This window comes from Hyperolius riggenbachi, chromosome 2 (genome assembly GCF_040937935.1).
Source record: "Hyperolius riggenbachi isolate aHypRig1 chromosome 2, aHypRig1.pri, whole genome shotgun sequence".
NCBI classification, from domain to species: Eukaryota; Metazoa; Chordata; class Amphibia; order Anura; family Hyperoliidae; genus Hyperolius; species Hyperolius riggenbachi.
The window spans coordinates 38,147,032-38,219,120 of NC_090647.1; the positions used below are offsets into that span (position 1 = coordinate 38,147,032).

Genomic DNA, 72,089 nt, shown 5'->3' on the forward strand with positions numbered 1-72,089 from the left:
CAATCCAATGAAAGGGCATTCAATTCAACTTTAAAACAAATTGGCCACCACTTTACACTGGGTTTCCACCTTCCTCTGGACAAGCCGAGGTTTCTGAGGGTGCCGTTTTTGCCATGTAGGAGATGCTGGCTGGACTCTGTGAAAGTGGTCTTCTTTGTAAGCCGTTCACGCAACTATGAACTTTTTTTTTGTAGAGCTTCCTATTTTTGAATTGTAATAACGGCATAAGAGCAACTTAAAAACCCTTTCAAAAGAAATTGCCCTATAACTATTTCAGACGCCACTATAAATCTCTCCCATTGGAACGCCAGAATGAAACATTTGGAGTGAATTACTGCAAAGACCCAGATGTTCATCTAAGACAATCGAAAAGGAATTCACCAAAACCAGAACTTTACAGACCACCTGCAATTGCTTCAGAAGTCGCCCTTCCCCTCCCCCCTCTTCGATGAAACGAGATATGACGCAGGCGGTTATGACCCATGCCCGTCTCTGCAATGACGACTTATAGGAATTATTTCACCATCGTCCACTTTCTGGAAATGTTATTAAGCCGAGTGACGGCTGCCAGTTCCTCTGCGTTGTCATCACCGCAAACCTCCCAATGGGAAGGGGGGGGGGGGAGGTCTTAAAGGGGCTTTCACTTTTAACCTATAGACATAAATAGTCAGTGGGATGCCAGGAGTTCTGCATGCAAATTCTATCCTGCTTGGAATATTGGGCCAATCAAGATTGACAGAAGACGCATTTGAGGCAATTCCAAACTCCATTACAGGATACCGGAAGGAGAAATACAGAGGCGGCCATTTTCATTTCCTTATAAACATTGCCAGTTGCCTGTCTGTCAGGCTGAGTTTTACTTTTGTTTGTTTTTTAACACAAAACACTTGCAACCTGTGGAGTCACAAAAAAGTTCAATTGAACCTTCAGGGAAAAAGTGCCCAACTTAGCCAATCCTCCAAAGGCTTCTCCCCTCCAGTGGTTGGATATTGTACTAATAAAGGGATCTGCCTCTGACACAGTTCAAAGTTGAGGAACAGTTCAAATCTAGACCCTGTTCAGTAAGCCAGTACCTATTCAGCAAGGAGTCCTTGGGAAAGGCTCCATAACACTGCTACTGCCTATAGAGCATGCCCTAGTGGCTGCAGCTCTGGCGCTTTAAGTCCCCCAGGAGAAAAGCACAATATCAGTGTTAGAAGGGTGAGTTGGAGACGCCCAAAATATATGGGTGTTACAACTTTAAAACATTACTTGTAAATGAGAGGTAATCACTTACCACTCCAGAAGATACAGACACCAGTTCCACTGGAGAAATGCTTCCTCAGATCAATACAAAAAATGGCTTAGAAGCATAAGGAGTAAAGTGTAGGGGTCTCTTTACTCTATGCTGCTAAGGCTTTTTTTGTATTGACCTGAGGAAGCAGGCAGTTACCTGCGAAACGCATTGTCAAATTTTTGAATAAATATTTTTCTAGTTAAAATGGTGTCTGTATCTTCTGGAGAGGTAAGCAATTAATCAGACCTCTCCCCACCCTTCTATCAGTCAGACCTCATTTGGAGGTAATAGCTTTACAGTTTTCTGGAAAGTGTATTGAAATAACCCCCCCCCCCCCCCTCCCCAGCACTACCTAACTCTAAGGACACCCCCCGTGCTGCCTAACCCTAGCATTCCCCTGGTGTCTAACTTTAACCCCCCCCCCCCTGCCTTATGCCAGGTACACACAATGAGATTTTCTGTCATATTTACTGTCCAATTGTTTATTTCCGACAGGTTTGACTTGATTTCTGATTAAAGGGATACTGTAGGGGGGTCGGGGGAAAATGAGTTGAACTTACCCGGGGCTTCTAATGGTCCTCCGCAGACATCCCCGTGCCCGCGCAGCCACTCCCCAATGCTCCGGCCCCGCCTCCGGTTCACTTCTGGAATTTCAGACTTTAAAGTCTGAAAACCACTGCGCCTGCGTTGCCGTGTCCTCACTCCCGCTGATGTCACCAGGAGCGTACTGCGCAGACACAGACCATACTGGGCCTGCGTAGTACACTCCTGGTGACATTAGCGGGAGGGAGGTGGCAACGCAGGCGCAGTGGTTTTCCGACTTTAAAGTCTGAAATTCCAGAAGTGAACCGGAGGCGGGGCCGGAGCATCAGTGAGTGGCTGCGCGGGCACAGGATGTCTGCGGGGGACCATTAGAAGCTCCGGGTAAGTTCAACTCATTCTCCCCTGACCCCCCCTACAGTATCCCTTTAATTTTCCAATCGATTTTCTATAGGATGGGAACAGAAAATCGATCGGAAAAACAATCGGAAATCAGATCGGACCTGTCGGTAATAATTGATGAGAGTAAATCTGACAGAAAATCTTACCGTGTGTACCTAGCAGTACACTAAAGACACCCTACCGCCCCCTAAACCTAAAGAACCCCCCCGGATATTTGCATTGTGCCCGTTTGTGGCACCCAAATTACCACTAATAGCCAATAATGGTGGCTATTAACATTGCCGTCTACAGCTGCGCCATTTTTACCTTCTTCGAGGGAAAGAGTTGTTTCATTCTAGTAGACATAAAAAATATGTAATTTCTCCATTTCTTAAAGAGAATCTGTACTCTCAAATTCTTACAATAAATAGCATACCATTCTATTCATTATGTTCTCCTGGGACCCTCTCTTTGCCGTTTCCGCAGCTCCCCGCCGCGATCCCGGCTTTTAATCACCAGTTTTAGGCAGTGTTTACAAACAAAAAACATGGCTGCTAACCAGGAAGTGATGTATGTGTATGTGTGTGTATATATATATATATATATATATATATATATAGCTCTGTCTGTGAGGAGTAAACAAAGCACACAGAGCCTGGAGGGGACATGCAGGGGGCGTGCATAACTTCTCCCTATCACAGCAGAGGCAGCACATTCCTCCCTAGGTCGACAAAGCGTGACAAAGAAAAGAAGGTTAGATATATTACAGAGACAGTGCAACTAGGAAAGGCTGCAGTAATCCAGACCACATTACAACAGGTATAGGAACTTAAAGGATAGAAGAAATAAGGCTGAACATTTAGTTACAGAGTCTCCTTAAATAAAAAGGTTTTATTTTTCACTGTTTTACCAAAACAGTAATTTGCAGTATAAAAATACAAACATGACACTAAATTTGTGCATCCTATTCTACCTTACTTTTAAGTCACGTAGCAAAATACAAAGAATATCAATATTAACAAGGTCACACAATCCATAAAACAACGAGGAAACAAACAAAATCCTGAAATCTGACAATGTGCAGGCAGACGCCCATCTCCTGTCAGGACTAATTCGTAGCCATTGTCGTACATTTCCAGCTACTGATCATCAAGGTGGCTCTCAGAATAGCCAGAACTAACAAGCACAGCCTGTCTATTTACCATAAACATTAAAGGACAACTAACGTGAGAGGGATATGGAGGCTGCCATATTTATTCTTTTTTTTTTTTGCGTTTTGCGTCGCATTGAACTGCCCTCAGCCAATCAGCAAGGAGCAGGAATGTGGGAGGTGAAGGGAAGGTTTTTTTTTTTTTTTAGCTCCCTGGTGATGTAGGAGAAAAGAGCCAGGCTGACTGAGATAAGATTCTTTACAGCAGACACATTTATGATTATGTTAGAATGCTTGCAATGCAGGTTCAGGTTGTAGACTGCATAATAAATACAAAGTGATGTAGGGACTTTGGGAGGAAGCCATCGCGTGACAAGGCTTCTCAGGTAAATATAACTGTTTGTCTTGCAGGCTGCCGAATTTTTGTATTTAGTATGGAGGTCCTCTTTAACGTCACACTGTGAACGTCGCATAGGCTTAACATTACAGTGCGTTAACCGGCGTTATGACTTTATAACGCAGGACAATAACGTCCCATTATGCCCCCCCCTTCTGGGATCCAAACCCACTTGTGTGGCAGGTAAATCACACACACCCCTTTCCCCCCCATATTGCAGAGTAGCGCAGCGGAGCAATGTAACATTTATCTGCTCCAGCGATGCGTCAGTCTCTTCTGTTATTTCCGACAGCCCCACCCTTTGTGCTTCCATACCTGCAGCTTCCAATCATGCGACATGCATTCAAGAGCCAGAGGTAAGCAGCACAGAGCGTGTGGTTGTCAGGAAGATCAGAGAAGTCCCAAAGGAGCGCCGGAGTAGGAAAATATTACTGCTCCACTACACTACTCTGCAGAAGGGGGAGGAGCTAGCCCTCAATGGTGCCATTTATTACTCCACTTAGTTTCAGACAATAAATGTTAAATCTTAAAAATGTGGGCCTCAACTTAGAATATGTTCTAGATTCTGGCCTCTTACACAATTAAGTTTGACACCCCAGTCCTAAGGGATACTTACCTCGGGAAGGGGGAAGCCTCTGGATCCTAAAAAGGCTTCCCCCCATCCTCCTCCACAACCCTGTTCCAGCTCTGGGAACCCCCAAAATAAAGCTTGTCGACAGCTCATGCAGGCGCACTATCGCCATCCTGCTCGGGCTCCGGTGGATATAGCCTACTACCGCGCAGAAGCAAGGACCCAATCAACGCTGCTAGTTCTGCTGGGGCTAAAGTGGGATGGTGCTAGTGAGCATGCACAGGGAGGACACTCTTCAGGGGTTCCAGCACAGGAACGACCTGATGGAGGCAGACAGGGGAAGCCTCTTTAGGATCCAGAGACTTCCCCCTCCTGAGGTGAGTATCCATTTTTTTTCCTTTAAAAAGAGTTTACTTTAAAGGAAACCTGAGAGGGAAAAAAAAATAAACAACTTACCTGGGGCTTCTACCGGCCCCCAGACGTCCTGTGCCCACGCCGGAACAAAATGATCCTCCGGTCCCCACCGCCGCTCACTTTCTTTACCGCCGTCCCCACTCACATCGCCGAGAGCGTACTGCGCAGGCACAGTATTGCGCAGGCACAGTACAAGAAAACCTCATACTGTGCCTGCACAGGATGCTCCCGGCAACACAAGCGGGAGCGAGTTCGCATGCGGCCGGGGCCGGGCAGGTGCAGTGGCCCACCGACTGAGAAAGTGAAAGTAAGCTGCGGCAGAGGACAGGAGGATCGTCCAAGGACAGCGCTGGCGCAGGATGTCTGTAGGGGGTCAGTAGAAGCCCCAGGTAAGTGAAACGCTTTTTCCTCCTTACAGGTTTCCTTTCATGTTATACTAGTAGACCTAAAGGAATACTATCAATGCCCAAGTGTTCTAAAATGACAATGTACAAATAATGTCTAAGTAGCTGTGTAAACATTTTCCTAATTTTCATGTTAAATATCAGAGGCAAAAGCAGTAATTTATTGAGGGTAGGATTTAGCTATATTGGGACAAATCAATTGCGGAAGGGGTGTCTGCTTCAATGCACAGCCAGTGTTGCATATCAGACTACAAAGTATCTTTCTCAGGATGCAAACACAGTATGAAAAGCTGTGACAAAAGCTGTGAGCTTTCTCTCTCTCTCACACACAGAGTTACACACAGGGTTAACTGATGAAGTGTGAGGGGAATTTCCCCTCTCCTCATGGCTCAGTCTGCCTTCAGTTTTGGTGTCAGTAAAGTTTAAAAGTATTTTGATAACAGTAAACAAAGAGGTTGCCAGTGAAATGTATACACCAGTATTTAGCAGCACTTCCCAAAACAATTCCTATCTCAATCGGAAAAAATATGTAGATCCATAGTGTTGCGTTAATGAGACCCAGAGACGAAGCACCATCATGTATTTTACCATATATATCAATGGGAACACATGACCGTAAACACCTACTCTGCTCTCTGTTTCATTTTTCACTGCTCAGTCTTCGTGTTATCAGCTATGATAAAATCTCCAACTGAGCATCCAGTCTGGCTTTGCCCCATAATGATTATAGCTGAGGGCTGGTGCACACTAGAGTGGTTCTGAAGCGTTTTTTAAAATACTTGCAGGGGGAAAACCGCTTGGCTAATGAAAGTGAATGGGAGGATGCACACCAGAGCAGGTCGTTTTTTCCATGAACGCAAACTCGGTTGCTGCAGCATTTTTTAGATTTCTGAGGCGTTTCTGCCTCAATGTTAAAGTATAGGAAAGTGGAAAACGGCTCTGAAAAACACTAGATCAGAGCGGTTTTCCAGGCGTTTTTGTTATAGAAGCTGTTCAGTAACAGATTTACTGTAACAATATTTGTAATCTGCTCAACAAAACGCTCCACAAAACGCTAGGCATGTTTAGAAAACGACTCTAACCATGCCTAGAATCGCTCTGAAGTCTGCTTCAAAAACTTCTAGCGTTCTGCAGATCTGCTAGAGGTTTTTGGTGTGCACTGGCCCCTCGTGGCTCTGCTTTCCTGCTACGAGGATACATAGCAGGAAAGCAAAGCCCACAAGGGGGCAGGCTGGGGCTTGAAAAGACATCACAGAAGACTGACTCAGCTATAATCATTACCAGGCAAAGCCAGACTGAATGTTCAGTTGGAGATTTTTTTTTTTTATCATAGCTGATAACAAGAAGACTGAGCAGTGAAAAATAAAACAAAGAGCAGAGTAGGTGTTTATAGTCATGTTCCAATTGATATATATCTATTATGCTATTGTGTTCCTGCCTTCTGCTTCTCTTCCCATAAGTATGTGGAGGTGCTTCAGTCGAGGAACCTTACTAATAATATATCTGACATCAGTCTATCAAAAAATAAGCTCTATAAACTTGTAACATTTATATGTTTTGGCATTTGTGACTTAAAATAGAACGTGTATTCATGTTTTGGATATAATAAACAGACCTTGCGGAATGGGTGTATAAGTATATAAAGGTAGTCCCCGGGTTAACGAACGAGATAGGGGACTGTAGGTTCGTTCTTAACCTGAATCTGTTCTTAAGTTGGAACATTGTGCCATCTCTGTCCCCTGTACCTCCTCTGTGCCCCCCTGTGCCTTCAGTGTCCCCCTCTGTCCTCTGTACCTGCTTATACAAGTTTAAAAGCCATTTTTTCTTTGAATGTGACCGACAGAGCGCAAACTAATTCACTAGCCTTTCAACAGAACCACTACCAATGCAAATGACAGCGATGTAGAAATGTTTTTTAATTTATAGTACATTTTATATGTATGTATTTTAACCTCTCTGGCAGTAGGATTGATTACTCCTGGATTATAGCGTCTAAAAGCCGTGCAATTTTTTTCTCAAGCTTTCAGACCCTAAAAGCAAGAAAAAAAAAAATCACACCGCAGAGAGATTTGCAGCAGCTCCCCTGGATCCAACACTGCAATTCTCCCATTGTCCACTGGGTGGAGCTCTACCCCTATAGTGAGGCATCACGTGGGGCTCTACCCCTATAGTCCGGCATCATGTGACGAACAGCAATCTCACCCGAGGGATCGAGAGCCTCCGAGGACTGGAAGGACGATAGCTGCCAGTGTCTGGATCCTGGAGGAGGAGAGTTACAGATGCCCGCAGGCTCTGTATATAGCTCCCAGCAGCTACCACGAGTCAGGCTTGGGGTTACTGCTCTGAGCTGCAGATTTACGGCCCGTGCCAATGTTTTTTTACCGATAGTTGTCCCCATCGTGTGCTTCCTGCTAACTAGCACCACAGAGTGATTGTTTCTTACTGCTCCTCCTAAGCGCAGCTCTGTAGGCACTCTAAACTCAGCTGCACTATTGTCTTGGAATGAAAATTTGGCCTGAAGAGGTGGGTTTAGCCCATGAAACGAGTTGCTTCTAATAAAAACCTGTGTTTCTATACCATAATTAGTGTCATCTTTTGAAGTTCAGGGGCTGTTCAGCCTGATAAAAGGCGGACTGCCTGAAACAGTGGGCTTGATAAAGGGCTGACTGCCTGAAACAGCAAGCTTGATAAAGGGATGACTGCCTTAAACCACAGGCTATCACAGAGATACAGTCCCCTTCTTTCTATACTAAGTACTAAGGGAAGGCAGGGGAGGTGAGCAGCAGCAGCTGATAGTCTGTAGTGATGAGATCAAAAGCTGATTTACAGTTTTAATTGGAAAAACAAGTAAAAAAAAAAAATATACAAATTGCATTACTAATACATGCATTAAAAAGAGTATCTGACGTTGGCCTTAAACTGTTTGCTAAAATCTTTGCAATGCATATATTGTATATTCTGAGAAAATGGTTATTTTTTTCCAGAAAAATAAAAGTACAGCTGGAGTAAACTAAATGGAAAAAAAATTACAGACCACTGTTCCAGCGCAGGCTCCCTTTATACCTATCCAGCTCGCACCAGTCAAATCTGTTTCTTCTGGTTATGAGTGCGGCTGTGGACAAGTGCCTCTGGACTGGGCATGTGCGAATAAGGTCTGAGCATGCCTGGGAGAGGCAAGCTGTTATGCACGGAAGAAAAAAAAGCTGTGGAGTGGCTTTCCTTCTATTGAGCATGCCCAGACCTTATTCACATGCCAAGTCTGATTGTGCGAGTCCACAGCTAGGAGCACAGCCAGGAGATGAAGCTGGGTGCAGCAATGGAATGGTGGTCTCTACGAGGATATGTGAACCGTTCCAGTTTGGAAGGAGGAAGTATCGGAGTCATGTGAAACGCAACGTGCTCAAAAGCCAGTGAACTTCTCCTGACCTGCTTGTTCGGTGCTGAACAGCGGCAGTTGGAAGCATTCAGGTGTTGCTATGTCATATTCGACCAACAGTATAATTTTTTTTAACCTTACTTCAGAGGTGTTCTTACAGCAGAGGTGTCAAACTCAATCATGGAAGGGGCCAAAATCTAAAACAGTCTAAGTCGTGGGCCCAATTTTGTATCAGGATTTAACATTTATAGAAGTCTCAAACTAAGTAGTGTAACCATAGCGACCATGGGGGGCCCAGCTCCACCCCCCTTCTGAGTAGCCCAGTAGAGCAGTTTAGCATTTAGCTGCTCCAGTGCTGCTTCAGGACTCCACTGATCTTCCTGACAGCCACATGCTTTATGCTGCATACCTCTGGCTCCTGATGCATGTCATGTGATCAAAAGAAGAAAGTATGCAGCTTAAAGTGGATCCGAGATAAACTTTTACTCATTGCATAATTGTGTTCCTTACATATAGTTTATAGGGCATTCCTCAAGCCAAACTTTTTGGTTTTGTTTTAATACTCTAATTCCTTATAAACGAAGCAAGCCACGCCCACAGCTTCTCCTGAGTGCATTGGCACTGTGGCAAGGGCTTATGGGAGCTCAGTCTGGGCAGGAGGAGGTTACTAGCCATAGATTTCAGAGGCAGAGGGGAAGTAGGGGGAGGAGAGGGGACTGAATTTGTCACAGACGGAGGGCTGGAGATGATATCAGCTTGCCTGTGTGTAATGTGACAAACAAAACATGGCTGCTGTCATTGTATCACAGGAATAAATAATCAAACTGTTGAAGCTGTTTGTAGCTAGATTTGCTGTGTAAACTATCTAAACTTTGGATAAGATATACAGTATAGACAAGTTACTTGTTATAGTTAGTTTTTCATCTTGGATCCGCTTTAAAACATGTGATTTCCAGGAAGAACAGAAGACCCAATGCATTGCTGGAGCAGGAAAATATTACACTGCGCTACTCTGCTATGTGGGGAGATGATGTGGAGGGGAAGGTGTGTGCGCGTTTTACCAGCCACACGGGCAGTGGAGAGGTTTCAACCAGAAGCACTGTCACCCGAGTGCTCCTCCGGACAGGAAGGCAGTGTGCGGTCTTTCTTTTGCTGCTTACAATGATGCACATTTAAAGCTCCACGCCTCTGATAAGCATTGCAGTGTGCTACATTTAAGTGAACCTCCAGGCTAAAAATCTACTCAGCAGCACTGAAGAGACTTGGTGTTTCTTTAACAATTTCACAGCATCAGAATTTTGTTTTTCTTACCCAAGCCTCATTTTTAGTTGTACAGAAGAAAACTGCGCGGGCATTTTTCCCGTGGTGCTGTGCAAAGCATGATGGGATTTCTGATGTTGTTGTTCTCCTTCTGCGGTTTTGGTGCAAATTTTTTTTTAAATGTTGAATTTGAAGCCTAGCGCGTGCAGCTGGGAGGGGTGATCAGGACACAGGACAGTTGGAACTGTGTCTCATGCTCCATGTCACCTCCTTTCAACCAAAAAGATGGCTGCCCCCATGAAAAAACAAACATTTGCCTGTTCTTTTAAAACAGGGTGGGTAAGAGATTATATTACCTATCTATTTTAATTAATATAGCTAATGTAACTTAATGACAGCATGTTTGTTTAGGTTGAAGTTCCTCTTTAACACATGGAATGAGAATTGTAAGTTTATTGAATGAGCAGATAGTCAACAAGATGCAAATGACTTCAGCTGGCATGCAAATGTTACACTGAGTGAATGCAGCAGGAACCAGCTGTACTCCCTGCTGAAAACAATCCATGCAAGGTTAAGCAGCATTATTGGTATTTCACTGACTACCTCAGCCGATGATGCGCACGTTACCAGCGCTCTTGTATTGCAACCATGAACACTTGAAACGCACACAAAGATGTATAGTTTGCATCAGAAAGTGTGAACAAGACAAAGCAAACCTGCAGTGAAAATAAACTTAAGAGAATGAATTTTATGTGTAGTACAGCTAAGAAATAGATCATTAGTAGCATAATAAAAGTCTCATACTGTTTTACAATACAGGAACAGTTAAGATAAATTTCAGTTATCTATGCAAAAGAGCTTTCCTGAGCTCTTCAACCCACTGGGTGGGATGCAGTCCTGTTTTCTGGGGCACTTAAATAGCCAAGAAACAGTGAGAGATAGATTTAGATAAGGTTTTACTGCAGGGAAGTTCAACGGGTCATTATTTCTGCTTTGTGTTATAGCTTAAAAGACAGAGAGTGGTTTTTAAATTACAACAGAATTATGTAATGTTATAAAAAAAAAAAAAAGCTGTGACTGAAAAAAATGAGACTTTTCTTTGCTACTAATGTTCTATTCTTTATCTGTACTACACATACAAGTCATTATACCATGAGGTTGTTTTCAGGCTTGCTTTAAGGTGAATGGGAACCGCATTTAAACAAATGAGACAGATACTTACCCAAGGAGAGGGAAGGCTCTGGGTCCTATAGAGCCTTCCCACTCCTCTCCTGGTCCCCTCGTTCCGGTGCTGGCTCGCCCCGGTAGCAGTATTTGACTAAATTAGTCAAATACTGCTTTACCCGGCCGAAGGAGGCTTCAGAAGTCTTCAGGGAGCCCGAGTGCTCCTAAAGAAGGGCGGCCCTGTACTGCACCTGCGCAAGCACGCTCTCTTGCACGCTCACGTGTGTGCAGTATGGAGCCGCACGTCTTCAGGAGGACATGGCTCCCGAAGACTTCCAAATACCCTTTCGGTGGGGAAGTGAAATGGGGGGAGCCAGCACAGGATAGAGAGCACCGAGAGAGGAGACAGAAGGCTCTATACGACCCAGAGCCTTCCCTCTCCTTAGGTAAGTATTTGCTTCATTTTATTAAAAATGCGGTTCCCATTCACTTTAAAGGTGCACATTAACGATACAATAGTCTCCTCAGATGCGATCGTTCAATTAGATTTACGGCATCGTAAGTGAACAGAAGGTAATTATCAATTGTTCCCATTAACGGGTCGATTAGGGTACAACCTCTCTCTTCAGCCACCATCGTAAAATCCAACATTATCACAGACGAAATTCTGTATTCCAGTCGACAAATACAATCGTTTCACATTGATTTTCTCCACATACCACGTGGTTTTCTGTACAATGTGATGGTAAACATATGATAGAATGATCACATCTGAGGAAGATATTATACCATTAAATGGCAGACCATTCCAAGTCGCATGTTCTGTTTTCCTATCGCACTGTATACTAGCTACATTCTTTTCCCAACAGACATGACATGCATGTGTGAAAGCACTGCTGAAGCTTGTATTAGGCAGCTCAAAGGTTTGCCTCACAGAAGCATTGTGGGAGAATGAGGTCATCCGAAGCGGTGCAGGCTGAGGTAGGCACACCCATGGGAAACTAGCAGTAAAGACCGTCAGGCCACGCCCCCATTATTATAATCATCCTCCGGTAGTTATGTAGCTGCCATACCCTACTCGATACTGCAGCCTGATTGACCTTCCAATTTGATAATTTTAGCAATTTGGAACAGAATTTATGCCTCACGATCAATCTTTTGATCGATTTCCAGCTGAAAGGGTAGATTGGACATGCTGGAAAATATTGGTCACAAGGGCTTGATCAAGTGTGCCCCCCCCTCTACCTTGTTCTAGTGCGCAGTGTAAAAGTTTCACCTTCCTGCCAGCCTGACCCCAAGGGCCTCCTCCGGTGTTTACCGTCTGTACCACATAACACGGGTGCTTGTGTGACATCACTACATGTGCCTGGTATCACTAGGTAACACCAGAGAAGGCTGGGAGTCACGGTTGGGGACAGGTGAAATTTTACTGAGCATGAGCCCTGGGGGGGGGGGGGGGGGGGGGGGGAGAAACACTTTTACACCTGGGGGAGGGGCAGGCAGGTGCAGGGCTGTGGAGTCGGTACAAATATCATCTGACTCCTCAGTTTATTGAAACCACCGACTCAGAATACCCAAAATTGCTTCAACTCCTCTGCCCTGGGCAGGCGGCGGTGCTAGGCAGATTTCTGATAGACTTCATGCTGAAATCTATTGGAAATCGTTGTGCCGTATATATGGACAGGAAACAGATCTCTACCTAATCATTTTTAATTCAGAGAGGGATCTATCTCATGATCAATCTGCCCATACATCGACCCGTGTATGCCTATCTTAAGAAGTCTCCTCCGAAATTTACCAACTTAGTCGGACGTTATTTTGTGAGTGGATAGGATTACATATTTCATCAAGTGTCACTTTTAATAGTAAAGATCTACTTTAAACATTTAGAAACATCTACGAAAAGATATTTCTGGGTCAGCTAGCCATCAAAGTAAAAACAGGTTTTTGTTTTTTATGTCAGGTTTGCTTTAAAGCCAGAACATCCGCAACAAATCAAAACAAGGTACAAAAAGAACGTATAAAAAAAAAAGTAACCCCCCAAAAATATATATTTGTGCTGACATCAAACTTCCTGGACCATGTCTGAACCCGGTGAGTTGGAATCAACTTTGTTTTTATTCTCTTCCATCTTCACATAGGTGTCCACCATTAAGTCCAAGTCATGTTTTGCGTCAAAATTTACATTCAGAAATGCCAGGTGGCACGAGCGCTGGTCCGCCGGCGTGTTTTCTAGGTAGTATCGCAAACGTCTCCTGCTTGTCTCAAACTTCTCGCTTTCACTTTTGATAACAGGCAAAACACATAAAACTTTGAGAAGGGCCTGAACATTTGGAAAAAACTTTATATCGGGCATCTGGAGGGAGTCAAATATGTTGGTTGGCAGGTCAACATCCTTACCACGGTGTTTCCATTTAACCCGCCAGCAGTGAAGTTCCGCAGTAAGAGTGTCTGGGTTCGGAAGGTCACATTTGTACAAATCGGTGTTATGTTCTTCGTTGGCGCTGAATTTTAGTTGCCCCATCACAGAGGGAACCAAGGACAAACACTTGAGGGACTTCAAATGCTCTTCTGAAAAGATGTCCTTTAAGCCTTGAATGACATGTTGGACTGTGGGTACACTAAGAGCCTCTCTATAGAAGGTTTCGGGTGTTAGGTCATGTGGAAAGTTGGCAAAGTGCATTCTTCGGAACCTACCTGGGATCTTTACTGGAATTTCTAATTTGGCAGCTAACGTGGTGGCCTCCTCAAACCAGAACTCGTGGTAAACTTCATTGTTTTCCATGACCTCATTCAAAGCATGCAGCACCGCTGTCAGACTATTGGCAGCAGAGAAAACATCAGATGTAAACCCTTGCAAATTCTTGCCGAAAGCTCTAGTGAAAGAGAGGGCATTTTTCAGTATTACAACGGTAACCAAAAAGTCGAAATCGGTCAAGGCACTTGAAAGAATGAATGCACGACTGCTTATCTTGCCATCCAAGACAGGATCGCTGGCCGCTTTGTCTAAGCAAAGAATGAATGAATGAATAAGAGTTACTACAACGTCAAAAGTATCGTGTCTGCTTGTCCATTCAGAATTTAAGATTTCTTTAAGTTCAGAACCCTTCTCAGCATTGTCCTCAAAGAGTGTGGTGATTGTACTTCTCAGGTCTTCCAGCAAGGCTGGGGAGTTTTTAAAAAATAAATAAACATCCTCCAAGATTCCCAATGCCACCGAGACGCTGGACACCGGCGTTGACTTTGCCAACCAAATGTTCAAGGCACAAGAAGAACTGAGCGTACAAGTCGCTTGTGGGAACTTTTGTTGCAAATGAGAACCTACAACCTTCATTTTAGAAGAAAGTTTGCTGGAGACAACGTAAGACTGTCCACGACAGTATTCCATATTCAAAGCCCATTTATCGGTAAGAGTCGATAATAAGTCAGCGGCTAAGACTTCGGCGTCGGCCTCGCAAGGGAAAAATCCAACAAATTCTTCCCGCAAGCTGTAAGCATCGTCAAGATACCGTAGGAAGATGGGAGCATGTTCCACTCCTGCCATATCGATGGCGTCTTCAGCAACGATGGAGAAGAACTGGGAGTTCCACACGTCCTTCAGCACGTCTTCTCTTATGCAACTCTCGCATATGATCAGGATCTGCTGCTGTTGGAGTTCAGAGCAGTACTGCTGGTTCACGGCAAGCATCTCAAACCTCCTCCTGAGGACGTCGTCCCCAGAATTTATGCGATACTCGAGAAGAGCCTGGAAGTTGTCGGGAGTATAAACATCTTCAGGGACTTTACAAGTACGACCCTCCAACGATACGTTCTGCTTGCCCATTAGCAATACAATCTCAAAGAGGGATCTGATGTAGTCCTTGTGTTCCTTCTCCTCGGTCGTCATCCCCAAGCTTTCCTCGTTCTGGTCTATTTCTACTATTTGTATATCCCCATCGTTGTTTGATTGATGGTTTTCCTGTTCAGGAACCACAGCGTCAACTAAAAATGTAAAAACAAAAAAGTAATCAGGGTTGAAAAATGAAAGTTAAAAGTGTAACAAAATGAATACAAAGGTCACAAGCACATACAAAATTACAGCGTAAATTACTTGTACATGACATTTTAACAGATCATATAATATCTTAGTAATCTATGCACAGATTTTTGAAGGCATCCTATGCTGTAGATTATAAGAACAGATGACAGATGGCTGTGGAGCGTTCTTTCCTGTACACACCCCTCACATAGCAGCAGACATACGCTAGGACACAGGGATGACCCCATAATGCACTGGGCCGCTTCTGTTCCCTGCCTCTTGGCGCAGTAAAAAGCACACCTTTAGGCCCCGTTTACACTTATTAATCAGTTGCTCTCAGTTATAACTGAAAGGATAACTGATGCTTATGTTTTCCTATGGCACAGTTCACACTTAAAGAGAACCTGTACTGAGTAAAATTATTTAAAATAAACACTCGAGATAACTTCAAATGAACATTACATAGTTACCTTGCCATCAGTTCCTCTCAGAAGCTCACCATTTTCTTCTTACAGTGATCCCTCCAGTTCTGACAACATTTTGTCAGAACTGAAATATATCAGTTGCTCTCAGTTATATATCAGTTGCTGTCAGTTACAGCTGGGAGGAGAACTGATGTGTCCATGTTTCCCTATGGCTCAAGTGTGCGATGTTACAGTTTAACTGTGTGTTGACCAGAAAGCTGTTATGGGGTAATGGCCATTTTCAAAATGGAGGACGGAGAATTCCATTGATCACAGTGGTCAAACAGGACGCAGGAGAGGAAAAAGAGATTGAGGAGTAGACTACACAGGAGGTAAGTATGACTTGTGTATGCTTATTTTGACTTTTAATTTTCAGTTCAGGTTTTCTTTAACGCGTTTTAACTGAAATCTTTTTCACAATGCACTGCTATGGAGAAGAAAAAAAACGCGAACCAGCTGATTAAGTGTAAATGGGGCTTTAATCCTATATTAAAAAAAATAACACTTAAAGAAGACATCCAGAGTAAAACCTAAAATCCAGCAGCCTTCAAGTAAAAGAAAGCTATAGTTACCCAAGAAGTCTTGTCCCGTGATGCCTTCGCAGAGAAAAACTCCAAGCTATTTACTACAGTAAATAGCTTGGCGTTTTTCTCCGGGGAGAGAGAGAGAGAGAGAGAGAGAGAGGAGGCGGGGCCAGGTGCGGGAAGTCGGGTGATGCGGGGACTTCGGGACGGCATCGCGGGACAAGGCTTCTCTGGTAAATATAACTTCCTTTTACTTGCAGGGTGCTGGATTTTAGGATTTACTCTGAAGGTCCTCTTTAAGATACTTACCTCTAGATCATCCAGAGACTTACCCAATGCTCCACAACCCCTGTTACTAGCCAAGGGAGACTGCAAAAATGGTGCAGGAAATTTGGGTGCACTAAGCGCCACTATAGGCACTCAAAAGACAGAGCACAAATTACTATAAAAACTGTGTAACTCGGCCGCCAGCAATAGTTGGCGGCCAAATGACATCTTACCCCACTATCCATGGCAGCCTGGAGGGGGAATAATAATGAACGCCGCCGCAACTTTTGCGAAAGTTGGGTCAGCAGTTTTCTGATTTACTTTGCGCCCAAATTTCCCGGCGCCTTAATGTGGTGTGAAAGCCAGCATTTCTACTTAGCTCTAAAAGATTCCCAAAAATTTTTTTTAGCAGATCATCACTGAAATGGTTAAACAAAGCACTTTGTCCTGCTATTCAGCTTCAAACCACATCCAAACTGGAGATAACAGTATCTTTGTTTACATTTCAATGTTGATACATGTGTGTCTAACAAGTAAGAGAAGCTGTCTCTGCTTCAGGCCCACACACAGTTCAGAACAACTCACTAGAAGATTTTAATATATAATAAAAAGCAGTTTGAATAAAATGCAATAGCGACTTTCAGGGCAAAACTACACTTTGGAAACTTGTAATTTGTAGACAGACAATATTACATATGCACAAAAGCAAATATGATAACTGAGTAATAAAAAGTAGAAATACACATTTTTATTTAATGTTATGTCAGAGTTTCAGACCACTTTAATCACATGTACACCTAGCCAGAGCCCTCTTTATCATCGCGGCCGCACTCCCCTCCACGTACAAGTGCAGGCGCTAGTGCGTTGATGCCTGTGCAGTAGGACGGAGAAACTCCTACATGGAGAAACAAAAACCATGAGCGTCTCCGTGCTACTGCACAGGCTGTGCTTTGCACCTGCGCAATGTGGCCATGAGCAATACGTAACATTAATGCTGAATATTGTTCAGAGGGTCCCTGCTCAAAAGTGGCGGGAAAACTAGAGTAACCTCTAGAATATTCAGAGGCTTCCCCTACTAATGTAAATGATGGAAAGCAGTCCCTGGCAAATAAGTTTATACTCCACTATTCATTCCGTAGGCCCCAATCCCAAGATTACAAATGCAAATCGTGGGTCAGGAGTCCTGGTTCTTCTCACACATGGTTATGCAACCTTACATGCCGCTTCAGTAGTAACAGGTCTGGAGGATACATATAAAATCGGCGCCAGGAGACTTGGGCGCAGGATACAGCCAGTACATGGCTGATCCTGCTGCTGCACAAGTTCCCGGCCGTGCTAAATATTATCCCCCCCTCCAGGCCGCCATGGATGGTGGGGAATGAAATAATTCGGCTTCCAGCAGTTGCTGGAAGCCGAATTATTGTGTTTTAAAAGTAACTTCAGCTGTCTTCTGACGTCGCCGAAGTTACTATGTGTGCGCTGCTATGGCTGTAATTCCTATTACAGCCTATGGTGGCGGCGGCTGCGCCCAAATCTACCTGTGCTGTAATTAAAGCGCTCGGGTCTGGACCCAATGATCTAGAATACAGCAACTTCTAGCACACTCACCCATCTTCCCTGCACCCTGATTGCCTCTATCTTTTTCTGTTTCTACTCCACACTAGAGATGGCCCAGCCTTGGAGAACTCGTTGAGAAGCACATGATCAGTTTGATCAGCTGATAGATTTGTAAGCCTCTGTGAGCATTGAGCCAGTTCTATCAGCACCTCCCCCCTTAAAGGCAACCTAAACTAAGAGGGATATGGATTTTTTCCCTCTTAAAATAATACCGGTTGCCTGACTCTCCTGCTGATCCTGTGTCGCTAATACTTTTAGCCACAGCCCCTCAACAAGCATGCAGATCAGGTGCTCTGACTGAAGTCAGACTGGATTAGCTGTCGGACAAAAATCTTCTGACTCCAACTCCTCAGTTTATGAAACCACAACTCCGACTCCGACTCCGGGTACCCAAAATGGCTCCGACTCCTTAGCCTAATACTTAACAGGGCTGCGGATTTTGTACATCATCCGACTCAGACTCCCCAGTTTATGAAATCAACGACTCCGACTCCAACTCCGGGTACCCAAAATTGCCCCGACTCGACTCCGACTCCACAGCCCTGCTTGTTTCAGGTGTGTGATTTAGACTCTACTGCAGCCAAAGAGATCAGCAGGACTGAGAGGCAACTGGTATTGTTTAAAAGGAAACATCCATATCCCTCTCAGTAAAAGTGCACCAGGGATCATTAAACACAAAAAAAGATACTTACCCAGGGCTTCCTCAACCCCCATAAACACGTGCGAGTCCTTCGCCGTCCTCCCGCGGTCTGCCGTTCAGCCGCAATCGGTTCCGGTAACTGGCTCAGTCGGGTCCAGTCTGGGTCTTCTGCGCACGTGCAGACCTCCTGGGCATGTGCAGAAGATCCAAACTGAACGCGTCTGAGCCAGTTACCAGGGCTGATTGCGGCTGAGCGGCAGACCATGGGAGGACGGCAGGTCACGCTCACCTCGAGTTCACTTTAATAGATTCCCTTCGCCATCCAGATGCCTAAACCTCATCTTCCAATCCTAGCTGTTAAAACTACCCTCTTCGTACCCTGTCCCAAATTACTAGCCCTCTTACATACCTATTTGGAGGGATACTATAGAGCCTAGTCCTATGTCCATCCATCGTTCGTCTTGTGCACTCCTCAGGCAGCCTTCAGATCTACTCGTATTCCTGTCTGCTTCTGAAGAGGGGCGTATCCTTCCTGCACATGAATAAGCCTGGACTCACGCATGCGCAGTACGGTTGTGCTCGTCTTCTAAACTTCTTGGGGATGCAAGTAAGTCCGAAAACTGCCCGAGAGGCGCTGAGGAGGTAGGAGGACCAAGGACCTGTATTGCACCCAGAGCCTTCCCTCTAAATAGGTTTGCATCTAACCTGGAGTGAGTCTCACCACCTCAGCTTCACTTTAACCGATTACAGACCACAAGGCTCTGGCCCCTTAACCACTTAAAGTGAACCGAGCATCATTTTTAACACCCAGGGCAGCTCTATAGCAAATTAAAAATGCATTTTAAAAATGTGGTTTATTATAAAAAAAAAAAACAACTTTCATTTTACCTCATTTTTCTACATCTAAGGGTTAAAATAGCCACTTTGTCCGTCCGTAAGCTGAGCAGGAGATGGTGGAAGGCAGATAAGAAATCACCTCATTAGACTTAATTGACGACAAACAAACCCCCACTGTACTTCAAACAGAAAACATCAGTTACAGTTGAAGAATTTCACACCTAGCCTGGATAATGCCAGTTGTAAAATAGCAGGGGGCTGAGCTTCTGAACAATGGCAGCCCTTGCAGCTATTTGAAGCCAGGAGCTGCTTTAAGGACCATGGGCTTAAACCCCCCAGTGACCAGGCAATTTTTTCAAATTAAGCCACTGCAGCTTTAAGGGCTAGCTGCAGGGCCATACAAATTAGCACACAAGTGATCCCCCCCCCCCCCCCCCATTTCGGCCCAACAGAGCTTTCTGTTGGTGGGCTGTGATTGTTCCCCCAAAGTTTATTTTTTTTACAAAATATTTGTTTCTTTTACAATACATTTCTCTGTTCATTTGGTTTTATTATTTTTTTAACCCACCTTCCCACCGTCAGCCAATCAGCGCGATCGGCTGTCATAGGCCTCAGCCTATGACAGCGGATCGCTTCTCTGCCGCCCAGAGGGACAGCCGTGTCACACAGGCGTCCCCAGTACAGCGTAGCCGAAGATCGCAGCGCTGTACAGAGTAAATAGAAGGCGGTTTCGCCATCTAACGGCCTCCTAGCGGCGCTTGCCGCTGGGAGGCTGATGGCGGAGCGGAGTTCAGTCATTCAAGCAGAGATGCGCGCGCGATTTCCAGCAAAACCCCACCCCAGGACTTCATGCCAATTGGTATGGAATAGTCCTGGGGCTGCCCTTGCGTTCACGCCAATTGGCTTTACGTGGTCGGCAAGAGGTTAAAGGACAACTGAAGTGAGAGGTATATGGAGGGTGCCATATTTATTTCCTTTTAAGCAATACCAGTTGCCTGGCTGTCCTGCTGTTCCTCTGCCTCTAATACTTTCAGCCATAGACCCTAAACAAGCATGCAGCAGATCAGGTGTTTCTGACATTGTCAGATCTTACAAGATTAGCTGCTGCTTGTTTCTGGTGTGATTCAGACACTACTGCAGCCAAATAGATCAGCAGGGGCTGCCAGGCAAAATAAATAAATATGGCATCCTCCACATCTCTCTCTCACCTCGGGTTCCCTTTAATACACACATTCATTAGAAATAAAGTATAAGCAAAAAAATAATTAAATAAAAAGCACACATCACACCTTTTACTAAATCACTAGTTTAATCTGTGAACAAAAATAAGTGCAAATCAGAAAAGAATGACATAAAGGGTGACATTCGTATCGGGATAAGCCTTATAACATGACAACAGGTGCCACAGACTAGAGCAGGCGTGGGCAATCTTTCTTTCTCCGCTGTGGGCTGCATTGCTCTAGCGGCCTGCATGCCCCTCCTCCCTCCTGGCAGAGCTGCAAGCAGTGTGTAAAGTTTACCCAACCCACTGGCATCTTACAGCTGCAATCTCTAAATAAAGATTTGTTTTACAGTATTTGTTAGCCTTTTTTTTTCTATTACGAGGTAAAAAAAAAAAAAAGGTTTAGAATGCACCTAATTGGAGAGGGGTTCAAGATGTGAGCGGGTTATTGTGTGACGCTCTGAGATCCATTGGCAGCAGGATCATATGACTCGTGTCTTCAGGAGAAACAAGAAGCCAGTGAGTGGGCCTAACAGGCTACATAAGAAGGCCTCTAGCTACTGGCCTTGAAGAACCTTCAGAACTGCGTTCAAACACTGCGGTACCAGCTCCGTCATATTCGCATAAGGTGAACAGGAACCACCACCCTGAGCCCTACTTGTCACATTCACAAAATGGGATGAGGCGTCCTAATGTAGTATAAAATGGGTAACATAGAAAAGGACGACGCGTTTCGCAGGACCTACCCACTTCCTCAGGTTTACAGTACAGCGTCCAGCTCAGGGGACACCCCCCAGGGGTGTCCCAGGAGATAATTATGCAGAGATGCTTTTTCTGGAGTGCATCACACCCTATCCTGAAGAGGAAACCCAATCTGTGTGGAGACAGAATTCTCCACCTGCCTGATATTGTGGTTGCCTAATAGCAACCCAGGTATGTAATAGCAACCCAGGTATGTAAGTATTTATTCCACACACTATTTCATTGCCTGGAAATACTGCACTATCTGAGTCTCCTGGTGTGTCCTGTTTCCTTTTTCCTCTCCCGGTTCCTGATGTTCATTACCTAAATGTCATCGGTCGGACACCCCTCATCCTAATTGTCATGTACTCTTTACGCTGAGCAGAGAAAGGAGAGCTTGGGGCTGATCACGGTGGATGCCGAATTCCCGCAGATCTGGGCTAGCTGACGAAGCCTCTCCTTGTGTGTCCTCAATATAACAAAATATAATGTTCATCAGTGCCGTCCTCAGGCTGGCCTGGTGGCTGGGCGGCACTCGTGCCAAGTAAGGGATAAGACTCCTGGCAAAGGCCACGTGCGAGCTTTCATCTTCAGAGCTCTCGTTGGAAGAGACGCGGGAGGTCACATACTGCCGAAATTCATGCGGAGAGATTTGGGGTGCACAGTCTTGGGGCAGCTCTTGCGGGTCTTCTTCTGTTTCCACGATTAAGGTCACGGAAGACGGCGACGGGTCGTCCTCTATATAGATGACTTCCGCATCCTCCTCTTCTATCACGGCACACTGGGGATCCACTGGAGCTCGAGGAACAGGAGCGTCCTCAGTCCTAAAACAGAATGCACCCCTGCTTTAGAATAGGCATACACAAACCATGCACAAATTATTGTAACCAATCACAAATCAGCCTTCATTAAAGTCACACCCAAAAAAGTGAACAGTATTTTACCCACAAACTAAACTCAGGACTTCCTCTCAGCTCTAAAACATTAGCCACAGCACGATAAACTTTTGGGAAAACAATTCATTTTCATTTGGTTTCACATTCCTGGGGGCACTGAGAGGGTTAAGCCTCAGTGTTTACTTATGAGCAGAGAGCCATGACGCAACTCACAGCTCTGATTCACAGCTGCTGATAATTCTAGGAACAAACGGTATGTTTTGTACCGTGCAATCGAGCCGCTGGATCGATTCCGGCACGTCCCCGCTGGCACCTGGATCGATTCCCGCTCGTCCCCGCGGGCGCTTCTCATCTTCTCGTTTTCTTTCATTGTCCCGCCCGCGGGTATAGAGCGCGGAATCGATCCGGCGGGTGATCGAACACGTCAGAAATTATCAATCGAGCCATCAGCGGCTCGATTACATGGTACAAAAACGTACCGTGTATAGATTTAACTGAACAATCTGATGTGGCTAAACAAACAACACAAAGCAGTGAATTTCTTAAAGTGGACCTGAACTCTTGCACAGGACAGAAGGGAAGCAGAGAAATGCACCCTGTGTGTATTTAGAGAGTTTAGCCTGTCTAATCCCCCTCATCTGTGACTAATCACAACTGAACTTTGATCCCTCAGCTGTGTCAGCTGGCTGCCTCGGCAGAGCAGCTATTTTGTAAACACAGGAGATGAAGCCTATGTCTTTTTCAATGAAAGCAGGAAGTAGACACACTGCAGATTGCAGGATTTGTATCAGCTGTAACAAAAATGTTTTTCTTTAAAGGTTATTAACCTCCTTGGCGGTAATCCCGAGCTGAGCTCGGGGTATGCCGCCGGAGGTCGCCGCTCAGGCCCTGCTGGGCCGATTTGCATTCTGCAAAAAGCAGCACACGCAGCCGGCACTTTGCCAGCCGCGTGTGCTGCCCGATCGCCGCCGCTCCGCGGCGATCCGCCGCGTGCAGCGGCGAAAAAGGACCCCCCAGCCGCCCGAGCCCAGCGCAGCCGGAACAAACAGTTCCGGCCGGCGCTAGGGGCTGGATCGGGCGGCTCTGACGTCAGGACGTCGACTGACGTCCATGACGTCACTCCGCTCGTCGCCATGGCGACGAGGAAAGCGAAACAAGATAGGCCGCTCATTGCGGCCTATCTTGTTACTTTCGATTGCCGGAGGCGATCGAAAGTACGCTTCCGGAGCGCCCTCTAGTGGGCTTTCATGCAGCCAACTTTCAGTTGGCTGCATGAAATATTTTTTTTTTTATTTAAAAAAAACCCCATTTCAGCCTCCCTGGCAAAATAAATAAACCGCCAGGGAGGTTAACCTCCTGGGCGATAATCCCGAGCTGAGCTCGGGGTATGTCGCGCAGGAGGAGTTCTCAGGCCCTGGTGGGCCGATTTGCATAATTTTTTTTTTGTTACACGCAGCTAGCACTTTGCTACCTGCATGTAACTTCCGATCGCCGCCGCTCGCCGCCGATCTGCCGCTACCTACCGTGCAGCCCCCCCCCCTCCCCGACCCCTTGCGCAGCCTGGCCAATCAGTGCAAGGCAGCGCTAAGGGGTGGATCGGAACTCATCCCGCCCCATCGCCATGGCGACCGGGGAAGCCCAGCAGGAAATCCCGTTCTGAACGGGATTTCCTGCTTACTCTGATCGCCGAAGGCGATCGGAGTGGGTGGGGGGATGCCGCTGCGCTGCGGCTATCATGTAGCGAGCCCAGGGCTCGCCACATGATTTAAAAAATAAACATTTTTTTAAAAAATAGTGCTGCGCCCCCTCCTGGGCGATATAATTGTATCGCCCAGAGGGTTAAGCTGGTGCCTATGTTTTAGAGCAGAGAGGAAGTTTTGATTTTAGGTCCACTTTAAAGGGAACTAAGCACCGCTGATTGGCTTAGCAGGTCAAATATCTACAACGCAGAATGGCCGGCTGGAAGAATGAGAAGGCTCTATGCTATCCAGAGCCTTCCTTCTACCAAGGTACCTATAAAACCTGACGTGAGATTTTTCACTTTAGGCTTGCTTTAACCCTTTAGCAGCCAATTTATTTAGAAGCTTGCAAGTGCTCCAGGCCAATTTATTTTAGCGCTTTATTTTTTTCTTTCTTACATTCCCTTGCTTCTAATTAGTACTGCTATGACGTGTATTTATGGCCACTTGTCACTAGGGGGCAGTGTGAGGCCGTAACAGGGGACTTCGGCTGTCAGTTTCTATATTTTCTGCTAGCAGAGAGACATCAAATCATTCCAAGAATTTACAGCACAACGAGTTCTGCTGACTGAGGTCAAACACTGCACTTATCTCAAACGAGATAATTCTATTGAGGCTGCCAATAGGTTAATTCTGTGTTGACTGCACAACTGTCATAAAAAGGGTAACAAGACTGCACAAGACCGTCATGGCACTAGTCCGGGAAGCTTAAGCAAGCCCTTTGGGGGTACATAGCATATCATCACTGGGACTATAGTCAGAGGCATAAGCAGTCCTGAGCACAGCTGTGTGAATGACCTAGGTCAGCACTGCCATTAATTGCTCACCAGTCATTGCCGCCATTTGTTAAAGGTAGTGGGACAGGCAGCCTCGTCCCTGTCTTCATCTTTTGACTAACTGCAGTGCCGTTATCCATTTCACTGGTTTTTCCCTTCCCAACGAACACCACTAGGTGGCGTGTAGCAGTACAGGCAAGCAGCGGCACTACAACCTAGCCTGAAGATGAAGACAGATGCCGTGCACACGCCACAACCTACAGAAAAGTATCGGGTTACACAAGAGATGCAGAGCAATGGTAAACCAGCCAGCACTAGCCTTGCTGCTTCTTGTACATCCAGCAGCTTTCTAGCAGAAGTGCCTAAAATCAATGCAGGAATCCTGTGTGCTTACCTCTGCAGGAAGATGGGCTTAAGAAACAACAAGTCCTTGAAGTAAGAGAACACAGGCGATTCAGGTCCAGAGAAGCCCCTCGCCATCATTCGCTGAAGCTCACATCTAAAGTGTTCCCCAAGGGACTGCCACTGACTCTGCATTTCTGTTACTGAAATAGACATAAAAAAAGAAAATCTCTAACACATTTCATGACGTCTAAAAATAACGTAAATCTTTTTAAAGCAGAAGCTATAGCTGCATACGTAAACATTACATGCTGTGAGCTTATAAAGATAAGGCTGTTCCGTTAAAGAACAAGCGACACCCATGCTAACCTAGAGATAAAAACCACATATATAAGTAGATAAATACTACTTCTACTTACATAACAGATGTATTGTGCTATCCACGTAATGATTCCTGTGACTTTTATAATGGAAAAGCAGAAAATCCTATTCTAGGCAGTGGCCATTTCACCAAGCTAATGCTGACATCATATCCTCCCTGACTCTTGTTTCCCCCCTCCCTTCTCTTGCTCATTGTGTATTCATTAGCTGCCCTCCTCCCGGAGTCTTTTTTTTTTTTGTATTTCCACATCCAATCACTGAGTCACCTCAGCCTTGCTTGTAAACACAAGTGATCAGCCAGGCAGGGAAATAAATGGAAGGGGAGGAATATATTATAGATAAAAGGAACTCCCAGCATTCAACTTTTTGGCACTGTTTGGCACTAGGGCCAGTGCTCCTAAAGTATGTAATAACGCCAAACCATAACAGCAGAAAAAGTTTTGAAAGCAGGATTAGCATCTTTATCACTTAATACACTCAGACTAGTTGCTGTTGAAATTTGATTTTTATGGTGACAATACCGCTTTAAGGCCCAGTCTTACTAGTCCAAGGGGTTCAGTGACGCTAGCATGTTAGCCCCTCCCATTCCTGTGACCATAGTGCAAGCATGGGTGTACCACATGATCAGGACGTGTTGTGATTGGCTTCAGAGACTGTTTCTGAAAGAGAGATCTCTGTCATGGAGGCACAGCCAACCTGGGGCATGCAACCTCACCCCCGCATGAGTTCTGTAAAGGCTTGTACACACACAGAGTATGTATGTTCTCCGCGTGTCTGCATGGGTTTTCTCCGGGCACTATTATTTCCTCCCTCATCCCAAAAACCGTCAGATAATTTAACTGGGTTCCCACTAAAACTGGCCAAAGATTACGACATAGGACTATGATAGGATTAGATTGTGAGCTCCTCTGAGGACAGTCAATAACATGACTATGTATTCTGTAAAGTGCTGCAGAAGATGTCAGTGCTATATAAATACATAATAATAAAAATGAATTGCAACATTCAGAACACCCACCTCTCACTGATCTCATGAAGGGGTTCAGGTCATCCCAGTCACGGAACATTTGTGATGCGATCTGATGCCACAGCTTCATCCTCCGATGGGGATCATTATATGCGGCGTTCTGAGGATCGTATACTTCAGGGCGGAGCCGTACAAGAGTAATCAGAAGCTCAATATTAAGGAATGACTCCGCACCAAAACTGCAATCCTGTCCAAATGCCATTTCCATTCCTGCACAGACAGGAAATACCGTGCGAGCGCGTCACAAAACGCATCTCATTATTATAATAGGATTTTTACCTATTTTGTTTTTTATTTTATTTTATACATGGCTTAAGAAATCTGCTTATAAAAAACAGAGACCAAGTGGATCTCAGAGATTTGTGCTCAGCAAACAGCCTTCATGCCCATGTACTCCTTTTACAAGCAGCCAATATCTGCTCCATGGAGATAAACAGGAAACAAGAAATTCAGGGTGCGGTCCCATGCTACAAGTGTTTATAGGTCAACCAAGAAAAAGCTACTGAGCCCTCACTGGAGAAGAGTGGCTGCCCTAACACGTACATTTATAACCGCCGCAATGGTTTTTTTGATGAGAGCTGTGCCAATAGTTTGACTATTAGTAACATACTGTTATCGATATTCTGCTACAGGTAGCAAGGGTCCTTTTGTGATCGGCCATATTCCCAAATTAACCGCTCTCCACACTCTTTCCGATAGGCCCAATGCTATCCCTCCTAGCAATACACCCTACACTAACCCTCCTAGCAATACGCCCTACACTAACCCTCCTAGCAATACGCCCTACACTAACCCTCCTAGCAATATGCCCTACACTAACCCTCCTAGCAATACGCCCTACACTAACCCTCCTGGCAATACGCCCTACACTAACCCTCCTGGCAATACGCCCTACACTAACCCTCCTAGCAATACACCCTACACTAACCCTCCTAGCAATACGCCCTACACTAACCCTCCTAGCAATACACCCTACACTAACCCTCCTAGCAATACGCCCTACACTAACCCTCCTGGCAATACGCCCTACACTAACCCTCCTAGCAATACACCCTACACTAACCCTCCTGGCAATACGCCCTACACTAACCCTCCTAGCAATACACCCTACACTAACCCTCCTAGCAATACGCCCTACACTAACCCTCCTAGCAATACGCCCAACACTAACCCTCTCCTAGCAATACGCACAACACTAACCCTCTCCTAGCAATACGCACAACACTAACCCTCTCCTAGCAATATGCACAACACTAACCCTCTCCTAGCAATACGCACAACACTAACCCTCTCCTAGCAATACGCACAGCACTAACCCTCTCCTAGCAATACGCACAACACTAACCCTCTCCTAGCAATACGCCCAACACTAGCCCTCTCCTAGCAATACGCACAACACTAACCTTCTCCTAGCAATATGCCCAACACTAACCCTCTCCTAGCAATACGCACAACACTAACCCTCTCCTAGCAATAAGCACAACACTAACCTTCTCCTAGCAATACGCCCAACACTAACCCTCTCCTAGCAATACGCACAACACTAACCTTCTCCTAGCAATATGCCCAACACTAACCCTCTCCTAGCAATACGCACAACACTAACGCTCTCCTAGCAATACCCCTAACACTAACCTTCTCCTAGCAATACGCACAACACCAACCCTCTCCTAGCAATATGCACAACACTAACCCTCTCCTAGCAATACGCACAACACTAACCCTCTCCTAGCAATACGCACAACACTAACCCTCTCCTAGCAATACCCCTAACACTAACCTTCTCCTAGCAATACGCACAACACTAACCCTCTCCTAGCAATACGCACAACACTAACCCTCTCCTAGCAATACCCCTAACACTAACCCTCTCCTAGCAATACCCCTAACACTAACCTTCTAGCAATACGCACAACACTAACCCTCTCCTAGCAATGAGCACAACACTAACCCTCTCCTAGCAATACCCCTAACACTAACCTTCTCCTAGCAATACGCACAGCACTAACCCTCTCCTAGCAAAACGCACAACACTAACCCTCTCCTAGCAATACGCACAACACTAACCCTCTCCTAGCAATACGCACAACACTAACCCTCTCCTAGCAATACCCCTAACACTAACCTTCTCCTAGCAATACGCACAACACTAACCCTCTCCTAGCAATACGCACAACACTAACCCTCTCCTAGCAATACCCCTAACACTAACCCTCTCCTAGCAATACCCCTAACACTAACCTTCTAGCAATACGCACAACACTAACCCTCTCCTAGCAATACCCCTAACACTAACCTTCTCCTAGCAATACGCAACAACACTAACCCTCTCCTAGCAATACGCACAACACTAACCCTCTCCTAGCAATACCCCTAACACTAACCCTCTCCTAGCAATACCCCTAACACTAACCTTCTAGCAATACCCGTAACACTAACCCTCTCCTAGCAATACCCCTAACACTAACCTTCTCCTAGCAATACGCACAACACTAACCCTCTCCTAGCAATGCGCACAACACTAACCCTCTCCTAGCAATGCGCACAACACTAACCCTCTCCTAGCAATGCGCACAACACTAACCCTCTCCTAGCAATACCCCTAACACTAACCCTCTCCTAGCAATACCCCTAACACTAACCTTCTCCTAGCAATACGCCCAACACTAACCCTGTTCCATCGTTGTGCCCACCGAAGCCCCTTGTCGACAGCTCATGTCTGCTCAGTAACACGGGCCTGATCAGGGTTGGCTTTTCTTTTTCCTCTGAAGCCAGAGTGGGTTTGTGGAACCGTGCAGGCGCAGTGCGGCCATGCTTGTCATTCAGGAGCGCAGATGCGCACTTTGGGAGGGCATGGAGCAAGAGCAGCGAGGTCGAGGAAGACGGGGGAAACCTCTGAAGCATCCTGAGGTATGTATATAACTTTTTGATTAAACACAAAAAAAAGTACAGGTTTAGTTTAAAACTTCCATGGTTTACTGAGACTAACTGGGTGCGCAGTTGGTCCTATGAAACAAACTGGCTGCGCAGTCCTGGAAATGAAAAAAAAATGTATGATATTTTGTGTTTCTTCTAAGTTACTGTACAATGTATTTATTGTAACATGTATGTTGTCTGCCGACACGATATTATATACCAGGGTCTGCATTTATGTACCAGGATTTGTTGTTTGTTTAGCTCAATGGAAGAAGATAGTGCTACATTAACCACTTCAGCCTTCAGTCATTTTCACTTTATGCATCCGAGCAATGTTCACCTCCCATTCATTAGCCTATAACTTTATCACTACTTATCACAATGAACTGATCTATATCTTGTTTTTTCCGCCACCAATTAGGCTTTCTTTGGGTGGTACATTTTGCTAAGGGCCACTTTACTGTAAATGCCTTTTAAAAGGACTTCGAGGCCAAAACGAAGAAAATTACACTTTACCTTTTTCTTAGCATCCGTTCCGCCGTCAGTGTAGGCCTCTCCGTTCCCCCTGGGCTTGCCCCGACCCCACCGAACGGGTCGCATCGATGCCACCCCTAAGATGGCCGCCGCCTTGATCTGCGGCTGCGCAGTACGCTTTGCCGCAAATGCGACTGCGCAGCCTTTAGCTCGCCTCCCGCTTCAGGAGGATGCCGGGACCCATACGCGACGGGAGGCGGGCTAAAGGCTGCGCAGTCACGGCAAAGCGTACTGCGCAGCCGCAGATCAAGGCGGCGGCCATCTTAGGGGTGGCATCGATGCGACCCGTTCGGTGGGGTCGGGGCAAGCCCTGGGGGAATGGAAAGGCCTACACTGACGGCGGAACAGAGCGGAGGACGCGCAGGGCGTCCTCCGTGGATTATGCTAAGAAAAAGGTAAAGTGTCATTTTCTTCGTTTTGGCCTCGGAAGTCCTTTAACAGGAAGAATAAGAAAACAACAGAAAAAAAAAATCATTATTAGTTTTCAGCCATTATAGTTTTAAAATAATACATGCCTCCATAATTAGGACTCACGTATTGTATTTGCCCATTTGTCCCAGTTATTACACCGTTTAAATTATGTCCCTATCACAATGTATGGCGACAATATTTTATTTGGAAATAAAGGTGCATTTTTTCCGTTTTGCATCCATCACTATTTACGAGCTTATAATAAAAAAAAAAACAAAAAAACAAAAACAAAAAAAAAATATTTCATCTTTACATTGATATTTAAAAAGTTTAGACCCTTAGGTAAATATTTACGTGGTTTTTTTTTTTTGTTTTTTTTAATTAAACATTTTATTTGGGTATTTTTGGGAGGATGGGATGGAAATAATTTTTTTAGGTACATGTGTGTTGATTTTTATTTATTTTTTTGATGTGGATGTAGTTTTACTTTTTGGCCACAAGATGGCAGCCATGAGTTTGTTTACAACGTCACTCTAAGCGTAACCTGTACGATTAGAAGGACGTAGGGAGGCGCAGGAAGCAGAAAAAGCGAAGCTTCCGAGAGAATCTGTCGCTTTTTCTGCGGGGGAGAGGAATCAGTGATCGGTCACCATGGCCCGATTCACTGATTCCCTGGCCAACGAACCGCGACCCGGAGCATGCGTAAACACGCGCGTCGGCCGCGGGAGCGCACATGGCCTCCTAGACATAGCTGCTATGTCCAGGAGGCATAAATGGTTACTCAATCTTTATCACATCTCCATTCACTTAAAATAACTTACGTTTTCTCTCTTTTAATGACCTGATTTCTTCTTCACTCTGTAAAAAAAATAAATAAATAAACAACAGAGAAATACAACAGTCATCATGATTTAAAGAGAATCTGTAAAACAAACAAAAAACAACACATCCTCTGAGGGGTACTTACTGACCTCTAGAGGGGGAAGCCTCTGGATCCTAATGAGACTTCCCCCATCCTCTTCCCCCTCTGGGATCCAGCGCTAGTAGCCCCCAAACAGCGGTCATGGAAATATTTACAATATTTATAAGAGGTGGAAATAGCTGAGCCCGATCGGGTCCGCTCTACTGTGCAGGCGATGGGTAAATATTGCAGCCGCTGCTGCGCCCGCGCCACAGCAGACACGCTTGTAAGCCGATTTTCAGGGGCTGCCAGCCCTGGGTGTTCTAACTCTTCCCCAGGCTACAAAAAAGTTTGTTTATTTAAGAGGAACTCCAGTTGAGGAAATCTCTTCCAGCCTTCCTGATCCCTTGCCGTCATTACGTACTTCGCCATTCTTCCAGTGTCCCCCTCAAGCACTAAATGCGCGACCCCAGGCAGTGTGTGGAGCTCTATTGCGAAATTGCTACTGCGCATGCGCAGACTGCTCCCGGCCGCAGGATAGAGTATGCCAGAGTTGCCATTATATAAATAAGAATAAATGTGTGAAAGGGGTCTTACAAAAACCTGGAAAGTCCAGTTCCAAAGGCCATGCTTGGAATTTATACTAAACGGGATTGCTCTGAGGATTTGCGTTGTTTAGTTTCAGTGTGTAGTGGCGCTTTAAAGGGATACTGTAGTAGGGGTCGGGGAAAAATGAGCTGAACTTACCCGGGGCTTCTAATGGTCCCCCGCAGACATCCTGTGTTGGCGCAGCCACTCACCGATGCTCCGGCCCCGCCTCCAGTTCACTTCTGGAATTTCTGACTTTAAAGTCGGAAAACCACTGCGCCTGCACACCCGTGTCCTCGCTCCCGCTGATGTCACCAGGAGTGTACTGTGCAGACACAGACTATAATGGGCCTGCGCTGTGCGCTCTTGATGACATCAGCGGGATCGAGAACACGGCAACGCAGGCGCAGTGCTTTTCAGACTTTAAAGTCTGAAATTCCAGAAGTGAACCGGAGGCGGGGCCGGAGCATCGGTGAGTGGCTGCGCCAACACAGGATGTCTGCGGGGGACCGTTAGAAGCCCCGGGTAAGTTCAACTAATTTTCCCCTGACCCCCCCTACAGTATCCCTTTAAGATCAGGCAAAAAACAACAATTTATTCTTTGTATGTAAACTGAGTGAGTGAGGGAATAATAAAGAGAGAAAAAAAAAATCATTCAGCGGTTACATTTTTCTGAGGTTAGCAGGCCATGAAAATCAGCAGCAAAGACCAAACAACAGCCTGGGCCAAGCTGGGACAACTCCAGCTTGTTATCCGGAGACGTTGAATTGAATTGAGCCCCTCTCTGTATACTGCAGACACCGCCGCCAAAACATGAATCTGAAATGAAAGGAGTGAGTGGGAGCGACTCCTCCAATATAAGCCGCTACTAGCAGCGGAGAGACAGACGGCCAACAGCTCTGATGAAGGCTCTGGCAGGCTGAACCATGCAGGTGCTGAGTGTAGGAACATTATCCCCCTTCCCCCCAAGCAACCAATGAACAAGGAATACCAACCAACTCTTTAATCCGCTTCCTGCGTCTCCCCGGGTTCCCCAGATGACTCGTCAGGTCGAATATAGTTGGGATTGCATTCTCTCGCAGCACCGTCCTGTAGGGGCTCTGAAAACAAAAGCAGCAATATTAACCACTTAAGCCCACAGGGTTGAATTTTTTTTGCATCTGAGCAACTTTCACCTCCCATTCATTTGCCAATAACTTTATCACTACTCGGCACAATGAATGGATCTATATCTTGTTTTTTTCGCCACCAATTAGGCTTTCTGTGGGTGATGCATTTTGCTGAGAATTAATTTATTGTAAATCCATTTTAACAGGAATATTAAGAAAGAAATGGAAAACAATCATTATTCCTCAGCTTTTGGCCATTATAGTTTGAAATTAATACATGCTACCATAATTAAAACCTATGTACTTTATTTACCAATTTGTCCCGCTTATTACACCATTTAAATTATGTCCCTATCACAATGTATGGCGCCGATATTCAATTTGGAAATAAAGGTGCATTTTTTCAATTTGCGTCCATCACTATTTAGAAGCCCATAATTTAATAAATCATATTGATATACTCCTTTGACATGCATATTTAAAAAGTTCAGACCCTTAGGTAACTATTTATGTTTTTTTTTTTTTTTATTGTAATTTTTTTTATTTTTTTATTTAAACTTGTATGTGGGTATTTTTTGGTGTGGGAGGTAAACAGGGGTTTTTTAATGTATTAAAATGTATTTATTTAACACAAGGTGTGTTTTTGGTGTAATTTGCTATTTGGCCACAAGATGGCCACAGTCCAAAAAGTCCTGGGAGCGATCGATCTCGCTCCCAGGCAGAAGAAAGGAGACCAGAGCTCAGAAAAGCCACAGTGAAGAGACGCTGTCGGCTTTTCTCCGGGGAGGTCCGATCAGCGAAAGGGATTTATAATCGCGGGAGAAAATTTTCGTCCAGTTAGGCTGAAGTGGTTAACCACCTGGCACAGGACCTCCCAGTAGTGGATATGCAGCTGCGTCAGGAGCAGGGTGGGGAAAATGAGATGATAATAATTGTGACGCCATGCAAATTTTGGAAACTGGCCAATCAAGGGCAGTAGCTGATGATTCTGATTGGTCCAATTCTAATGCATAAAATGAGTATCATCGCATCTCATAGCCCTTCCTCACTAAAGTGATGGAAATCCATCCATCAAACCAATTTAAGTGTACCCAGGGCAACACGTGACATGATGAGATAAACAGATGTATGTACCATACAAAACGTAACCGCTTGAGGACTGTAGGCTTACACCCCCCTAGTGACCGGGCTATTTTTTACAATTCAAGCCACTGCAGCTTTAAGGGCTCGCTGCAGGGCCGTACAACTCAACACACAAGTGATCCCCCGCCCCTTTTCTGCCCACCAACAGAGCTTTCTGTTGATGAGCTAGGATCCCTCCTGTGATGTCTGTCTGTTTTTTTTTTTAATTTTAAATAAATGTGTCTATTTGTTTTCTTGAGAGCCGATCGCTCCTGAGTCTCTCTAGGGGACAGCCGAATGACACGGCTGTCCCCAGTACAGCGCTGCCGTAGACCGCAGCGCTGTAGTGTAAATAGACGGCGTTTTTTGTGGTCTAAAAGTCTCCTAGCGGCGATTGCCACTGGGAGACTATGACGGAGCGGAGTCTATCGGCGTTAGGCAGCCTGGGGCTGTCACCTTCCCGACACCGATCGGCGGTCAGGAGGGGGTTAATAAGCAGGCTGTTTTACTTGTTTTATTTTGCTGCCTGAAATAGTTAATCTCTAGGCATGGAAGTGACAGCTTCTGTCTTGTTAGTACCTTGTTAAGAACATAGTCAGTGTTCTCCCCAGGCTCTTTTAGCCGGGCGCTCCACCTGGCTAGTTTTGGTGAGCAGCCCTCGGCTGTCATCGGCCCACCTCCTCCTATGCTGTAAGCAGAGTTGTGCAGAGAAGCGTCGCCCCTGCATTCTCCCATCTCGCCCCACCCGGCTACTATTTCATGCCACCTGGCTGGGAAATATTTCTGGGGAGAACACTGATAGTAAACATCACTGGTAAGCAAATTACAGCCATAAAAATGTTCCTGGCACTCTGGCATAATACAACTTTTGAGACCAGGGGAGAGATAGAAAAAGGTCAATAGTTCATGTATTTTCATTTAGGGACACTATATAGCTTGCCACTGAGCAGAGACAACAAAACATTCAATCTACTTCGTAAATGTTTAAATATAAAAACCATGGGATATCCCAAAAAAAAAAAACATAATTTTTAGGACTAGGAGGATAAATACAATTGCTTATCTCATTTTATTTTCACCCATGGTTCGTTTTAAAGAACATAAAAAAAAAAACAAAAAAAAAAACAGAACATTTAGATTGCGCTTTTCTCCTGGAGGACCAATTGTCCCCCAGGTACCCAATTCTCCTTTACGATTACAGTTATACACTTGAGCTTATTCTTTCAATGCACTTTTGTGCAGTTTATATTTCCGCCACAAGTAGTGAGTGATTGAGAGCATCAATAATAATTTGGCTTGCTGCCAAAAGTGAGTTTACCGCCTGTATCTCCCAAGCCTGTTTTTAGCATTGCGATCATCCAGTCGCACAGCATCCAAAACGCTGGTGTGAAACAGGCCTTAAAGAGAAACTACAACCTAAAATTAAACTTTATCCCAATCAGTAGCTGATACCCCCTTTTACATGAGAAATATAATGATTTTCACAAACAGACCATCAGGGGGCGCTGTATGACTGATTTTGTGCTGAAACCCCTCCCACAAGAAGCTCTGGGACCGCGGTGTCAGAATTCTAGCGGTTTTATTTATGCAGGAAAAAGCTGTCATAGGTGTATGGTTTAAGTTTTAATGTTCTATGCAAAATTTCATTGTAAACTGTAAAGTTGGGTTACTTCTTTAAAATATTGCTATGTGACATCTGAGCATATTCCAGGCTGTAAAGCTTAGAAGATTTTAACTTGTAAGCTGGAAGATTGTTGATGTACTGGTTACAAGAAGCCAAAACATTCTTTGTTAATGCCAAGGTTAGACTGCACAGTATGTGTAAGACAGAATGCGGGTTTAAAACTCACATTACTGCAGCAATTATAAATGCACATAATTATTACACACAGATATTATTAATCTAAATATTAATGATCAATACAGTCCTTCTAAAGAAAGGAATAGTTATTGTAAAACCCTAAATAAAAGAATGTATTACTTTGAATTACATGTAAACTGCATTCTGCCAGTGAGATAGACAGTGAAACTTTTATAAGGTTATTTTAATTTGCAAGCTAGAAGATGTTTACATGTTCCATGGCTTGAAGGCCATTACAGCCAGCAAGAAATAATGCCATGTTTAGACTATGATTGTCCTTTGGAATGTCAATAAGTTCCAAGGTTTTTGTATTGTCCCGTATTTGGGACCACGATGCCACCTGGTGGTCTCATATTCTTATGAAATCAACATTATTAATAGATTGTTATTTGTTATAAAAGGCTGACCTCTGCCGGTTGAAATTAGATATTTATTTCTTCATCAGAAAGACAAATATATGGAAAAGGATTTTATATTATCAAGATTTAATATGCAATTATTTCTTATATGATTAATTGTTTTAAGAAGAATTATATAATAAGCTTTATATTTAAATGAGTATATTAGAAGCCCTGTATGTTTTAATAAGCCTTAAATTGCTGAAGGCTCTTACAGGTCCTGTACAGTGTTTTAGGGTCAACCTGACCAATCTCATGTCTGGGGAAGTACCAAGACATTCCAACATAATTAGCAGCGAACACTTTATCAGAAATGCGTCATGAATGACATTGTTTAGTCTCCATGTCTGGGTCAGCCAACAGACAAGATGGCTGTTGACGTCCATTTTTAATTACGTGCGTCAGAAATGACCTAAACAAAATGTCAAGCACTCCAAATGACGTTAATTCCCACAAGATAAGGTAATTAAGAATTTATAAACAATAATATTATGACTTAGGTAATCAAAACATGATAAAGCATTGACGCACGAAAGCTTTAGCCAATCAGAGCCTGGGATTCAGGGAAAGTCCAGATTAGGCAGCCATATTGCCTCCAACCCCTATAAAGGTAGGAGCTGAAAGCTCATAGTTTGCAGAAGCCCAACAATCTCCTGAGAAGACACATGAGGCAGAAGCTACCTTCCCACAAGTGGTTCTAGATGCTGAAGAGATGACAGAGAAGGGGTAATATGCTTAATATTCTGGTGATTTACTTTATTCATTTTTCAGCATTAAGTTTTATTAAGATGTTAGCAAGAAGTTTTTTTAGAAGCTATTTTTTATGCTATTTCTTTAAGAAGATTACTACAAGTTTTACACAGCTACTAGATACACAGCTATTGATACAGATGAGACTACTTTTGATCTTATTCTACATAACACAACCGTTATATTACTTTTTGAATGTACTTAGAAGATTGATAATTGCTTGGCTCTAAAGCCTTGATAAAATGGAATACTGTTAATAAGGAAACACTACTTGGAACTGTTCATATTTTGTATATATGCTGTATGATAAGCAAATACAATTTTTTATATAAAATCATATACTGAGTGCTCTGATTCATTTCAAGGTATACCGTCAATCTATAATTACTGTTATAGAGGGTTCAGACCCCACTATGCCGGATTTATATGATAGCAACGCTTTAAGGGCTGGTCCTTTACTGAGTTGGCAATCATGAAAAAGGCAAAAACCGCTCGGGTTTTTGACAGCGGTACTCTGGGCAAATTGCCACAATGTAACAATGTTCACAGACTGGAAATGGCTGTTTACAGCTGTCTAACAGCCAGAACAGCTAGAAACAGCTACATAACATGCCCACAGTAACAATGTCACCATGTAATACATGTCAGAATGTGAATCTGGGAGAGGAAAGATTTTACAATGAGCAAACACTGACTAAATTATTTATACATAATTATGGTAAAAAAATGAAGCACTTTTTTTACTACATTATTTTCACTGGAGTTCCTCTTTAAAGGGGTTCTTTCGCGAAAAAAGTAGGCAGTTAAAAAATGTGACAGATGACAGGTTTTGGGCCAGTCCATCTTTTTAACCACTTGCCGACCGCACACTCATAACGTGCGTCGGCAAAGTGGCAGCTGCAGGACCAGCGACGCAGTACTGCGTCGCCAGCTGCAGCCTAATTAATCAGGAAGCAGCTTCCTGTCAAATCACGGCGGGGGGCTCCGTGAATAGCCTGCGGGCCGCCGATGGCGGCTCGCAGGCTAGATGTAAACACAAGCGGAAATAATCCGCTTTGTTTACATTTGTACGGCGCTGCTGCGCAGCAGCGCCGTAAGGCAGATCGGCGATCCCCGGCCAATCAGCGGCCGGGAATCGCCGCCATGTGACAGGAGACAGCCTGTCACTGGCTGCACAGGACGGATAGCGTCCTGTGCAGCCCAGCTTACCAAAGGGGGCCAGGTAGGAGAGGGAGGGGGAGCATTTCGCCGCGGAGGGGGGCTTTGAGGTGCCCCCCCCGCCAGCCACTCGCAGGCAGCAGAGATCAGACCCCCCCAGCACATCATCCCCATAGGGGGGAAAAAAGGGGGGCAATCTGATCTCCCTGCCTGCACCCTGATCTGTGCTGGGGGCTGCAGAGCCCACCCAGCACAGATCAATCAAACTAGCGCTGGTCCTTAAGGGGGGGTAAAGGGTGGGTCCTCAAGTGGTTAAGGGGGATTCTCAGGGATTTCTTTGTTTTCAACAGCATTTCCTGAACAACAGTTTAACTGTCAAAATAGCAAGATACCAGCCAGCCTCCCTAATCACTTGCACACTATTATGTCAGTTAGATTTTGCAACTGTTGTTCAGGAAATGCTGTTGAAAACAAAGAAAGCCCTGAGAATCCCCCTTAAAAAGATGGACTGGCCCAAAACCTGTCATCTGTCACATTTTTTAACTGCCTACTTTTTTCGCGAAAGAACCCCTTTAAAGAGGAACAGTCGCGAAAATCTTAAAATGTAAAACACATACCGTATTTTTTGGAATATAAGACGCCCCAGACCATAAGACGCACCCATGTTTAGAGGCCCCAAAACAGGAAAAAAATAATATGCCTAAACCTGTGTGTGTCCATGGTGCAGGGGCATCTTGTAGACCTTTTTGCCCCCAAGCTATCCCCACCAGCTACAATAACTAAGCTTCAGGGCCCAGCTACACTAACTCCTGCTGCCCCCACCAGTAGACTAAGTGCCCTACACTAAACTCTGATGCCCCACCAGTAACCTTACAACTCACTACACTAATCCCCGATTCCCCCACCAGTTACTACACTACACTAACTAACCCCTGCTGCCCCACCTGTAACACTATACAACATTAAAGAGGAACTCCAGTGAAAATAATGTAGTAAAAAAAGTGCTTCATTTTTTACCATAATTATGTAAAAATGATTTAGTCAGTGTTTGCTCATTGTAAAATCTTTCCTCTCTCCGATTTACATTCTGACATTTATTACATGTTGACATTTTTACTGTGGGCAGGTTATGTAGCTGCTCCTAGCTGTTTTGGCTGTTAGATACAGCTGTAAACAGCTAATTCCAGTCTGTGAACATTGTTACATTGTGGCAGTTTGCCCAGAATACCGCGGTACTCAGAGCTTCTTGTGGGAGGGGTTTCAGCACAAAATCAGTCATACAGCGCCCCCTGATGGTCTGTTTGTGAAAAGCATTATATTTCTCATGTAAAAGGGGGTATCAGCTACTGATTGGGATAAAGTTCAATCCTAGGTTGGAGTTTCTCTTTAAACTAACTCCTTCCTTCCCAGCGGCTACAATAACTAAACACTTGTGATCTCACCTATCCAGCTGTCCATCCATGCACTCCTGTCCTTTGATGTCAGCTGTGATGATAATGACGTGGTGGGGGTGCATTGGCGATCTCAGCGGGGGCTGCAGCAGCTGTTCCTCCATGTATTGTGACGGGGGAGGGGACAGAAAAGGCACGACCCAGGGCTAATTGCAGATAAAGTCCGACTCTATAGTCGTTCTCCGCGCCTTCGCAATAAACCGGCTCTGGCCACTCAAACCGGCTCCATGTCACCAATCATCTGCCCACATGCCTGCCCTCAATGCCACCGCCAATCATTCACCTCCATACCGCCATCAATCATCTGCCACTCTATGCCGCCGCTACATCTGCCTCCATGCCCGCTCTCTGTGCCTCTTGCAATAATTCGCCAGCTGTCTGTGCGGCAACCATGCTTGTTTACTAGCTCCCACCTCATGACGTGTGACGCGGCGGAAGGAAGTACAAGGAAGTACTGAGGCATCGGTAGTCATAACTACCGCTACGATCTCCCGTCTTCTGCCACGCCGATGCCCTGCAGGAACTTGGCGAGCAGGCATGGATGCCGCATGGACAGCTGGCCAGAGGCAAATTATTGCAAGAGGAACAGAGAGCGAACATGGAGGCGGATGTAGCAGCGGCATAGAGTGGCAGATGATTGACGGCGGCATGGAGGTGAACGATTGGCAGTGGCATTGAGGACAAGCAGATGATTAGCGGCATGGAGCCGGTCTGAGTGGCCGATGAATTTAAATCCCAGGCATAGATGTGTGGCTAGACGGGGGGCCCCGCATGAGGCTGGTGGAAGAGCGAGGAGAAAAAGGTGATGTGCAGCAAAGCATACGGACAGACACCCAAGGAGGCAAATAGTAAGGAACGCTTTTGTGGGATTTTTTTCAATTTGTGCACTACTTTATGCTACCTTTGGACTATAAGACGCAGGGACTTTTTCTCCCCACTTTTGAGGGAGAAAAATTGCGTTTTATAGTCTGAAAAATACGGTACTAAGAAGTACATTTCTCCAACAGTAAAATGAGCCATAGATTACTTTTCTATTATGTTGCTGTCACTTACAGCAGGTAGTAGAAATCTGACATTACCAACAGGTTTTGGGCTAGTCCATCTCTTCATGGGGGATGCTCAGCATGGCCTTTATTCTTTATAAAGACATTCCCTGAAAATTATTAATATAAAGAAGCTGGCCAGCCTCCCTGCTTGCCACTGTTGTGGCAGTTGGACGAAGCAACTGCCATTCACTAAGTGCTTTTAAAAATAAAGAAAACCCTGAGAACCCCCCTATGAGAAGATGGGCCAGTCCAAAATCTGTAGGTAATGTCAGATTTCTAATACTTACTGTAAGTGACAGCAACATAGGAGAGAAGTAAGTTATGGCTCATTTTACTCTGGGAGAAATGTACTTATTTGTATGTGTTTTAAATGTTAAGATTTTTGCGACAGTTCCTCTTTAACCTTTTGAGGACCGCATGCATTAGATCCTACGCCGCACTTGTGGCTGTTCTAGCCTGATGCGGCGTAGGATCTACGCCGGCCCGTCGTCTCCGCTCCCGACGCGATCGTGCGCACCCGGAGGGGGAGATTAAGCTGTCATATGACAGCTGACATCTTCCCCGAGTGATCAGCAGCCATCGCGTATGGCTGCTGATCACTACGATCGCCATCGGATCGTAGTGATCACTTTGACAGCGGCGGCGGCAGGGGGGAAAAGAAAAGGATCTACTCACCTCCCTGCCGTTCCCACGACGATCGGCGCCCCCCCTCTGCTCTGGCCGGCATCTCCGCTTCTAATGCCGCTCAGTTCCGGGTCGCGGCTTGACGTCATCAAACCGCGACCCGGAACTGATCGGCATTAGGAGCGGAGATGCCGGCCGGAGAAGAAGGGGCTACTGCGGCTCATTGCTGGAGCCTGGAAGGTAAGTGATGGCTGCTGGCGTAAGGGGGGACACCTACCACCATGGGGGGGGGGGGGGACACTGCCCAGCCAGCCACAGAGGGGATGCGGCCACCTGACTCCCCCCCCCCAAACGAGCACCCCCTACCGCAAAATGCCTGGTCCTTAAAGGGGGGTTAGGCTGCCGGTCCCGAAAAGGTTAAACATCCAAACACATTAAGGGCCTTTTTCCTTGAAATAAGATGGCATTATTTAGCAGGAATGTCCATGTGAGCCAGTACCAGACGTAGCCAGTGGTATTAATAAGCCGTGACATTTGTTTGCGAGCTGTGCCAGCATATGGATGTGGGAGCTGTGGGGCGCGGTGCCAGCTGTCACACATCTGCTGCACATCAGCGCTGACCTCCTCTGCATGTCAATCAATCACGCCGTCCGGCCCGCTACATTTGGCCTCAATGATGCTAATGAGAAGTGTCTGCTGACGATGCCTCCAATTATTAATTGGAACAAAGATGCATTATTGCCATAAATTAAAAGAAGAGCAGCAGATGGAGCTCCCCTTCTCATGTTGACTCGCAATGACCTTAATGAAAAATGCCCAATCTATTTATTTCTTTCAAATGGAACATCTTCAAAGCTGGAATCTGCAGGAACCCCGGAGAGGAGAGAGAGCGCCTGGCCCCGCAATATACCAGAGATTATCTCCGGGAAGATGAGACTGCTGGAATGTCTCTTCTAATGAGAACATTACATCTCTGAAACCATTGCCAGGAAGAGGACCTGTCTCCCACCCACAGGAAGCATACTGCTCATGGAAACCAAGGACACCTGTGCAGTTCCAGCATTTCACAGGCATGCATGAAGCGGTCCTAAACACCCGCTAAGAACTCCTTCACATCAGGTGCTTTTATTAATCGCACATGAACAGGCTTAAAAACTGCATATGTGTGCGTTTTGATTAGCATTTTTTTTTAAATCAAGAATTTTTTTTAAACTTATTGAAAAAATAATTACTGTTTACATTTAAATGCTTTGTTGTTTTCTGTTAACTGAATTTCAACAATGTCACTTCCTGATTGTTTTGTTTTCATCTTGTTTTTTTGATAACCATGGAACGACGACACTAATTGAAATCTACAGCCTGTTTTGATGCTGATCTGGCTTGGCAGGACGTAGATTTCAACTCACCGCCGCTGTGCGTACGCGTCGATCTCGCCGCCACAACTCACTCACCCTGCTGTCTCTATGACGGCAGAGCCCTGTGGGCGGCACCCACTGATGGACATGGTGAGTAGCCAATGACAGCGGCTCCTGACCAGCTCACAGGAACTCTGCGTGGCCTGTGGTTCCCGGCGTGTGGTGTGGACAGTGGTTATATGCCACGATTCATCGGTATTCCGTGCTTTCTTGTACCATCGGTCTCTGGTCCTTAGGAGGGCAGAGACTGCTGGTACTTCAGTGGTTAATTTGGATAAAAGTATTTTAAAAAAAGTGTTCTGTTTGAAAAAAAACAAAAAACGTTTCTATTCTACTCGATTTCCAGTGATGTCACATCCTTTCGGAGGTGGTTTTGAACGTTAACCGTGAGCTTCAATATGCTTTGCTAGATTGCCAGCCTTCTGTGTGCTTTCTTCCTTCCTTATTATTTCACAGTTCTGTAGACAAACTTCTCAGTCAAATAATCTGAGCCCAGGGTAACTTATAGCATAATGCTGGGTGCACACAATGCAATTTCCTGTTAGATTGACGGGTAGTCTGACAGGAAGTTGCATTTTCTATACATAAACAAACTGCTACCGATAGATAAGCGGATCGATTTTCAGATCATTACTTCACAAAATTGATCCCGTTATCGATTGGTAAGACATCGGACAAGTCAGAAATAATTGGTGCCACCTGTCGATCTGATGGTAAATTGCATCGTGTGTACCTAGCATGAGATCTTAAAGGACTACTGAAGTGAGTGATATGGAGACTGTCATATTTATTTCCTTTTAAGCAACACCAGCTACCTGGCTGTCCTGCTGATCATCTGCTTCTAATCGCTGGCGATTAATGCAAATCGCTCTAGTAAGAACGGGCCCATAGGGTATTATAGCACTAGCGCTTTAAAAAGCGCCGACAAAACGCTCTAGAGTGAATGGGCCCTAAAGCCCAAAGGTAAAATGCAACAGTGCCAAAGGTTCAGAAACAGTGTACACCACGTACCAAGCAGCCAGGAAACAGAAAGGGTTTACGTGCATAGGAGATGAGAGGAGATTAGTTCAAAAAACTGTGGCGGACGGGTGAACTATTCTCCTTTGCCGTGAGCGTTCTGCAAGCGCGTGGTTAACTCTTTCGAGAATGCGCACAACTCCTTGCGAAGTCGCCAGGCTAACGGAGCCGCCAGAACAAAGAGAGCACAGAGGATACCGAGGGACCTTACCGGACTATGAGGGTCTGGAGGACGCCCCAGGTAAGTTCATTTGTGCATTTTCCGGTACTACTCAGGGTCCCCGCCTCCAATTTACTTCTGGAATTTCCAACTTTAAAGTTGGCAAAGCATTGCGCCTGCGCGGCCGTGTCCTCGCTCCCGCTGACGTCACCAGGAGTGTATTGCGCAGGCCCAGTACAGTCTGCGCAGTACGCTCCTAGTGACGTCAGCGGGAGCGAGGACACGGCCGCGCAGGACTAGAGGTTTTCCGACTTTAAAGTCGGAAACTCCAGAAGTGAACCAGAGGTGGGCACCAGAGCATCGGTGAGTGACTGCGCGGCCACAGGATGTCTGTGGGGGACCATTAGAAGCCCCGGGTAAGTGCAACTCATTTTCCCCCAACCCCCCCTACAGTGTCCCTTTAAAATATACATATTCCATATACCGGTACATCACTTTGTAATCATATTTATTATTACTAGCACTTTGGAATTTTTTGTTCCTGCCATTATTGGTAGTACTTATTGCTTCATGGAAGGAGAGGATTGTATACTTTTTATAGTCTATGATTATTGTATGTGCATATTTAATTGCTTTTATTATTATTGAACAATGTAATACTTCAATAAAGATGACTGATTATGTTAGCAGTTTGGTGCTTTCTTTTTGGTATGTATTGCTGCCTCCACAATCAGGTTGGTGGACCAGGTCAGGCATTTGAGGACACAGAAAATATAATGTTACAGCTATGGAGCCGTGAGTTTGCCAGGAGAAAAGCACAATATAAATGTTCCATGTCTTGTTAGAGGTGTGTGAAGGCTGTCATATTTCCTTTTAAGCAATACCAGTTGCCTGGCTATCCTGCTGATCCTCTGCCTCTAATACTTTTAGTCATAGCCCCTGAACAAGCATGCAGCAGATCAGGTGTTTATGACATTGTCACATCTGACAAGATTAGCTGCATGCTTTTTTTCTAGCCAAATGGACCAGCAGGGCTGCCAGGCAACTGGTAGTGCTTAAAAAAATTAAATATGGCAGCCTCCACATACCTCTTGCTACAGTTGTCCTTTAAAGAGGAGCCGTCAGCCATACTATCTCAGAAAAAAACAAACACATGAGTAGATAAATACTTGCTCTACTTATACAACATATGTATTGCACTGTCCAAGTTTTGATTTTAGTGATTTTTGCACAGTAAAAAAAGAGAAAATCCTTCTTAGCATTCTACGTTTTAAGTGTGGCTATTTTTAAGCCAATTCTGATGTCATTTTCTCCCTTACTCTCCTCTGCCTGATTGTGTATGCATTGCCCGCCCTTCACTATAGAAAGTGCATTGTCTCAGTATGAGAAAAAGAGTTGTGGGAGGAGTAAAACAGGAGGGAAAGAAGCTTCAGCCAATCAGGCTGCATTAGTTAAGTCTGAGGGGAAGTAGATAAGCAAAAGAGGACAACTCAGCATGCCCTGCAACTTCCTTTTTGCGTACCAAATAAGAATCAGGTAAAACTGGGGAATGATAATTTATCAACAACAAAAGTAATGGTGGCCATACATGATACAATTTTTTCATTCAAACTTACAATTTCTATGCAGTATAAGCGTAAATTAAGTGAATATACTGAAAGGATAATTTAAGCAGTTCCCTCATATTACATAGAAATGGTAAGATTGGATGAAAAAAATTGTACCATGTATGGCCACCATAAGAGTGATTTTAACTTTTGGATTGCCTGGCTAGCATCCTTATTACTGGTTTACCAGATAAAAATAAAGAATTGATTTTTTATTTTATGCCCGACAGTTACACTTTAAATCAATAGTATTTTCCTTACAGGTCTACCAGAGGCTACATTACCTAGAAAGTGAGCACTACCGCTGAAACACAGAAAATGGAGCAAAACAATATTCAAACCAAAATCCATGTCTATGGGCAAATATACCAATATAGCACAACAAAGGCGTCCATGACACAAGCAATAAATCAATTAATCCATCCCCAAATACAATTAACATTTATTTATTCAGGAAATCACAATAAAACCACAGACAGCAAATGGGTACATCAGGTGCAGGGACAATCGCCAATGAATATTCGAATCCTATAATATCCAATCCCTGTTCAGGTGAAGCAATCAGTAATAAGTTCAGCAATGAGTAACAAACACATCGGTGAACAATGCCGCAAGGTAACGTGTACGAGTGTAATAACCCAATGGTACGGTTAGCAGAGTATGTAGAAATGATAATTTGTGCACTCACCCAGGGAGAGAAAAGACCCAACACCGAGACCCAGGATCTGCGCCTGTCTTGACTAGGGTACCCGTACACGTTACCTTGCGGCATCGTTCTCCGGTGTGTTTGTTACTCATTGCGTGTGTATGCTGAACTTATTACTGATTGTTTCACCTGAACACGGATTGGATATTATAGGATTCGAATATTCATTGGTGATGTACCCATTTGCTGTCTGTGGTTTTAATTGTTTTTATTGTGATTTACTCAATAAACAAATATTAATTGTATTTGGGGATGGATTGATTTATTGCTTGTGTCATGGACGCTTTTGTTGTGCTATAAACGAGCACTACAGAGCTGAATAAATGCAGCAAAGTACTTACGCTGCGACAGATCATGGAGTCCTCGAAGTGTTGAGCGCACAGTCGATAATGCTTGTTCAGCTGATCTGGGGTTTTATCCTCCAAATCGGCACGCCGGCAATTCTCCACCCACTTCTGACATCTGAGGGAACATGCAAAATCAAGACGTAAGCTGGGCATACACGGCTTGTTTTTTTTATCGGCGGCTCGACTGATAATATCCGACGTGTCCGATCACCGCGCCGGATCGATACAGCGCTCGATCCCCGCAGGCGGACAATGGAAGAAACGAAGCGCAGATAAGGAAGTGCCCGCGGGGACGAGCAGGAATCGATCTGGGCGCCCGCGGGAACGCACCGGGATCGAGCCAGCGGCGCACAAACGAGCCATGTACGCCCAGCATAAGGGCCGGTGCACACCTAGAAGCGCCGGCGTACTCACTGACACTCAGCATTTTTAGAAGTGATTTTTCTAGGCGATTCCAGGCATGTGCCTAGCGATTATCTAGTTATGCCTATCTATTTTAGGAGCGTTTGGTGTATAGATTTTTTTTTTTTTTGTACAGTAGAATTGGAAGTGAACAGCAAACAAAAAACGCTTGGAAAATCGCTGTTCTAGCATTTTTTTAGGGCCTTTTCACTACACAGCTGAATCGCAATTTTTAAATCACTAAGGTTGCTACTTTATCATAAAAATCATGAGAAGTATTTTCAGCTATAGTGATTTGATTTGCAAATCGCAATTGCTTTCTGTAGCAATTTTAAGAGAGATAATGCAATACAAATGAAAAAAATCGCAATCGCAATGAATGAAAAATCGCAATCGCTGCGTTTGTGACTGCGATTGCTATGGAAAAGGGCCTTTACAGTGATTTTCCACTTTCCTATACTTTACATTGAGGCTGAATCGCCTCAGAAATGCTGCAGGACCCCCCTTGGGAAAGAAAAAAAAAATCCGATCGCTCTGGTGTGATCCATCACATTCAATTTAGCCAAGCGCTTTTCAAAGCGATGGCGTTTTAAAAAGCGCTCAGAAGTGCTCTAGGTGTGCACTGGCCCCGAGACAACATGGAGGTCATAAATGGAAGCAAAAGGTTAATTTATGTCACACATACTGTTCAAGCAAAGTGGTCTGAAACTCAGCATTTCTTATTTGTTCCAAAAGATTTACAGCATAAAATCTACTACCACACAAAACATTTGTAGCAGAACAGCATTCAAACAGTTCAACAAAGCGTTTTGTTCTTCAGTGGAAAGCTTCTGGCCGCATCCAAGAGATGATATTACAGCCCCACGGTACCCGGCACTGGCGGGGATCGCCTGATGCCAGATACATGTGCTTGCTGGTTGCTTGAGCAACCGGATAAAATAGCACAAACCTCCCCCATGAAATACTTACCGAGCCTCCAGCGATGCCTGCCAGTCTCCCTCCATCTCCCCGCAGGCTCGGAGTGGCTTTCCCGCTTCCCTAGTGCATGGAAGCCGGAGTGTCAGCTGACCCACATCGGGTCATGTGATACTCCGATTTCCGTACACAGATGCCGGAAAGCCGCTAGGAGCCCCCAGGGAGATAGAGTAAAGGTAGCCATACACTGGTCGATTTGCCATCAGATTCGACCAACAGATAGATCCCTCTCTGATCGAATCTGATCAGAGAGGGATCATATGGCTACCTTTGCTGCAAACAGATTGTGAACCGATTTCAGCCTGAAACCGTTCACAATCTGTTGTGGTGGTGCTGCTGCCGCTGCTCCCCCCGCCCGCATACATTACCTGCTCCGCCGGCGTGACTGCCCCCGGTCACCGCTGCTTCGTCTCTGCTCTGGTCTCCAGGTCTGGCATGCTTTACTTCTTCCTGCCCGGCAGGAAGTTTAAACAGTAGAGCGCCCTCTACTGTTTAAACTTCCTGCCGGGCTAGAAGAAGTGAAGCATGCCGGACCCGGAGACCAGACCAGCGCGGAGACGGAGCAGCGGTGACCGGGGGCAATCAGGCCGGCGGAGCAGGTAATGTATGCGGACTATTGCGTCGGTCGTCAGGTACTCGAACGCCGCTAGCAACGCGCTCCCTACCCGCACGCGATCGACGGTAATTTCCCGCACGGAGCGATCGACGGGATCGGACGAAATGTATCGAAATTCGGCGTGTTGCGGGAACGATGTGACAGCAGATTCGATCCCAGTGATCGAATCTGCTGTCGATCTGGCGGGAATCGGCCTAGTGTATGGCCAGCTGAAGGCTACCAAACATCACTTGTGCCTTGGTAAGTATTTAAAAGCTTGCCAGCACCCACAGGAAGCCCCCAAAAGAGGTCCCTGTTATCCCTCAGGCATGCCGGTTAGTTGAGATTTCCGGTTTCCTGAACTCCAGATAACAGGGACTTTGTTGTACCTTTTGTTTACATACCTAGCTGTACTGAAAATGAGCTCTTTGTGCTGTATAAGCATTGAACTGGTCAATAGATAGTTTTTAAATATCTAAATACAGCAGCTACCGTGTTTCCCAGAAAATAAGACACGGTCTTAAATTAATTCTTCCTTCAAAAGATGTGCTAACGCTTATTTTTGGGGAGGTCTTATATTTTGTTGGGGTAGCTCAGGCATGGGCAAACTTGGCCCTCCAGCTGTTGAGGAACTACAAGTCCCACAATGCATTAGGAGTCTGACAGCCACAGTCATGACTCATAAAGGCAAATGCATTGTGGGATTTGTAGTTCCTTAAAGGAAATGTCCAAGCAAAATAAAAAAATGAGTTTCACTTACCTGGGGCTTCTACCAGCCCCATGCAGCTATCCTGTGCCCTCGTAGTCACTCACTGCTGCTCCAGTCCCCCGCTGGCAGCTTGCCGACCTCGGAGGTCGGCGGACCACATTGCGTACATTTTTACGCATTCCCGCTAGTGCAGGAACATTAACACATACATTTTTACGCATTACTGGTTCAATGCGTAAAAATTTACGCATTGAACCAGTAATGCATAAAAATGTATCAGGGGGTCTGCTGGACGTGCAAAACCCGCTCCTCAGGGTGTCCGCTGGACCCACGACACCCACTACCCTCAGGGCGCCCACTGGAAGCGCGCCCGCTTCACGCGCCACATTAGTGATGGGTCGTTCGTGAACGAGCCGGCTCTTTGCTGCGAACGACAAGAGCTGGTTCTCAGTTTTGAAAGAGCCGATGCCTCAGCCGCCCCACACAGCTCTGATTTGCTGTGCTGTGTAGGGCGCTGAGGCATGCAGGGAGATGTAGTCCTCCTCTTGCAGCTTGTAAGAGTGTATGGGGCGGAGCAGAGCAGTAGCAAGAGGGAATGCCCCAGTCAGATGAGCAGTCTGGAGTTGTCATGGAGACAGGGGCGGGGCTTTTACTCCGATTCTGAGTGGTGTCTAGTGATATTTAAAGAGAATCTGTACTCTAATATTCTTACAATAAAAAGCATACCATTCGATTCATTATTTTCTCCTGTGCCCCTCTGTGCTGTTTCTGCCACTCTCTGCTGCAATCCTGGCTTGTAATTAACAGTTTTAGGCAGTGTTTACAAACAAACTAACCAGCTTCTAATAGGCTCAGCTAAGCATAGTGTGTGAGTCATTCAGAGTGTGCAGGGGGCCTGCAGAGGGTGTGTATCGCTTCTACCAATCACAAGCAGCCCTGCACATTCCACACAATCAAGCCTTAGCCCGACAAACAGGACAGAGGAAAGATACATTGATTTATTACAGAGACAGTGCAGTTAGGAAAGACTGCAGTAAGCCAGAGCAGATTAGAACAGGCATAGGAACTTATAGGATAGAAGAACTAAGGCTGAAAAATTTGTTACAGTCTCTTTAATGAAGAGCCGGCTCTTTAATGGGAGCCGATTCTCCGAGAAGAGCCGGAATTCCCATCACTACGCGACATCCCCACTACCCACAGGGCGCCCGCTGGACGTGCGACAGCCCCACTACCCACAGGGCGCCCGCTGGATGCGCGACAGCCCCACTACCCACAGGGCGCCCGCTGGATGTGCGACAGCCCCACTACCCACAGGGGACGTACGACAGCCCCACTACCCGCAGGGCGCTCGCTGGACGCGCGACAGCCCCACTACCCGCAGGGCGCCCGCCGGACGCGCGACAGCCCCACTACCCGCAGGGCGCCCGCCGGACGCGCGACAGCCCCACTACCCGCAGGGCGCCCGCCGGACGCGCGACAGCCCCACTACCCGCAGGGCGCCCGCCGGACGCGCGACAGCCCCACTACCCGCAGGGCGCCCGCCGGACGCGCGACAGCCCCACTACCCGCAGGGCGCCCGCCGGACGCGCGACAGCCCCACTACCCGCAGGGCGCCCGCCGGACGCGCGACAGCCCCACTACCCGCAGGGCGCCCGCCGGACGCGCGACAGCCCCACTACCCGCAGGGCGCCCGCCGGACGCGCGACAGCCCCACTACCCACAGGGCGCCCGCCGGACGCGCGACAGCCCCACTACCCACAGGGCGCCCGCCGGACGCGCGACAGCCCCACTACCCACAGGGCGCCCGCCGGACGCGCGACAGCCCCACTACCCACAGGGCGCCCGCCGGACGCGCGACAGCCCCACTACCCACAGGGCGCCCGCCGGACGCGCGACAGCCCCACTACCCACAGGGCGCCCGCCGGACGCGCGACAGCCCCACTACCCCCAGGGCGCCCGCCGGACGCGCGACAGCCCCACTACCCCCAGGGCGCCCGCCGGACGCGCGACAGCCCCACTACCCCCAGGGCGCCCGCCGGACGCGCGACAGCCCCACTACCCCCAGGGCGCCCGCCGGACGCGCGACAGCCCCACTACCCCCAGGGCGCCCGCCGGACGCGCGACAGCCCCACTACCCACAGGGCGCCCGCCGGACGCGCGACAGCCCCACTACCCACAGGGCGCCCGCCGGACGCGCGACAGCCCCACTACCCACAGGGCGCCCGCCGGACGCGCGACAGCCCCACTACCCACAGGGCGCCCGCCGGACGCGCGACAGCCCCACTACCCACAGGGCGCCCGCCGGACGCGCGACAGCCCCACTACCCACAGGGCGCCCGCCGGACGCGCGACAGCCCCACTACCCACAGGGCGCCCGCCGGACGCGCGACAGCCCCACTACCCACAGGGCGCCCGCCGGACGCGCGACAGCCCCACTACCCACAGGGCGCCCGCCGGACGCGCGACAGCCCCACTACCCACAGGGCGCCCGCCGGACGCGCGACAGCCCCACTACCCACAGGGCGCCCGCCGGACGCGCGACAGCCCCACTACCCTCAGGGCGCCCGCCGGACGCGCGACAGCCCCACTACCCTCAGGGCGCCCGCCGGACGCGCGACAGCCCCACTACCCTCAGGGCGCCTTCAGGACACCCGCTTATCGTGTGACCAAGTAATATATAAAATTAATGATGAAGTCAAATCCTTTGCAATACATTGAGATGCATCAGTGACGTCACACCAGGTGGGACTCCCGCCATAGCATTTCCCTCACACAGAGGTCTCCATCCACAGCTGTCAGCGACGATAGCCCTATCCCTGACATCAACCCTCCTCCCCCCCATGCGGCCTCCATTAGTGACGTCACCACACAATCACACCCGCCTCACCGTTCGGGGTCTCGCGGGAACCGGAAGAAGGCGAGGTCGGACTGGGTACTCTTGCGGGTGCAATTGGGGGCGGCGCAAAAGTTCGGCATTGTCGCCCTATAACGGGTGTGTCACACCGGCGTCACCCCGCCTCCTCTCCGGCCGCAGCGGCTCCACACTGCTATGCGCGGCCTGGAGGAATCACACACCCGGCCCAGCATGCACAGCGCACGGCCCCGCCTCCCCCTTCCACTCTCTATGGTTTACTGAGGAACAAAGCAGACCGGAAGTGACTAATGATAGAGCGGTGGGAGGGGGAGATCAGAGCGGCTTGTGCTGGAGGACTGGGCTGTGCTATTTCCTGTTCCCTCGTGTTCGCCAGGCTCAGGCTGAGCTTCCTTCCCTTACTGCACATGTCTGAGTCAGTGTGTGCTGCTGGGATGAGGAGGGAGCCTGTCTGACAGGACAGACAGAATAGCAGCTTCTGCTGCTTCTATTATTGTACTTATCAGGCTAAATTCTGGTGGGTTTAGCCAGGGCCGAGGCATAGGCTGGAGAGGCTCCAGCCTCAGGGCGCAGTGTAGGAGGGGGCGCAGAATTCATTCAGGTGTCATTCCTAATTGTGTTTGAAGCAGAAAGAAATAAGAAAAGGGGATACATGGCAGTGACTGCAAGCCAGATAACTAGATATTAAGGTGTTGGGGAGGTTGTGGGCCCTGGGGCGCCTCTTAGTCTAATAGCAATAAGTGTGTGACGACTGGGGTGGCAGGGATGGAGGGGTGCACTTTGGTGTCTCAGCCTTGGTTGCTGAAGGACCTTGTCCCTGCTCTGGGTTTAGCTACCTCCCAACTTTTTGAGATTAGAAAGAGGGACACTTAAAGGAGAACTGTAGTGAGTGGTATATGGAGGCTGCCATATTTATTTCCTTTTAAGCAATACCAATTGCCTGGCAACCCTGATGATGCTCTGCCTCTAATACTTTCAGCCATAGACCTGGAACAAGCATGCGGCAGATCAGGTTTTTCTGACAATTATGACAGATATGACAGGATTAGCTGCATGCTTGTTTCTGGTGTGTTTTAGCATACCTCCCAACTTTTTGAGATGAGACAGAGGGACACTTAACCTCCTTGGCGGTATGAAAAATACCGCCAGGAGGGAGCGCAGCAGTTTTTTTTAAATTTTTTTTTTTTTTTATCATGTAGCGAGCCGAGGGCTCGCTACATGATAGCCGCTGCTGAGCGGCATCCCCCCGCCCGCTTCGATCGCCTTCGGCGATCTCCGATCAGGAAATCCCGTTCATAGAACGGGATTTCCTGGAGGGCTTCCCCCGTCGCCATGGCGACGGGGCGGGATGACGTCACCGACGTCACTGACGTCGGGACGTCATTGGGAGTCCCGGGCCACCCCTCGGCGCTGCCTGGCACTGATTGGCCAGGCAGCGCTGGGGTCTGGAGGGGGGGGGGGGGGGGGCCCGCGCCGCAGCAGATAGCGGCGATCGGGCAGGGGCCGGCGGCGATCAGAGTGCTGGCGCAGCTAGCAAAGTGCTAGCTGCGTCCAGCAAAGCAAAAATTATGAAAATCGGCCCAGCAGGGCCTGAGCGGCACCCTCCGGCGGCTTACCCCGTGTCACACACGGGGTTACCGCCAAGGAGGTTAAGCCACGCCCCTGCCACACCCCTGTTCACGCCCCTGGCACACCACTAGTCACACGTCCCATGAAGATTTCATAAGAAAAATATGTTTTATAATTCAAATCACACGGGTCCTTTCTATCCTGGTTCATTATCCTTCATATTAACAATTTATTATTAGTAATATATCAATTTAAAAGATGGGAATAAAGTTTAGAGGCAATTAAACACATTTTTAGTAGAGAAATATATATATTTACATAGAAAGAGGGACAAAGTCCTGAAAGAGGGACAAATGAGGAGGACAGAGGGACAGGGCTCCCAAAAAGGGACTGTCCCTCTAAAAGAGGGTAAGTTGGGAGCTATGGTTTTAGACACTTCTTCAGCCAAATAGACCAGCAGGGCTGCCAGGCAACTGGTATTGCTTAAAAGGAAATAAATATGGCAGCATCCATATATCTCTTTCTACAGTTCTCCTTTAAGCCACACTCCTGATCACGCCCCTAGTCACGCATACCATAAACATTTCATAATTATTATCATTTATAAAGCGCCGACATCTTACGCAGCGCTGTACAGAGCATATTGTCTTGTCACTAACTGTCCCTCAAAGGAGCTCACAATCTAATCCCTACTATAGTCATATGTGTATGTATGTATGTATCATGTATTTTGTAGTCTAAGGCCAATTTTTTAGGGGGAAGCCAATTAACTTATCTGTATGTTTTTGGGATGTGGGAGGAAATTGGAGTGCCCGGAGAAAACCCACACAGACACGGGGAGAAAATACAAACTCCTTGCAGATAGTACCCTGGCTGGGATTCAAACCTGGGACCCAGCGCTGCAAGGCAAGAGCGCTAACCACTACGCCACCGTGCTGCCCAAGAAAAATCTATATATATAAAATCGGATGTGTGTATGTATGTGCCACGATCACGCAAAAACGGCTTGACCGATTTGAACGAAACTTGGTACGCAGATCCCTTACTACCTGGGATGATATGTTCTGGGGGTCTCGCGGCCCCCCTGCACACGTGGGCGGAGCTACAAACAGCAAATCAGATTTCACCCATTCAAGTCAATGGAAAAAAATGTAAAAGGCTGTCATTCTCACAGTAATCAAGCCAGAGTCCCCACACATGGCACAGTTGGTCACTTGGTGACCGAGGTTACAAATCCAGGAAAAGTGGGCGGAGCATAAAACTGCCAATCAAATTTCAGCCATTCATTTAAATGGGAAAATGTAAACTGCAGCCATTCTTAGACTGTTAATCGCAGGGTTCTCAAACTTGGTACACTTGGTCACTGGGTGAATACGATTACGATTCAAGAAAATGGGTGGAGCCTACAACAGCCAATCAAAATTCACCTATTGATTTTCAAGGGGAATATTTAAACTGCTGCTATTCTTACACTTTTAATGGCAGAGGCTTCAAACCTGCTACAGTCGGTCATTGGGTGACTGGGGTCCAAATTCACTAAAGGGGCGGGGCCACATACAGCCAATCAGATTTCCTTGGTGAATAAATTGCTTCCATTCACATATTTTTTATGCCAGGAACCTGAAAGCTCACAAACTTGGTCATTGAGTGACTGTGTGTGTCAAGGTTAGAAAAAGTGGGCGGTGCCAACAACTTCATTTTTTACATTGCAGGGTTCCCAAACTTTACACAATTGGCCACTGGGTGACTGGGATGAATATTCAGAAATGTGGGTGGAGCCTACAACAGCCAATCAAAATGTACCTATTGATTTTCAAGGGGAATATTCCCATTGCTACCATTCTCACACTGTTAATGACAGAGGCCTCAAACCTGATACAGTCGGTCATTGGGTGACTAGGGTCCAAATTCACTAAAGGGGTGGAGCCACAAACAGCCAATTTAGATTTGTTAGATTGATTTCAGCCTTTCTGTTATTGGCAGGGTTCTCAAACGTGACACAGTTGGCCACTGGGTGACTGGGACTAATATTCAGAAAAGTGGGTGGAGCCTACAACAGCCAATCAAAATTCACCTTTTGATTTTCAAGGGGAATATTTACATTGCTGCCATTCATGCACTCTTAATGGCAGAGGCCTAAAATCTGCTACGGTCAGTCACTGGGAGACTGGGGTTTAAATTCTAAAGGGATCAGGCCAAAAACAGCCAATTAGATTTGTTTAATTTCAATGGTAAAATGCAAAAATGTTCAAATTCAGTAAAGGTGCGGAGCCAAAAACAGCCAGATTTCTTTGCTGGATAAACTGCTTCCATTAGCACAATTTTGATGCCACGAACCCAAAAGCTCACAAACTTGGTCATTGAGTAGTGACTGTGTGTCCAGGTTACAAAAAGTGGGTGGAGTTAAAAACAGATTTTTCTGGGAAATTGTAAACTGCAGCCCTTCTTCACTGTTAATGGCAGGGTTCTTAAACTTAGCGTAGCTGGTTACTGGGTGACTGGGATTAATATTCAGAAAGGTGGGAGGAGCCTAAAAATGGCAATCAAAAATCACATGTCACTTTTCAAGGAGAATATTAAAATTGCTGCCATTCTTGCACTTATGGCACAAGCCTCAAACCTGGTACAGTTGGTCATTGGGTCACTGGGGTTCAAATTCAGAAAAGGGGACAGAGTAACAAACGGTGAATCAGATTTGTTTCATTTCATGGGAAAATACAAATTATTGATGCCAAGGACCCCAGAGCTCACAAACTTGGTCATTGAGTAGTAACTTTGTGTCCAGGTTACAAAAAGTGGGCGGAGCCAAAAACAAATTTCACTGGGAAAGTGTAAACTGCAGCCCTTCTTACACTGTTTATGGCAGGGTTCACAAACTTTGCCCAGATGGTCACTGAGTGACTGAGATTAATATTCAGGGAAGTGGGTGGAGCCTATAATAGCCAATCAAAATTCACCTGTTGATTTTCAAGTGGAATATTTAAATTGCTGCCATTTTTACACTGTTAATAGCAGATGCCTCAAACCTGCTACAGTTGGTCATTGGGTGACTGGGGTTCAAATGCTGGAGAGGGGTGGAGCCACAAACGGCCTATCTGATTTGTTTAATTTCTATGGGAATATACAAATTATTGATACCAAGGACCCCAAATCTCACAAACTTAGTCATTGAGTATTTGTGCGTTAGGGTTAGAAAGTGGGCGGAGCCCACACCAGTCAAATACATACCCGGGCAACGCCGGATCATCAGTGGGTGGAGACAAATACAAATTTCACTGGGAAAATGTAAACTGCAGCCATTCTTACACTGTTAATGGTAGGGTTTTTAAACTTTGCACAGTTGGTCACTGGGTGACTGGGATTAATATTCAGGAAAGTGGGTGGAGCCTACAAAATTAGGCTCCACCTATTGCTTTTCAAGGGGAATATTTAATTGCTACCATTCTTAAACTGGTAATGGCACAGGCCTCAAACCTGGTACAGTTGGTTATTGGGTGACTGGGGTTCAAATTCAGAAAAGGGTGTGGAGCCACAAACAGCCAATCTGATTTTTTCATTTCAATGCAAATTATTGATACCAAAGACAGCAAAACTCACAAACTTGGTCATTAAGTAATTGTGTGTTAGGGTTAGAAAAAGTATGCAGAGCCAACACCAGCCAAATACATACCCGGGCAACGCCGGGCAATCAGCTAGTATGTTCATAAGAAAAATATGTTGTTTTATAAATCAAACCACACTGGTCCTTTCAATCCTGGTTAATTTTCCTTCATATTAACATTTTAAAATTAGTAATATATCAATTTAAAGGATGAGGAAAAAAAAACACATTTTGAAATATATATAGTTACATAGAAAGAGGGACAAAGTCCTGAAACAGGGACAAATGAGGACAGAGGGATAGGGCTCCCAAAGAGGGACAGTTGGGAGCTATGGGATTAGAACCTCGGGTACTAAAAGACCTGTACCTAAGAAGAGGAAAGCCTCTGGATTTTACAGAGGATCTGTAATTAAAAAAGAAACCCTCTGGGGGATACTTACCTCAGGTGGGGGAAGCCTCTGGACCCTAAGAGAGGCTTCCTCGTTCTCTGGTGTTTCGGGAATACATCGCTGCAGCCCCCTGTAGTACGGCGAGGTACCTACCGCAATCCTGTGCAGGCGCGCTAGCGGCTGTTCGGATAAGGCAGAAATAGCCGAACCCAAGTGTATCCGCTTTACTGCGCAGACGCGAGTCCTTTGCTCCTGCGCAGTAGAACAGATACGATCGGGCTCGGCTATTTTTCCGCCTAGCCCGGACGAAGAGCCACTACTGCGCCTGCACAGAGAGGTAAATAAATCTCTGCTTTTCGGGGGAAGCCAGCGCTGGCTTCCCAGCAGCTACAGGGGACGGGGAAGCCTCATTGGGACCCTGAGGCTTCTTCCTCCTGAGGTAAGTACCCAGGGCCGGCCCTAGACTTTTTGCCGCCTGAGGCAAATTTTAAAAAAAATTATTGCTGCCGCCGCCCGACCCCCCCCCCCCCCCGTGGAGCTGGAGGGGTAGCGGGCAGGGCGGGGGTATTGGGCCTAGCGGCGGGGAGGGGGGTCGGACCCCCCCCTCCCTCGCCTGGGTCCCCGTCCTCCGCTCCCCTCCAGCCTTAAATACATCCGAACTAGCGCAACTCGTAAGAGGCAGTGGGCGGGGAGAACTCACCTCTTCCTCACTCGATCCAGCGTGCGCTCCACTGACATCCCTTCCTTCAGCGCCGTCCATTTACAATACAGTGGGCGGCGTGCAGGAAGTGACGTCAGTGGAGCGCACGCTGGATCGAGCGAGGAAGAGGTGAGTCCTCCCCGCCCACTGCCTCTTACGAGTTGCGCTAGTTCGGATGTATTTAAGGCTGGAGGGGAGCGGAGGACGGGGACCCAGGCGAGGGAGGGGGGGGTCCGACCCCCCTCCCCGCCGCTAGGCCCAATACCCCCGTCCTGCCCGCTACCCCTCCAGCTGGGCGGCCGGCTCCCCGCACCCTCCGACGGGCGGATGCCGCCCCTAGAAATTTGCCGCCTGAGGCAAAAGTTTCACCCCGCCTCATGAGCGGGCCGGCCCTGTAAGCACCCCCTAGAGGGTTTTTTTTATTTTTTTATTGCAGAGCCTCTTTAAAGAGAATCTGTATTGTTAAAATCGCACAAAAGTAAACATACCAGTGCGTTAGGGCATAGGTTCTCAACGTGTGGTACGCGTACCCCAGGGGGTACTTCTGAGGGTTCTAGGGGGTACTCGGGCTTGATTATACTTAACCAAAAATAACAAATTTAGAGTTTTAGAAAATGATAAATCTTATTTAAACAGCACCAAATTAGTATTTTAGCTAATTAAAAGCAATAGTAAATGCTTGGAAATGGTTTAGAACCAATTATAATGTACTACGATTAAATATATATTTGTCAAGGGGTACGTGTGATAATGTTTACCATGCTAGGGGGTACTTGGTGAGTACAGGGTTTTAAAAGGGGTACATACCAATAAAATGTTGAGAAACACTACGTTAGGGGACATCTCCTATTACCCTCTGTCACAATTTCGCCGCTCCACGCCGCATTAAAAGTGGTTAAAAACAGTTTTAAAAAGTTTGTTTATAAACAAACAAAATGGCCACCAAAACAGGAAGTAGGTTGATGTACAGCATGTCCACACATAGAAAATACATCTATACATAAGCAGGCTGTATACAGCATTCCTTTTGAATCTCAAGAGATCATTTGTGTGTTTCTTTCCCCCTGCAGCTATCTTCCACTGAAGTGTCAGGCTGTTTCTTCCTGCAGAGTGCAGACAGCTCTGCCCATATGTAATTTCATCAGTATGTGAAAGCCCAACCAGCTCAGAGGAGGATTTATCCAGCTTGTAAAAGATAAGAGAGAAGCTGCCCTAGTCTAAATAATACACAGGCAGTGTGCAGAGAGGGGCCTGGAGGGGGAAGATGCATCACAGAACCACAACACTGAAGAACTTGGCACAGGCCTGACAAGTCTGACAAGTGAGAGATAAGTTGATTTATTACAGAGATGGTGATAGTAGAACGTGCTGCAGTAAGCCAGAACACATTAGAATAGCTTTTGGAACTTGTAGGATGATAAAAAACAGGATGCAATTTTTGTTACGGAGTTTAAAGGAAATATAAAGCCTGTAAAAGAAAAATAAAAAACAGTTTAACTTACCTAGGGCTTCTTTTAGCCCCCTGGAGTCACCCTGTGCGCACAACGTCCTTCTTGGACCCTGCGGCGACCCCCTCAAAGCTGGCTGTTGTGCCTCCTCCACATCCCCATACACAGCTGTATTCTGTGCACACGCAGCACGGGAAAATCACTACTGTGCATGCACTGTGCATGCACAGAACGCTCCCAACGACGGTAGCACGATCACGATGCATGCGGCTCAGGGCTCAGTAGCCTTCGACTGGAGCTTTGAGAGGGTTTGCCGCTGCTCGCTGGAAGGGTTGCTGAAGGATGCGCCCCCAGGTAAGGTGAAGTTTGGATTTTTTTTTTTACATGCTTAAGTATCCCTTTAAACAAGCTTCCCACTTCATGCTCTGGTCCCTGTCGCAAAGCAGAGACCCCATGAAGATTACCAACAAGGGCTTGCCTGTAATAACATTGGAGGCATGCTCCTTTTAAGGCACACGTGTGGCCGTACTGTGCCAGCACCCGTTATTGTGGAGGGCCCGGGCAGGACAGCCTGGGAAGCCTCAGGAGGATCCAGAGGCTTCACTCTACTTAGGTATGTATTTTTTTTTATGCCTCAGGTTCTTTTTAAACTAACTTTAAATAAATCTCATAAGGGAGCCAGAACTAACAGTATGGTAATACTTTAATTATACATCAATCCAAGAGATGTAGAAACCATCATAAAATACCCCCACCATGACGTCTGAGGAATTTCTGATGGACAAATTGTTTCACATTCTGATGGCTATGCTGGGTTCATACGGCCCTGCCCCCCCCCCCCCCCCCCCCTTGTCTTCTTCTTCCTCACTGGCCATGCCACTGAGACATGTTCAATACCTTCTTCCCTATGTGGTGGCATGCTGACAGTCATTGAAAGTCCAAGGGATAGGATTTGGCCAACGCCGTTGAGGGACATGATCAGGAATGCAGCACATGAGTCATCACATGGTGGCCCCCGCGAACATTAAATTGCTGGCTGTGTTGGTTTGAGGTTTGACATTTACCGAGTGTGACTGTAGCACACTGAGAGGCGTGTCATCTGACATACGGTGTAGGCAGAAGGCTGGATACTGTTCCTTGCCGTGGATGCCACTTCTTTGTGCTGAAAAATATGGGCCTGAAGAAATATTTGAGATACCAAAAACAACACGCCCGGGTGAAACTTACCTCGAGAGGGGGAAGCCTCTGGATCCTATTGAGACTTTCCCCGCCTTCCCAAGCCTTGGCGTCCCAGTGCTGGCAGCCCCCTGAACACGATGACTGCATAGTAGAGTTTCCGCCTGAGCCCATTCGGAAAGCCGCTACTGTGCCTGCGCTGGAGCCGTTGGAAGGTAAATATTGCAGTCTTCGGGGGAGCCAACGCTGGATCTCTGAGGCTGATCCCCTCCTGAGGGAGGGGGAGAGTTTTCTTACAGGTTCTCTTAACCTTTTGCCGACCGCGTCACGCCGATGGGCGTGACCGCGGCGGCAGCCCCAGGACCGCCTAACGGCAATTGACGCAAAGTCCTGGGGCTCTGTTTTACAGGAGATCGCGCGCAGGCTGCGCGCGCATCTCCTGCTTGGGGGGGCGTAGCTCCGCCCTGCCTTCAGTCTCTGAGCGACTATTGCCACTCAGGAGACTGTTAGACGGTGTGATCGCCGTCTATTTACACGGTGCAGCGCTGTTGGGGGACAAGAGAGTGATCGGCTCTAACAGGCAGAAGCCTATGACAGCCGATTGCCATAATTGGCTGGCTGTGGGGAGTAAGGGAGGGAGGGTTGACATTTAAAGAAACGGGATTTTGTAATAAAAAAAAGAAACAACAATATTTATTTTAAAAAAATAAACATGGGGGAGCGATCAGACCCCACCAACAGAGAGCTCTGTTGGTGGGGAGAAAAAGGAAGGGGGGGGGGAATCACTTGTGTGCGGTGTTGTGCGGCCCTGCAGCTTAACCTTAAAGCTGCAGTGGCCCATTTTACTAAAAATTGCCTGGTCACTAGGGGGGTTTAGCACTGCAGTGCTCAAGAGGTTAAAACGAAACCTGAGACATAAGATACTGTACAGGACTGTGGAGCCGGTACAAAAATGATCCAACTCCTCAGTTTGTAAAACCTCCAACTCCGACTCCAGGTACCCAAAATGGCTCTGACTCCTCGACTCCAACTCCATAGTCTAGTACTTACCAGGGCTGTGGATTTGGTACAAAAATCATCCGACTCCAACTCCCGACTCCTCAGTCTATGAAACCACCCACTCCAAGTATTCAAAATTGCTCCGACTCCACAGCCCTGATACTGTTTCATTTATATTTACCTTCCCGTCCTCCCCGGCCACTCCAGTGTCCCGCGGTGAGTTCTGTGGAATTGTCCCATCGCCGCCATTTAAAATCCTCTGCGCACACATGACTGTTGTGCTCCCATGGCGAGGAGTGTTCTGTGCCTGCGCAGTAGCACTGTAGACAATGGAATGGATGGTAAGGGAGTCCACATGGGGCTGGAGGAAGCCCTGGTAAGTATAGATGATGCAGTATCTTATTTCTCAGGTAGACTTTAAAAAGTTTGTGCAGATTTTACGTTTTTTTTTTCTGCAGCTTGAAAATGGACCAGTCTGTCCTCAAGCTGCCAAAATGTGCATGATCTTAGCATAACAGTTTGCATCAGCTTTTAAATATTTGCATCTCTTCCCTTAGCTCATACATACCAAACTCCGTCCTGCAGGCAAATTCTGACCCCCAGAGCCTTCAAGTGGTTTCCCTACTTTACATTGTTTGCCCTCTCTATACCACCAGGGAAGCTATACTGGAGGTGAAGCCCTAGGTCACCAGGGAAGCCATATAGAGGAGGGAGGGGGGAAAGCACACGCCAGGGAACTGTAAAGGGGGGGGGGGGGGGAACTAGACACCAGGGAACTGTTTTAACTGTTTAGGGTTAGGGACCTGCATAGGGGATAGAGGAGACACACACCAGGGAATTGTATAGGGGAGGGAGGGGGCCACTAGACACCAGGGAACTATATAGGGGAGGGAGGGGGCCACTAGACACCAGGGAACTGTATGGGTAGGGAGGTGCCATTAGATACCAGGGAACTGTATAGGTGAAGGACAAAGGTCTACGAATGGATGCACCGTTTTTGTGCGCCAGAACAAGGTAAGTGTGAAAGGGCCCTAAACAGGGCCCTTAAAGTAAACTGAACATGTCTGATTTCCCTAGCAACATCGAGATGCAAATCGTTCCCAGTTCATACAGGTCTTGATGCAATTTTACGCACCATAAAAATGCACCAATCATATTCTTAGATCTCTACTCCCCAGTCACCAGTTTACTAATGAGTGCTGCCAAAGGGTGACCCTGACATCGAGGGAGGTTTGCTGCAACATCTTAGTAACCTCCTGCAGTGGTCGCTCCCATATTTCTGTTGTGACTGGTTCCCTTTAGTTCCATATTTTTTGTTGTGACCAGTTCCCCTTAGTTAGGTTGTCCTCGGACAGCAGCCCAGCTGCCTCCCCTCCACAGATATAGTGCGTTTCTCATTCAGTGAGATATTCCGGTGCGCGGTTATGGCTGCAGCTTACAATGAGCTCAGGGATTTTCGCTGCCAGTCAAAATCCGCACTCCAGTCTCGCCGTTTTACTGATCCACACGTTTCCAGTGACAATTCCAAGATGGTAATTTCCTCCGGCGACTTAGGGAGCAATCGGGAGTTAGAGGGCTGTCATTATGGCGGCCACGTCAGGAAACGCACCGTCACCTCTGACAGCTGCCAGGGCGGAGGGCTGGAGCGGGGAGCGATGGTGTAACATCTGGGACACAGATCAGAGAGGGGAAGAAGCCAAGTTATTGCAAATGTTATCCAACCTTACGTAGCCCTTTAAGGCCTGGTGCACACCAAAAACCGCTAGCAGATCCGCAAAATGCTAGCAGATTTTGAAACGCTTTTTCTTCTTTTTCTGTAGCGTTTCACCTAGCATTTTGCGGTTTTGTGAAGCGTTTTTGGTGTAGTAGATTTCATGTATTGTTACAGTAAAGCTGTTACTGAACGGCTACTGTAACAAAAAACGCCTGGCAAACCGCTCTGAAGTGCCGTTTTTCAGAGCGGTTTGCGTTTTTCCTATACTTAACATTGAGGCAGAAACGCCTCCGCAATCCAAAATCTGCAGCAGCCCGGGAGTATGCGTTTCTGCAAAACGCCTCCCGCTCTGGTGTTCACCAGCCCATTGAAATACATTACCCTAGCGGATCCGCACCCGCAAGCAGATCGCAAACCGCAGCGGAAACGCTCCGGTGTGCACTAGTCCAAAGTGCGCCTAAAGCACATTTTGAACAAAAAAATCAGATACTTACCTAAGGAGAGGAAAGGCTCTGGGTCCTATAGAGCCTTTCCGTACCTCTCCTGGTCCATTCGTTCCAGCACTGACTCCCCACTTAGCAGTCTCTGACCAATGGGTGGAAGATTGCTCTCTCCTGCTGCGGGAGGCTTCGGAAGACAGGCAGCTCCATAATGCGCAAGCACGCTCCCTAAATCACTCGCGCATGCGCAGTATGGAGACTGGGCCCCACTGTGAAACTCTGGGTGCCCCCTCTTGCTTTCTGCACAGGTAAACTGAGAACCAATGTTATTCAATTGGCTAGTGCACACTTGATTGTGTTTACCTGATGCACTATAGACATTTTCTCTATCAATAACATTAGCTTCTGTGATAAAATGTGCATGTTTTCACACATACAGACACATGAGGGGTGTGCGCCCAGCCACAGCTTATTACACTCACTCTGTCCATCTCTGGTGGAGCACAACTGGCTCTGCAGACTTCTCCAACATCACTACAGTACAGAGCACTTGGGAAGGGGTAGAGGTTGGGCGCTGTACACAAGACCCTGCTGCACACTGACTAGGGACTGTCTACAAATCTTTGTCTGCAAAACTTTGTATGATTCCTTATCAGTGGCTGAGCAGATGCAGTCATTAGAACAATTGTGCAGAGAGCAGAATGTTTTTTTCTCTCTGTGCACTTAGTTGTCAGTCTCTCAGGACAGGGAAAATAAACTTCTCCTCCCCATGAGCCCCTCTCCGGCTGCATCCCTTGCAGGGTCTACTGTTACACCCCTGGCCCCTACCCTTAGGCTAGTTACACACCAGGACGTTGCGTTTAGGGGACGTTATAGGGCACATAACGTGCCCCTAACGCAACGCCTGGTGCTCTCTGGTGTGGACAGCGGAGTGAGCCGCGTTGTGCAGCTCACTCTGGCGTCCATGATGCCGTGATGCGTACTCTTGGACGCATGCGGCATCACGTGGTCCCGCCCGGCCAATTACCGCACAGAGCGGCCGCTCCAGGAAGTAAACACTGCACGTCACTGAGTGCAGTGAATATTATTTAGCCATGTGCCCGGCCGCTCTCCCCTCCTCCCCAACATGACTGAGCATGTGCAAACAGTCGAACGCACAGCATGCAGCACTTTGCTGCGTTACAATGTAACGCAACGTGGGCAGTGTGAACAGCCCACTTGTGTTACATTGCTGTGCGTTGGGGGAGCGTTACAGGTGCACTAACGTGCGCCTGTAACGTCCCTGTGTGGAAGAAGCCTTAGGCTACTTGCACACCAAGACGTTGCGTTAGGTGCTACGTTAAGGTCGCATAACGTGCACCTAATGCAACGTATGGTGGTGCGGGAGAGGACGGTAGAGTGAGCCGCGTTAGGCGGCTCTATCCGTATGAGGACTCCTAGAGTGTCGCTGATTGGCCGGCGGGACCACGTGATGCGGAGCGAGACACTTCGCATCACGTGGACCCGCCGGCCAGTCAGCGGCCGCCAGTGCAGTGAATATTAAGTAGCCATGTGCGCGGCTACTGTAGCTGCATCTCCCCGCCTCCTCTCCGCCCCCTACTGAGCATGTGCAAACAGTCTAACGCGGCTATAGCCGCTCTAACGCCGTAGCATGCTGCACTTTCGGCAGAACGTTCAGCGTTACATGTAACGCAACGTGGGCTGTGTGAACAGCCCACTAGTGTTACATTGCTGTGCGTTGGGGGAGCGTTACAGGCGCACTAACGTGCTTCTGTAACGTCTTAGTGTGTAAGCAGCCTTAAGCTATGGTGACCCATGAGAGCAAGGATGTTGTATGTTTACTCTGTATAGGAAAAGGAGGAGGTGAATAATGAGAACACCAAAAATGCATTATAAGTGTGTATAGAAAAATGGGCCATTTGCACAGATGTGCCCCCTGCATCCCTGAAGACGTGCAATAAACAGAAACGTGATGGAAATTTGACTTCCTGATATAAGCAGTCATCTGGGCAAGCCCAGGAGGACCAGACGGAGGCCTGGAGCACCATTCGATATCAGTATTGCGCTGATTGGTGAGCAGCTCCCTCCAGACTTTACCCACCGACACCTGATCCAGCAGATCCATGCCATGAGTGCGAAGACTCTGCAGGCTACCCCCACCATCACTCAACAGTGTCAGACTGGATTATTAGTGTGTCATTCAGTACAGTCTGTGCACTCCTGCCACTCAACTCTTCACCCAGGTTAGCAGCAGTGTGTAGCCTAAAGGTGACCACACACCATACAATTTTTTAAATATCTGTTCAATTTAAGAATTGCAATCAATTTTTTCTGACTGATTGTAACATTTCAAAAATATGACCAATGTACCACATACGTATGTTCACTTTATTCCCCAATTATGATAAAAATGATTGGAAACTCTCAGATGCCTGGGTGTAGATATTAAAAAATTGACAATCCAATACACACCATACAATCTTTAGTCGAAATTGAAGAGAAATATCTGACATTCCGATATAAATTGAAAAAAAAAACGGGAAATCTGATTGGATTTTACAGTCGAATGAAAAAAAAGTCTTAGATTTTTTCGAGAGATACGATCGTTTTTATCGAATTGCTGTAAAATTGGATCATTTTATGGTATCATATGTGGCCACCTTAACCCATTCAGGTTCCGTCGTTTTCACGTGAGAAATGTACACCTCCAATTCATTAGCCTATAACTTTATCACTACTTATCACAATGCACTGATCTATATCTTGTTTTTTCCGCCACCAATTAGGCTTTCTTTGGGGGGTACAGTTTGCTAAGAGCCACTTTACTCTACATGCATTTTAACAGGAAGAATAAGAAAAAACGGAAAAAATTCATTATTTCTCAGTTTTCAGCCATTATAGTTTTAACCACTTAAGCCCGAAGGGTTGACATTTTTTTACATCCGAGCAACTTTCACCCCCCATTCATTTGCCAATAACTTTATCACTACTCATCACAATTAATTGATCTATATCTTGTTTTTTCCGCCACCAATTAGGCTTTCTGTGGGTGGTACATTTTGCTAAGAGCCACTTTACTGTAAATGCATTTTAACAGGAAGAATAAGAAAAAAATGGAAAAAATTCATTATTTCTCAGTTTTCAGCCATTATAGTTTTAAAATAATACATGCCTCCATAATTAAAACTCACGTATTGTATTTGCCCATATGCCCCGGGTATTTCACCGTTAAAATTATGTCCCTATCACAATGTATGGCGACAATATTTTATTTGGAAATAAAGGTACATTTTTTCCGTTTTGCATCCATCACTGTTTAGAAGCCCATAATTTATTAAATCATATTGATATACTCCTTTGACATGCATATTTAAAAAGTTCAGACCCTTAGGTAACTATTTATGTTTTTTTTTTTTTTTTTATTATTGTAATTTTTTTTTTTTTTTTAATTTAAACTTGTATGTGGGTATTTTTTGGTGTGGGAGGTAAACAGGTTTTTTTTTAATATATTTATATGTTTAATTTGAATTTTTTTTTTTACAGGTGTAATTTGCTATTTGGCCACAAGATGGCCAGAATCAAAAAGTCCTGGGAACGATCGATCTCGCTCCCAGGCAGAAGAAAGGAGCCCAGAGCTCAGAAAAGCCGCAGCATCTGAAGAGACGCTGTCGGCTTTTCTCCGGGGGGGGGGAGGGGGGTCCGATCAGCGAAAGGGATTTATAATCCCTTTCACTGATCGGTAATCTAGCGGCCAGCAGCGGGGGCGCGCACGGGGGGGGCCCGCGGGAGCGCGCGCAACCCGCGGGAGTGCGTGCAGCCCAACTGGACGAGAAATCTCGTCCAGTTGGGCTTAAGTGGTTAAAATAATACATGCCTCCATAATTAAAACTCACGTATTGTATTTGCCCATATGTCCCGGTTATAACACTATTAAAATTATGTCCCTATCACAATGTATGGCGACAATATTTTATTTGGAAATAAAGGTGCATTTTTTCCGTTTTGCATCTATCACTATTTACAAGTTTAAAATAAAAAAAATATAGAAATATTTCATCTTTACATTGATATTTAAAAAGTTTAGACCCTTAGGTAAATATTTACATGTTTTTTTTTTTTTTTTATTGTAATGGTTTTTTTTTTATTGTAAACATTTTATTTGGGTAGTTTTGGGAGGGTGGGAGGTAAACAATAGATTGATAATGTAAATGTGTGTTAATTTAAAAAAAATTTTTTTTACAGGTGTAGTATTACTTTTTGGCCACAAGATGGCGGCCATGAGTTTGTTTACATGACGTCACTCTAAGCGTAACACACGCTTAGAGTGACTCATCGCAGAGGGAACGGCCAGAAAAGGCGCAGCTTCCGAGAGAAGCTGTCGCTTTTTCAGCGGGGGAGAGGAATCAATGATCGGTCACCGTAGACCGATACATTGATTCCCTGGCTACCGAATCCGCGGCCGGGAGTGCGCGTGCACGCGCACGATCGGCCGCGGGGGCGCGCGGTAGCGCGCATGGTTCCTGGACGTAGAAACTACGTCCAGGAACCAAAATAGGTTAAAGGACTTCCGAGGCCAAAATGAAAAAAATGACACTTTACCTTTTTCTTAGCAGAATCCACGGAGGACGCCCTGCGCGTCCTCCGCTCCGGTCCGCCGTCAATGTAGGCCTTTCCATTCCCCCAGGGTTTGCCCCGACCCCACCGAACGGGTCGCATCGATGCCACCCCTAAGATGGCCGCCGCCTTGATCCGCGGCTCCGCAGTTCCCTTTTGCTGCGATTGCGACTGCGCAGCCTTTAGCTCGCGGAGCCGCGGATCAAGGCGGCGGCCGTCTTAGGGCTGGCATCGATGCGACCCGTTCGGTGGGGTCGGGGCAAACCCTGGGGGAACGGAAAGGTCTACATTGATGGCGGAATGGAGCGGAGGACGCGCAGGGCGTCCTCCGTGGATTCTGCTAAGAAAAAGGTAAAGTGTAATTTTCTTCATTTTGGCCTCGGAAGTCCTGTAAGCCTATTTGGCAGGGCCCTCCTGCGCACTCTTCTCTGCCACCATATGGACTCAATGACTCGTCTGGTATACTTATTCCTGCATTGTTACATCACTATTTTGTGTACCATTTTTGCACACCATAATGTCCCTGTCCAATACTGTTTAAAGAGGAACTGTAAGGCCCCGTTCAGACTGCAGAACGCAGACCGCAACGCATGCGGACCGCAACGCGTACGAACGCACGCCATCCGCGTTCGTATGCGTTGCGTGGCTGATCCCATCACTGAAAAGTGAATGGGACAGCCATGCGTTTTTACAAAAAATGCGTGCAGCATGCGTTTCCGGACCGCACAGGTCCGGAACGCATGCAGTGTGAACATCAGACATTGCACTCTATGCAATGTCTGATGTCGTGCGTGTCGGCCACCTGCACGCGTTTCCAAAACGCGGCTGGAAACGCGTGCAGTGTGAACGGGGCCTAACCAAGGATTGAACTGGGATCGGTTGAAAAGGGCGCCTGAGCTGCCTGTATGAAAAGGGCGCCGCCATAGACATCAATGTTATTTCTGGAAATATGGGCTACAAGGTGTAGAAAAGGGCGCCCGAGTTTTGATATAGGCTACAAGTGGGCTCCCCTTTGTAGCCCATATTTTTATCGGCTACAGTAAGGTGCCCCTCTGTAGCCCATATTATTGACTTTTTTTTGTAGCCGAAGTTTTTATATGGGCTACAAGCGCTGGAAGCCGAATTATTTCATTCCCCCACTATCCATGGCGGCCTGGAGGGGTAATAGTAATTAACACATCCCGGAGTTTTTTTGTAGCCGAAGTTTTTATATAGGCTACACCAGGCGCCTTTTTTTTTTTGTAGCCGAAGTTTTTATATGGGCTACACCAAGCGTCTTTTTTGTAGCCGAAGTTTATATGGGCTACACCAGGCGCCTTTTTTGTAGCCGAAGTTGGTATATATATGGGCTCCACCAGGCGCCCTTTTTTACCGGCGCCCTTTTCATGTAGACCCATTGAACTGCAACCCAGTTAGTAGCTGATACCCCCTTTCCCATGAGAAAGCTTTACCTTTTCTCCAGTAGATCATCAGGGGGCTCAGTATGGCTGATATTGTGGTGAAACCCCTCCCACAGTGTGATGTCATGGCCATGATCCTGTCAGTTTCCTGTCTGTGAACTTCGTTGCATTGTGGGAAATAATAGCTGTTTCCAGCTGCCAAACAACCTTTTTAACCTATTGCATTGTTAGTGGGCGTGGTTATAGATAATGACACAGTTGGTGCTGTCTAGGTTTTATTTTGTCTGCCAGTAGTAAAGATGATGTCCTGCAGACTGATTGTGGATCAAACAACATGAATAAACTACATGGCGAATATCAACAATTTCCTGATCTCTCTTCTATGTTTTAACTTCTCACTTTGCAAATATACTGATGTATCCCCCCCACTAATATTTTTGGGTAAAGTTCCTAAAATAAAGTTTAAATAAAATAAAGTTTAATAATATCCCTGCTATATTGATTTCTTTAAAAGTTGGGTGATGAAGCAGTTATTGTATGACAAGGCAAGGGTGAATATTGGGTGAATCCACTTTCTCCCTTCTAGGAGCGGAGCTGTGAGTTCCTGCTGGCTGTGCTGCCCCATCCTGGATTCCTGGGGTGTGATAAAACAGTTCAAATGTCTATTTCTGCTTTTGATTTACACCTTCCACCCGGCTTCTGCTGCGAAGAGGTCTGTGAAACGTGAGGATTTTCCATGGCCTCACTTCTGCTCCACACTGATTCCACTTCTCCTCAATCTGCGCTGCTATAAATTAGATCTGGCTGAGGCCCGGAGCCGTGTGCCCCCCGACTTCAGAGCTTGAAATGTAATAAACACTGTGCAGAGTCTTGTATCCCAGCTTGGTCTATGTCCAGGCATAATAGGCAACACCTTATACACCGCCACTGCTCCCAGGCCTTCCGTAGAAGCCTGCCTGAATACATTGCTATAGAGAGGCCTTTTTACATCAGCTGTATATATTATCTATCTCTGCGCTACTTAAACAGAACCTAAACCGACACCCCCAAAAAACGAGTTTAACTTACCTGGGGCTTCTTCCACCCCCCTGTAGCTGCCTTGTGCCTGTGCCATCCCTGAGCAATCCTTCAGTCCCCCGCAGCGCCCCTCTTTCGGCCAGGTGACTCAGCGAGTCGCCCGGCCACTGCACATGCTCGGCCGTGCGTGTCCTCAATCACGCTCCTGCCACTATGATTGTTTTGCAAGCGCAGAGCACCCCCATCCCTCAGTCTCATGGACCGAGGCCGTGCATCCAAATGAAAGATAGGGCGCTGCAGGGGACTGGAGGATCGCTCAGTAATGGCGCAAGCACAGAGCGGCTGCAGGGGGCTGATAGAAGCCCCATGTAAGTTAAACTCATTTTTTGGTGTCGATTTAGGTTTATGTTAAAGAGTAGCTGAGAAGGGGGATACTAGAAATACATTATACATACCTGGGGCTTCCTTCAGCCTCCTTCAGGCTAATCGCACCCTCGCCACGGTCCTCATCCGCTATTCGGCCCAGTAATTTCTCCCGTTGGGGCTAGTCAGTGCATGCGTAGTCCGGCTGCGCTCCTGTCGCTGGGAGCATTCTGCACCTGAGCAGTAGTAATGCGCAGGCGCAAAACACTCCTGGGGATGGGTTGTGGCCAGGCGACTCATGCACAGTACCCCCCCCCCCCCCCCCCCCGACTAGAAGAATTACCGGGCTGAATAGAAAAAGAGATTCCCCAAATGGCGAGTGTCAGGCTCATTGGTCAGGGGGGCATGCAGGATTAGGAAAATAAGGGAAAAACCAAACAGTTTAAATAAAGATCAGTCGTGAAGTAACACGGCAATTATTACAGCGGAGCCTGGCACAGGCTTTACCACTAATGCGCCCTTGTTCGTGCTTTGGGCCTAGCAATCCTCGTCAGGTGGCTA

At 46.7% G+C, this 72,089-nt stretch overlaps 1 protein-coding gene across 2 annotated transcripts; it reads right to left on the reverse strand.

Moving 5' to 3' along the window:
* Positions 1 to 12,966: 12,966 nt before the first annotated feature.
* On the reverse strand, positions 12,967 to 52,341 carry THAP12 (THAP domain containing 12). 2 transcript variants are annotated; one of them, XM_068266653.1, is made up of 5 exons: positions 52,114 to 52,341; positions 46,540 to 46,660; positions 32,770 to 32,874; positions 31,107 to 31,143; positions 12,967 to 14,914 (listed from the first exon to the last, which is right to left on the reverse strand). In XM_068266653.1, the coding sequence occupies exons 1-5, from the start codon at positions 52,200 to 52,202 to the stop codon at positions 12,999 to 13,001; spliced, it is 2,268 nt and encodes a 755-aa protein (XP_068122754.1). In that variant the 5' UTR covers positions 52,203 to 52,341; the 3' UTR covers positions 12,967 to 12,998. The 2 variants fall into 2 exon arrangements, with proteins under 2 accessions (XP_068122754.1, XP_068122755.1); XM_068266654.1 differs by lacking the exon at positions 52,114 to 52,341 and adding an exon at positions 51,940 to 52,033.
* Between the last annotated feature and the right edge of the window lie 19,748 nt (positions 52,342 to 72,089).

Coding starts and splice junctions, on each gene's coding strand:
- THAP12 (XM_068266653.1), bottom strand. CDS start 52,202: ATGCCGAACTTTTGCGCCGCCCCCAATTGCACCCGCAAGAGTACCCAG. Junction 46,661..52,113: donor TTCCCGCGAGACCCCGAACG/GTGAGGCGGGTG, acceptor ATGTTCCCTCAG/ATGTCAGAAGTGGGTGGAGA. Junction 31,144..32,769: donor GGAAGCGGATTAAAGAGTTG/GTTGGTATTCCT, acceptor TTTTTTTTACAG/AGTGAAGAAGAAATCAGGTC.